General features: G+C 38.7%; 1 protein-coding gene across 1 annotated transcript; it reads right to left on the bottom strand.

The window, feature by feature from the left end:
- Positions 1 to 28,581: 28,581 nt before the first annotated feature.
- On the bottom strand, positions 28,582 to 64,470 carry LOC103973315 (uncharacterized). The gene is made up of 12 exons (XM_065089889.1): positions 64,240 to 64,470; positions 63,813 to 64,146; positions 60,865 to 61,054; positions 60,735 to 60,784; positions 56,875 to 56,967; positions 56,709 to 56,797; positions 56,356 to 56,434; positions 36,361 to 36,443; positions 33,578 to 33,656; positions 33,133 to 33,484; positions 29,854 to 30,445; positions 28,582 to 29,109 (listed from the first exon to the last, which is right to left on the bottom strand). Exons 1-12 carry the CDS (start codon positions 64,269 to 64,271, stop codon positions 28,971 to 28,973), a joined length of 2,112 nt encoding a protein of 703 aa, XP_064945961.1. The 5' UTR covers positions 64,272 to 64,470; the 3' UTR covers positions 28,582 to 28,970.
- Between the last annotated feature and the right edge of the window lie 7,619 nt (positions 64,471 to 72,089).

Below are 72,089 nucleotides of genomic sequence, written 5' to 3'. Positions count from 1 at the left end.
TGCTGTTAGAACCCTTACAGATTCTAAACTTGGGGTTGATCTCTTTAGGGGATCGGCCTCCTTGGAACTCTATAGGGGTTCCTCCCTCCAAGTTGCTGCTCAAAGGCTGCAGAAAAGATTCATCTATCGCTTATGAAAAGAGAAGGAATATATAGCTATTTATAGGGCTTCTAAACCCTAACTCCTAATAGGACTCCTACTTAAGACTCTTACTTCTAACCAACTCCTAATAGGACTCCTACTCAAGACTCCTATTCCCGTACAACTCCTAATTCTTCTCTAAGAAAAAACCTCCTACATGAATGCCCCTCTCAATTAGGACTCTCCTAGCTATAGTCCTAACAGAATGTCCCTCTCAATTAGGACTCTCCTAGCTAGAGTCCTAACAGTTTTACATGAATGTCCCTCTCAATTAGGACTCTCCAAGCTAGAGTCCGAACACGGCTTAGGTAGGTTTTACATGAATGTCCCTCTCAATTAGGACTCTCCTGGCTAGAGTCCTAACAAACTCGCCCTCTTCAAATCAGCCTTGTCCTCGAGGCTGACGATTCATGAATTTTGGGAATTTGATTTTCAAGTCATCATAGTTCTCCCAAGTGGCATCTTCTGTTAGTAGGTTTGCCCACTGTATTAGCAATTCAGTAGTGGATCATCGTCGTCGAGTCACGATCCGTCGACCAATAATGGCACTTGGTTGGGTCTGAAGTTCTCCTTGGGTAGTGGATATTGATGTGGATACTGATTTGGATACTGATTTCATCCTTCTGGAGATGTGGATACTGATTTGGCTGAGCATTTGCTGGAGATTTGCCTGGAAGAATTGTTATACAATCATCCTTCTGGAGGTTGCGCGGTTCGTCAAATATATCTAAAAATTTAGCAAGCAAAGGAAGTAGATTTGGATCTTCAAATTTTGTTGGCTCTCCCTTAGTTTGCTGCTCAAGTTGTACCAAAAAGCTGCTACATACTTTATGCAAAACCTTCTCCATTTGTTGTGTGCAAATCGTTGTTACGTCGTCCTCACGTTTCCCGTTCAGTATCACCTGTTTCTCCTTACTGTAAAATTTCATAATTAGTTGCATAAAATTCCAAGAAATATCACCTAATGTCATCAACCATTTAATTCTGAGCATGGCCTTATGATCATCAAGAGGGAGAAGGAAGAAATATGTAATTATTTCTTGGTAAGGCCTCATGATCAGCAACAGTTTCACTTGCGGGCGCCTACGATCATACTTCAAAATCCAACTATCGACGGCCTTAACGTCAAACCTGCTGCTATTCTCGATAGATAAAGCCATCTGGACAGCAACCATACTGTTTAGAAAGTTATTAGTACTGCCCATGTCGATGAGAACAGTGATCGGTTGTTGTTTGGGAAGGCCTCCAACTTTCGTCGTTTGTAGGTTTGAGTAGCCAGCTAGTGTATGTACCGTAACTTCAGTCAATTGTGGCTCTTCTTCTGCATCTTCTTCTTCATATTCAAGGCTCTCTTCTAGATGTTCAATGACCTCTTCTTCTATCGGTTCAACCATAAGAAGTCCCCCTTTACTACAGCGATGCTCATGGCTCCACGGCTCGTCACAATGCCAACATAACCCCTTCGCATATAGCTCCCGAAGCTCTTCTCTTGTTAACCTCTTTGGTGTAGAGACTTGGTCAATAATAGGGGGGGCTGAGGGCTTCAATATTACTGGTTGAGGAGCGACCCTAGTCCTCCGAGCTTCATGGTTCAATTGCTCCTCTTGATGTCGTGCGAAAGAGATGGCTGTCATAAGCGTATACGGTTGTCGCGCTTTAACTTCTCCTCGGATCTCCGGCTTCAAGCCCTCAATAAAGGTCCTCAATAGCTGTTTTTGAGATCAATCATGAGTTTGATTAGATAACCTTTCGAACCTGGTTTGGTACTCCTGAATGGTAGTTGTCCGTCAATATTCTCGTAATCGGTTGGTTTGAAGCGGATCAGCAGTCCTTCTTTGAATTGTCGCCATGAAAGGACTCCATAAGTATGTTCAAACCAGCCAAACCACTGTATAGCATCCCCTTCAAGATGTATAGCTGTAATTTTCACCATAGATGCATCCGCGGTTTTATGGTACCGAAAATATCGCTCCGCGCGCGAGATCCAACCAATTGGGTCTCCTTCATCCCATCTAGGGAAGTCCACTCTCATGCATGGATAGTTGGGATTGGTCATAGAGCTTCCCCTCTCTTGGAAGTCATATCTTCGGGCTTGGCGCGATTGGGCAAAGCTCTCTCCCTGATGTGATTTCTTCGGGCTTAGTGGTCGGCCCAATCTGAGTTCGATAAAGAGCGTCCGAATCTTATCCTCCATTTGCACCTCAAAGGCTTCAAATTTAGCATTGATTACTTCCTCAGATGCCATAGTATATGCCGCCAAATCTATGATGTTAAGATCACTCTTTTGTTGTCGAGTTAAAGGCATGTATTGGTTGAGAGAGGTGATGGTCGAAAGAGTTGGTGGATTGGTGGATGTAGGCTACGGTTTAGGATTGTTTTGTGGCTATTTTGGGTGCAGTTTGAGGGCATGGTTTGGTGGAATTTTAGGGCTGTGGTTGAATGTTTTGGATCTATGGTAGATGGTAGCAAAGGTTTGATAGAAATCAGTGGAAGTTGCAGCAAGTATGTGCTGTCTTGTAAGAGTAGAATTGTCATCGAAGAAACAACGATTTCTCGACGTAATTTCCACCAAAAACTTGAGAGAATTGAGGAGGGAATTGATAGCAAAATCACAGTTTATATGACAGCAAGGATATCTAATTTAATCAAGAAAATCTCAGCAGTATAACAGCAAGGAAATTGGTGCAAGTTGCGATTGCAGAATTCTCGTCGAAAATTTTCAATGGGTTACGATGAAAATTTGAAGCAACATAAAATCATTTTTAGAGATGAATTTCTTGATAGATTAATCATAGATGGAAGCCAACGATGATCTATGAAGTGTATAAGAAATTTCATTCAAAAAAGATTGCAAATAGATGGGTTAAGGCAACAATATGCGGCTGAAATTTTTTGCAGCATAGATTTTTAGGTATAGCAGATTGGACGTAAAAGATCAGTGGTTTATGTTGAGAATTTTTTGATGAAATCAAAGGGAAATCTACTGTTAGGAAGTATCAAAGCTATCATAAAAATTTCGTAAAGATTTGGATAGAAACAACATAGTATCAAGATCAAACAAATAGTGCTATGCGGCTGAAATTTTACAGTGCAGATTTTCAAGTATAGCATATTAGACGTAAAATATCAATGGTTTATATTGAGAATTTTTTGACAAAACCAAAGGAAATCTGCTGTTAGGAAATGTCAAAGATGTCATAAAAATTTCATAGTGATTTGGATAGAAAAAATACAGTAGCAAGATCAAACAAACGGTGCTATACGGTTGGAATTCTGCAATGTATCTTTCGTCGTAGAGATGAAAACTTTATGATGAAAAGTTTATGCAGCAATATAGGAATAATATTTTTTGGGATTTTCAATTAAGGATACCTAAATTGCAGCAGCAGTAAGGTAGAAAACCAGAACCTATTGCAATTCACGGGGAGATCAAAGGATGATCCGTGGTGGTGGAGATGACAGCGGAATTTGGCAACGATCTCTTAAGCAATTGTGGGAATTGCTTTGGGCGGTTGTGCAGGGTTGATGGATGGCTGTGGAAGGGCAGCGAGATGCCAAGAACGCTGCTCTGATACCAGGTGTTAGAACCCTTGCAGATTATAAACTTGGGGTTGATCTCTTTAGGGGATCGGCCTCCTTGGAACTCTATAGGGGTTCCTCCCTCCAAGTTGCTGCTTAAAGGTTACAGAAAAGATTCATCTATCGCTTATGAAAAGAGAAGGAATACATGGCTATTTATAGGGCTTCTAAACCCAAACTCCTAATAGGACTCCTACTTAAGACTCTTACTTCTAACCAACTCCTAATAGGACTCCTACTCAAGACTCCTATTCCCTTACAACTCCTAATTCTTCTCTAAGAAAAAACCTCCTACATGAATGCCCCTCTCAGTTAGGACTCTCCTAGCTAGAGTCCTAACAGTTTTACATGAATGTCCCTCTCAATTAGGACTCTCCAAGCTAGAGTCCTAACACGGCTTAGGTAGGTTTTACATGAATGTCCCTCTCAATTAGGACTCTCCTGGCTAGAGTCCTAACAGTTGCCATCACCGCAGCCTCAAAACCCCTTTGCTTGGCGATCGCCCTTTGGGTCGCAGTAGCTATAGCCACATCAACGCAATCGCCTTCCAACCCCGGTGCTCTCACCTCACGCAGCGATAGAAACAAGGCAGCTACTCTTCCTCCAACACAGCGACCGCAGCATCGCCCTTGGCATCCACCTCCTCGGCAACTTTGCATCGACAGTGTTGATGCCCTTGACCGACACCAAAAACAGGAGTTGAGATTATAGATTTGCAGTCTTACACAATGGCCACTGATAACTCGGTGAAAGTACAAATTGAAGCATTGGAAATCAGAATTGAGATTCGACTGCAAGAAACACTTAATGATTTCAAAAAGAGCGTACTAGAGAGCCTCAGCAAATTTCAACAAAATGGGGTCTCAAGTTCTACGTTGCACAGATATGAAAATACAGGAAAAGGGCCCCAAGATTGTGACACAAATTACTCACACATGAAGATGGAGATCCGACCAATTGGATCTCTAAGGCAGAAAATTTTTTCCATTTTCACAGAACCCTAGAAGAATCCAAGATAGAAGTAGCCTCAATCCAGCTCGAGGGAGATGCACTCCAGTGGTACGATTGATATGAAACTTTCCACGTAGTTCCTTCGTGGGAGCAGTTCAAAAGAGGGCTTCTTGTTCGCTGTTAGGACTCTAGCTTGGAGAGTCCTAATTGAGAGAGACATTCATGTAAAACTGTTACGACTCTAGCTAGGAGAGTCCTAATTGAGAGGGACATTCTGTTAGGACTCTAGCTAGGAGGACATTCTGTTAGGACTCTAGCTAGGAGAGTCCTAATTGAGAGGGGCATTCATGTAGGAGGTATTTTCTTAGAGAAGAATTAGGAGTTGTAAGGGAATAGGAGTCTTGACTAGGAGTCCTATTAGGAGTTGGTTAGAAGTAAGAGTCTTAAGTAGGAGTCCTATTAGGAGTTAGGGTTTAGAAGCCCCATAAATAGCCATGTATTCCTTTTTTTTTCTTAAGCAATAGATGAATCTTTTCTGCAGCCTTTGAGCAGCAACTTGGAGGGAGGAACCCCTATAGAGTTCCAAGGAGGCCGATCCCCTAAAGAGATCAACCCCAAGTTTAGAATCTGCAAGGGTTCTAACACCTGGTATCCGAGCAGCGTTCTTGGCATCTTGCTGCCCTTCCACTGCCATCCATTAGCCCTCCACAACCGCCCAAAGCAATTCCCACAATTGCTTAAAAGATCGTCGTCGAATTCCGCCATCATCTCCACCACCGCGGATCATCCTTTGATCTCCCCGTGAATTGCAACAAGTTCTGGTTTCCTACCTTACTGCTGCTGCAATTTAGTTATCCTTATTCGAAAATCCAAAAAAAAAACAGTTCCTATATTGCTGCATAAACCTTTCGTTACAAAGTTGTCATCTCTACGACGAAAGATACATTGCAGAATTCCAGCCGCATAGTACCATCTATTTGATCTTGCTACTATGCTTTTTCTATCCAAATTTCTATGAAATTTTTATGACATCTTTGACACTTCCTAACAGCAGATTTTCCTTTGGTTTTTTCAAAAAATTCTCAATATAAACCATTGATCTTTAACGTCAAATCTGCTATACTTGAAAATTTGCACTGTAAAATTTCAGCCGCATAGCACTGTTTATTTGATCTTGATACTACATTGTTTCTATCCAAATCTCTATGAAATTTTTATGATAGCTTTGACACTTCCTAACAGTGGATTTCCCTTTAGTTTCATCAAAAAATTCTCAATATAAACCACTGATCTTTTACGTCCAATCTGCTATACCTAAAAATCTGTGCTGCAGAAAATTTCAGTCGCATATTATTGCCTTAACCCATCTATTTGTAATCTTTTTAGAATGAAATTTCTTATACACTTCATAGATCATCTTGGCTTCCATATAAGATTGATCTATTAAGGAATTCATCTCTAAAAATGATTTTGTGTTGCTACAAATTTTCATCGTAACCCGCTGAAATTTTTCGACGACAATTCTGCTATCGCAACTTGCACCAATTTCCTTGCTGTTATACTGCCGAAATTTTCTTGATTAAATTAGATATCCTTGCTGTCATATAAACTGTGATTTTGCTATCAATTCCCTCCTCACCTCTCTCAAGTTTTTGGTGGAAATTACGTCGAGAAACCGTTGTTTCTTCGACGACAATTCTACTCTTACAAGACAGCACATACTTGCTGCAAATTCCAATTATTTCTATCAAACCTTTGCTACCATCTACCACAGATCCAAAACTTTCATCTACAGCGCTAAAACTCCACCAAACCACACCCTCAAACTGCACCCAAAATAGCTAAAAAACAAGCCTAAACCGTAGCCTACATCCACCGATCTACCAACCCTTTCGACCATCACCTCTCTCAACCAATACATGCCTTTAACCCAACAACAAAAGAGAGATCTTAACATTATAGATTTGGGGGCATATACTATGGCATCTAAGGAGGCAATCAATGCTAAATTCGAAGCCTTGGAGGTGCGAATGGAGGATAAGATTCGGATGCTCTTTACCGAACTCAGATTGGGCCGACCACTAATCCCGAAGAAATCATATCAAGGAGAGAGCTTTGCCCAATCACACCAAGCCCGAAGAGATGACTTCCAAGGGAGGGGAGGCTATATGACTGACCCCAACTATCCATGCATGAGAGTGGACTTCCCTAGATGGGAAGAAGGAGACCCGATTGGTTGGATCTCGCGCGCGGAGCGATATTTTCGGTACCACAAAACCGCGGATGTATCTATGGTGAAAATTGCAACTATACATCTTGAAGGGGATGCTATATAGTGGTTTAACTAGTTTGAACATACTTATGGAGTCCTTTTATGGCAATAATTCAAAGAAGGACTGCTGATCCGCTTCAGACCAACCAATTACGAGAATATTGATGGACAACTAGCAAAGATTCGACAAACTTCCACCATTCAGGAGTACCAAACCAGGTTTGAAAGGTTATCTAATCAAACTCATGATTGGTCTCAAAAATAGCTATTGAGGACCTTCATTGAGGGCTTGATGCCGGAGATCCGAGGAGAAGTTAAAGCGCGACAACCGTATACGCTTATGGCAGTCATCTCTTTCGCACGACATCAAGAGGAGCAATTGAACCATGAAGCTCGGAGGACTAGGGTCGCTCCTCAACCAGTAATATTGAAGCCCTCAGCCCCCCCTACTATTGACCAAGTCCCTACACCAAAGAGGTTAACAAGAGAAGAGCTTCGGGAGCGATATGCGAAGGGGTTATGTTGGCATTGTGACGAGCCGTGGAGCCGTGAGCATCACTGTAGTAAAGGGAGACTTCTTATGATTGAACCAATAGAAGAAGAGGTCATTGAACATCCAGAAGAGAGCCTTGAATATGAAGAAGAAGATGTAGAAGAAGAGCCACAACCGACTGAAGTTACGGTACATGCACTAGCCGGCTACTCAAACCCGCAAACGATGAAAGTTGGAGGCCTTCTCAAACAACAACCGATCACTGTTCTCATCGACACAGGCAATTCTAATAACTTTTTAAATAGTAAGGTTACTATCCAGATGGCCTTACCTATTGAGAATTGCAGCAGGTTTGACATTAAGGTCATCGACGGACGGATTTTGAATTGTGATCGTAGGTGCCCGCAGAAGAAACTATTGCTGCAGGACCAAGAGATAATTGCAGATTTCTTCCTTCTCCCTCTTGATGATCATGAGGCCTTGCTCATAATTAATTGGTTGATGACGTTAGGTGATATTTCTTAGAATTTTATGCAACTAATTATGAAATTTTACAGTAAGGAGAAACAGGTGATACTGAATGGGAAACGTGAGGGCGACATAACGACGATTTGCACACAACAAATGAAGAAGGTTTTGCATAAAGCATGCAGCGGCCTTTTGGTACAACTTGAGCAGCAAACTAAGGGAGAGCCAATACAATTTGAAGATCCAAACCTACTTCCTTTGCTTGCTAAATTTTTAGATATATTTGACGAACCGCACAACCTATCTCTTACCAGTCGTCATGATCATTATATAACGATTCTTTCAGGCAAACCTCCAGCAAATACTCGGCCATATCAGTATCTACATCACCAGAAGGATAAAATAGAAAGGATTGTAAAAGAGATGCTCGAAACATGAGTTATTCGGCCAAGTTGCAACCTCTACTCTTCACCGGTGCTACTTGTACGCAAGAAGGACGGAACATGGCGAATATGCATTGATTATCGAGCTCTCAATGGCATAACCATCAAGAACAAATACCTTATTCCAATAGCAGATGAATTCCTAGATGAAAGGGAGCACAAATCTTCGCAAAGTCGGACCTTCGATCCGGGTATTATCAAATATGAGTGTATGAAGAAGTCATACCGAAAACCGCCTTTCGAACACACAATGGCCACTACGAATTTTTACTTTCTTCAACAAAATGTGAAATATCTTGGGCATATCATATCAGAGGAAGGTGTGACGGTGGACCCCTTCAAAATTGAAGCAATGCAAAACTAGCCTACCCCGAGGAACATAAAATTGCTACATGGCATTTTGGGTTTAACAGGCTACTACCGTAAGTTCGTGAAAAACTATGGAAAGATCAGTGCACCACTTACTTCCTTACTGGAAAAAGATGTCTTCCAATGGTCGGACAGAGCCTCCACTGCCTTTGACAAACTTAAGGCAGCCATAACGACGACGCCGGCGCTAACACTACTAGATTTCAACCAACCATTCGTTATTGAGGCCGACGCATCTGAAGTCAGAATTGGAGTCATTCTCAAGCAAGATGGTCGACCACTCGTATACACTAGCAAGGCATTATCTCCCTCCCATCAAAATAAGTCAACATATGATAAGGAGATGCTCGCCATTGTGCGCGCAGCAACGAGGTGGAGACCCTACTTGATTGGTCGACGATTTCAAATTAAAACCGACCATAAAAGCCTCAAGTACTTTTTGGAGCGAAAGATATTATCCCCTGAGCAGCAAAAATGGGTAATAAAACTTCTTGGATTTGATTATGAAATAACTTACAAAATGTGGAAAGAGAATGTTGTTGCAGATGCGCTTTCGCAGCTACCTGAGCAAGCTGAATTTTTGATCGTTTTACTTCCAACCAACTACTTCCTTGAGGATATTAAGATGGAATGGCAGGAAGATTCGGAGACCAGTAAGATAAAAAAAAAAAATTAGAGGAAGCACCAAGCTCCGTGGCTCGTTACAATCGGTACTCAAAAGAATTATGCTATAAGGGACGCATTGTGCTTGTGACAAATTCTACTTGCATCTTCAAGAGCATATTTTGGACAAAATTATTCCATATGCAGGGTACTAAATTGAAAAGGAGTATGACATATCACCCATAAACCAACAGCCAGACGGAAGTTTTAAATAGGTGCTTGGAAACAGCCCAAAGCCACCCACCAAATATGACTACCCAAAGAGAACTCCAGACCCAGCCAAGTGACATTATTGATCGACGGATCGTGACTCAACGACGACAACCCACTAATGAAGTTCTAATATAGTGGGCAAACCTACCAATAGAAGATGCCACTTGGGAGAACTATGACAACTTGAAGATCAAATTTCCAGAATTCACGAATCATCAGCCTCGAGGACAAGGCTGATTTGAAGAGGGCGGCGGGTCTGTTAGGACTCAAGCTTGGAGAGTCCTAATTGAGAGGGACATTCATGTAAAACTATTAGGACTCTAGCTAAGAGAGTCCTAATTGAGAGGGACATTCTGTTAGGACTCTAGCTAGGAGAGTCCTAATTGAGAGGGGCATTCATATAGAAGTATGAGTCCTATTAGAATTAGGAGTTGTAAGGGAATAGGAGTCTTGAGTATGAGTCCTATTAGGAGTTGGTTAGAAGTAAGAGTCTTAAGTAGGAGTCCCATTAGGAGTTAGGGTTTAGAATCCCTATAAATAGCCATGTATTCCTTCTCTTTTCTTAAGCAATAGATGAATCTTTCTGCAGCCTTTGAGCAGCAACTTGTAGGGAGGAACCCCTATAGAGTTCCAAGGAGGCTGATCCACTAAAGAGATCAACCCCAAGTTTAGAATCTACAAGGGTTCTAACAGAGACTCAAATAAAGAACTAATAAACTTTTTTTTTTGTAAGTAAACGTAAATTGATTATGTGTAAAGTTTCTACATCTAAGATTGATCTATTAAGAAATTCATCTCTAAAAACGATTTTATGTTGCTGCAAATTTTTGTCGTAACCCGCTGAAATTTTTTGACGAGAATTCTGCAATCTCAACTTGCACCAATTTCCTTGTTGTTATACTACCAAATTTTTCTTGATTAAATTAGATATCCTTGCTGTCATATAAACTATGATTTTGCTATCAATTCCCTCCTCAATTATCTCAAGTTTTTGGTGGAAATTACGTCGAGAAACCATTGTTTCTTCGACGACAATTCTACTCTTACAAGACAACACATACTTGCTGCTACTTCCACTGATTTCTATCAAACCTTTACTACCATCTACCACAGATCCAAAACATTCATCCATAGCCCTAAAACTCCACTAAACCACACCCTCAAACTACACCCAAAACAACCACAAAACAAGCCTAAATCATAGCCTACATCCATCGATCCACCAATCCTTTCGACCATCACTTCTCTCAACTATACATGCCTTTAACCTGATAACAAAAGAGAGATCTTAATATCATAGATTTGGAGGCATATACTATGGCATCTAAGGAGGCAATCAATGCTAAATTCGAAGCCTTGGAGGCGCGAATGGAGGATAAGATTCGGACGCTCTTTACCGAACTCAGATTGGGCCGACCACTAAGCCCGAAAAAATCATATCACGGAGAGAGCTTTGCCCAATCGCACTAGGCTCGAAGAGATGAGTTCCAAAGGAGGGGAGGCTCTATGACTTAACCCAACTATCCATGCATGAGAGTGGACTTCCCTAGATGGGAAGAATGAGACCCGATTGGTTGGATCTCGCGCGCGGAGCGATATTTTCAGTACCATAAAACCGCGGATGCATCTATGGTGAAAATTGCAGCTATACATCTTGAAGGGATGCTATACAGCGGTTTGACTGATTTGAACATACTTATGGAGTCCTTTCATGGCAACAATTCAAAGAAGGACTGCTGATCCGCTTCAGACCAACCGATTACGAGAATATTGATGGACAACTAGCAAAGATCCGACAAACTTCCACCATTCAGGAGTACCAAACCAGGTTTGAAAGGTTATCTAATCAAACTCATGATTGGTCTCAAAAATAGCTATTGGGGACCTTCATTGAGGGCTTGAAGCCGGAGATCCGAAGAGAAGTTAAAGCGCAACAACCGTATACGCTTATGGCAGCCATCTCTTTCGCACGATATCAAGAGGAGCAATTGAACCATGAAGCTCGGAGGACTAGGGTCGCTCCTCAACCAGTAATATTGAAGCCCTCAGCCCCCCCTACTATTGACCAAGTCCCTACACCAAAGAGGTTAACAAGAGAAGAGCTTCGGGAGCGATATGCGAAGGGGTTATGTTAGCATTGTGACGAGCCGTGGAGCCATGAGCATCGTTGTAGTAAAGGGAGACTTCTTATGATTGAACCAATAGAAGAAGAGGTCATTGAACATCCAGAAGAGAGCCTTGAACATGAAGAAGAAGATACAGAAGAAGAGCCACAACCAACTGAAGTTACGGTACATGTACTAGCCGGCTACTCAAACCCGGAAACGATGAAAGTTGGAGGCCTTCTCAAACAACAACCGATCACTGTTCTCATCGACACGGGCAGTTCTAATAACTTTATAAACAGTAAGGTTACTATCCAGATGGTCTTGCCTATTGAGAATTGCAGCAGGTTTGACGTTAAGGTCGTCGACGGACGGATTTTGAATTGTGATCGTAGGCGCCCGCAGGAGAAACTATTGCTGCAGGACCAAGAGATAATTGTAGATTTCTTCCTTCTCCCTCCTGATGATCATAAGGCCATGTTCATAATTAAATGGTTGACGACATTATGTGATATTTCTTGGAATTTTATGCAACTAATTATGAAATTTTATAGTAAGGAGAAACAGGTGATACTGAACGGGAAACGTGGGGGCGACATAACGACGATTTGCACACAACAAATGGAGAAGGTTTTGCATAAAGTATGCAGCAGATTTTTTATACAACTTGAGCAGCAAACTAAGGGAGAGCCAATACAATTTGAAGATCCAAACCTACTTCCTTTACTTGCTAAATTTTCAGATATATTTGACGAATCGTACAACCTACCTCTTACCCGTCGGCATGATCATTATATAATGATTCTTTCTGGCAAACCTCTAGCAAATACTCGGCCATATCAATATCTATATCTTCAGAAGGATGAAATAGAAAGGATTGTAAAAGAAATGCTCAAAACATGAGTTATTCGGCCAAGTTGCAACCTCTATTCTTCACCGGTGCTACTTGTATGCAAGAAGGACGGAACATGGCGAATATGCGTTGATTACCGAGCTCTCAATGGCATAACCATCAAGGACAAATACCTTATTCCAATAGCAGATGAATTACTAGATGAAAGGGAGCACAAATCTTTACAAAGCTGGACCTTTGATCCGGGTATCATCAAATATGAATGTGCGAAGAAGACATACCGAAAACCACCTTTTGAACACACAACAACCATTACGAATTTTTGCTTTCTTCAACAGAAGGTGGAATATCTTAGGCATATTATATCAGAGGAAGGTGTGATAGTGGACCCCTTCAAATTTGAAGCAATACAAAACTGGCCTACCCCGAGGAACATAAAATTGCTACATGGCTTTCTGGGTTTAACAGGCTACTACTGCAAGTTCGTGAAAAACTATGGTGAGATCAGTGCACCACTTACTTCCTTACTGAAAAAAGATGTCTTCCAATGGTCGGACAGAGCCTCCGCTACCTTTGACAAACTTAAGGCAGCCATGACGACGACTCCGGTGCTAAAACTACCAGATTTTAACCGACCCTTCATTATTGAGGCCGACGCATTTGGAGTCAGAATTGGAGCCATTCTCATACAAGATGGTCGACCACTCACATACACTAGCAAGGAATTATCTCCCTCCCATCAAAATAAGTCAACATATGATAAGGAGATGCTCGCCATTGTGCGCGCAGCAACGAGGTGGAGACCCTACTTGATTGGTCGACGATTTCAAAATAAAAACGACCATAAATGCCTCAAGTACTTTCTGGAGCGAAAGATACCATCCCCTGAGCAGCAAAAATGGGTAACAAAACTTCTTGGATTTAATTTTGAAATAACTTACAAAAAGGGGAAAGAGAATGTTCTTGCAGATGCGCTTTCGCATCTACCCGAGCAAGTTGAAGTTTCGACCGTTTCACTTCCGACCAGCGACTTCCTTGAGGATATTAAGATGGAATGGCAGGAAGATTCAGATACTAGTAAGATTATAAAAAAATGGGAGGAAGCACCAAGCCCCATGGCTCATTACAATTGGGACTCAAATGAATTATACTATAAGGGACGCATTGTGCTTGTGACAAATTCTACTTGCATCTTCAAGAGCAGATTTTGGACAAAGTTATTCCATATGCTGGGTACTAAATTGAAAAGGAGTATGACATATCACCCACAAACCAACAGCCAGCCGAAAGTTTTAAATAGGTGCTTGGAGACAGCCCAAAGCCACCCACCAAATATGACTACCCAAAGAGAACTCCAGACCTAGTCAAGTGCCATTATTGATTGACGGATCGTGACTCGACGACGACGACCCACTAATGAAGTGCTTATACAGTGGGCGAACCTACCAATAGAAGATGCCACTTGGGAGAACTATGACGACTTGAAGATCAAATTCCCAGAATTCACGAATCATGAGCCTCGAGGACAAGGCTGATTTGAAGAGGGCGGGTCTGTTTGGACTCTAGCTTGGAGAGTCCTAACTGAGAGGGACATTCATGTAAAACTATTAGGACTCTAGCTAGGAGAGTCCTAATTAAGGGGGACATTCTGTTAGGACTATAGCTAGGAGAGTCCTAATTGAGAGGGGCATTCATGTAGGAGGTTTTTTCTAAGAGAAGAATTAGGAGTTGTAAGGGAATAGGAGTCTTGAGGAGGAGTCTTATTAGGAGTTGGTTTGAAGTAAGAGTCTTAAGTAGGAGTCCTATTAGGAGTTAGGGTTTAGAAGCCCTATAAATAGCCATGTATTCCTTCTCTTTTCATAAGCAATAGATGAATCTTTTCTGCAGCCTTTGAGCAGCAACTTGGAGGGAGGAACTCCTATAGAGTTCCAAGGAGGCCGATCCCCTAAAGAGATCAACCCCAAGTTTAGAATCTGCAAGGGTTCTAACAGTCTCCCTGGGAGACTTAGCCCAGGCGATGCTACCTCCTGGCTTGGGCGATTGCACCTCCCACAGCAACCAGGGTCCGAATGGGTTGATCCATTCGGCCCAATTTGGGTTTTTCAGGGGCCCAATTGCCCCAAGATTAAGCTAATGGGATCACCTCCCATTTTCAACTTAATCATTAGTGCTAACTATGATAAATCCTAAGACAATTTCTATAGCTTGCTCCGGTGCGTCAATAGCTTCTTCCGGCGAGTTTCCGGCGAACTTCCGTCGATCATCCGATGAACCCTCAGTGATGCTCCTGCGGACTTCCGGCAACCTCCTGGACTTGCGACGATCCACTTGGCGAGTTCCGATGAGCTTCTTTGGCAAGCTTCTGGACTTCTCGGATTTGTTCCCGCAGAACCTCTAACGACTGTCCGAACTTCCGTCGAGCTCTCGAACTCCCAACGTGATCATTGTCATGACTCCGGCGTAACTCCTGCTGCATGTCTTACTTTCATCGTAGTTAATCCTGCACACTTATCTTAACACATAGATTAGACAACAAATGACAATTGACTTCATCATCAAAATCCGAGATTCAACAAGTGGAAGGGCAGCGAGATGCCAAGAACACTGCTCTGATACCAGGTGTTAGAACCCTTACAGATTCTAAACTTGGGGTTGCTCTCTTTAGGGGATCGGCCTCCTTGGAACTCTAAAGGGGTTCCTCCCTCCAAGTTGCTGCTCAAAGGCTGCAAAAAAGGTTCATCTATTGCTTATGAAAAGAGAAGGAATACATGACTATTTATAGGGCTTCTAAACCCTAACTCCTAATATGACTCCTACTTAAGACTCTTACTTCTAACCAACTCCTAATAAGACTCCTACTCAAGACTCCTATTCCCTTACAACTCCTAATTCTTCTCTAAGAAAAAACCTCCTACATAAATGCTCCTCTCAATTAGGACTCTCCTAGCTAGAGTCCTAACATTTTTACATGAATGTCTCTATCAATTAGGACTCTCAAAGCTAGAGTCCTAACAGATATCAATGTGAAAATTCACCAAGGATCACATGATACAATCGCAAATCATGATATCATTATGCGATACATCATGAGATTGATAATTTATCATATCAATGAAAGATATCAATTGTTAAACATAATATGATAATAGTCTCAAAATTTTCAATTTGTGATACATGTGATACATTGCAATAGACTAAAAAATTTAATGCGATGCTTTTAAGGATATCAACCTATTTTTTATACAAAGCATGGTAAGAGCAATTATATTGCAAGTTTTCTAAGTTTTGCATTTTTTGCTTCTTTCGAGATAGCAATTCTTTGCTTCTCTTTGGATTGTAGGATTTGCAATTCATTGGTAGTGTTTATGATAGCAAGTTCTTTCAATGAAATGATCGAGCTAGCAAATTTTCCTTCCTTTGAAATATGCAGGCTAGTAAACTAACTCCCCTTTACCATTATCAAAAAGAAGGGAGAAACCAATGGCAAAAAAAAAATTTAATCATTATACAAGCCATATTACAAAATCATGTCATGATATCAAGAAAATTCAAGAAGGACATGATTCATTCGATAAATCTTTTTAATAGAGCAAAAGAATTATACAACCAAGGATCATGATTAAAATATATCAATATCATAGATCAAGTCATGGTTCATGATTAATCATAAAGCAAATTAATTTTCAATCATCACATAAGGCATTTAAAGAATTTTTTAAATATAGGAGAATGATTAATTTAAGCATGCAATGTTTCAATCAAATTCAAGTCATTAATACCAATACTTTGATATTGTGAGTATCAATTCATGAATACCAAAAGAAATTATTTGTGATTCCAATTTTGCAAGATCAAGATTATGATTTAGATAAAACTCATTCAAATCAAATCGTTAACTTGAAATTTATAATCATGTCATCAAAATCAATTTCAAAATTCATAAAATATCATGAAATCATTAATCTCGATCAGATGGGAAAAGCATTTTTTAAGTGATTCTTTTTCATCTAAGCATGCCTTAGTCATTATATGCAAATCAAGATAAGCATGAAAGTTCAAGACGTAAAGGCAAAATCTTATAAAACAACTCATCAAGCAAGATTTTAAACATCTATTTTCAAGCTAGAGTAAGTCAAGGATTCAATTATCTCATGTCATGAATTCCAATAGGCATCTCAAATTATCAACATCACATTAAAAAGATATTTCAAAAAGACATATCGATAAGTGATTCATTTGTATCATTTCATTTTCGGAAGATTCTCCTCTTTGGTAAATAAATCTAGGAGAACAAAATGAATTAAGGGAAATATAATATGATTGAAGCATTGAACATGATTCATATTTAAAATGTGTCTCATGTCATAAGTATGAATCAAGCATTTGTGAAATCCGAAATCATCCTCAAAATCACATTCAATAAATTCATATATGACAAGCATATATTTATTGAAAAGTCGATAAGATAGAGGATCGTATTTCATTTTTATAAATTTCTATTCATGTGATTTGCTTCTTATAAGCATGCCTTTACCTTTAATAAAATAAGTGTCAACATTTAAGACGGAAAGGTAAATTTCGTAAAACAAATCATCAAGCATGATTCCATGATAACATCCTTTTAATATCTTGATATTCATCATCAAGTATGATTTCAAAAAATATGCTTAAGAGAAATCATTAAGACCAAATACATGATACACTCATTTATTTTCAAAATATTCATCATGTTTATTTTCATGAAATTCATAAGATTGGTAAAATAAATTCATTAATTTCAATAGGATAGAAAATTCATTTCCATTTCATACAATTGATTTCATGTAAGGGTATTCAAGTTTTTTGTGAAAACATGTATCATTTTAAAATCGAAATAAAAGTTTCGTCATGAAGCCGTCAAGACCAAACACATCATAATATCACATCTATCATCAAAAAACTATCAAGAAATTCATACATAGATGTACATGCACTATGTCATCTTAATATATCATGAGAATGTCATCTTAATTTATCATAAAAATGATTAGACCAAAAATATGTTAATCCAAAATGAGAGTTTCAAATCAACATTTACTTCAAAAACTCATGCATGACATAAAATCATCAAGATACACATGCATAGATTAATCCTAAGCATTATCACATATCATATAATTATCATCCCTAATGTTCCATATATCATTCAACATTTCAAAACATAACATGCAAGAAACCTTAGCAATATACTTTTCATGATCAATTTTTTAATTTTTCAAAGATGCTAAAATGAAAAACATGATATAATTTTTGAAAAACAATTTTTTATTTTCTATTCCTACTATCTAAATTAAGCACTCATGAAAAACTTCAAGTAATTTCAAAATAATTCAAGAGAGTTGAGTTACTTACCTTGTAGTCGAAGCCCATCAAAGCCCAATTCGTCGTTTCGCCTTTGGAAGTATTTGATTCATCCTTGGTTGCCTTCCTCTTCTTTGGCCTCTTCCTCCGTTCAAGTTTATTGTTTATTTTAGATTTTTGTTTAATAAACTTATTAAGATTAAGTGTTCGAAGTTCAAGTTCATCATTGTCCTCATCACTTGAGTCATCGTTCAAGTGGTATTCATTTGTCTAGAGTTCCAAATCCTTCCTGTTCTTTGGAAGGTGATTTTGTTCATCATGTTCATCATGTGTATTGTGCACCATTTCATATGTCATCAACGAACCAATTAGTTCTTCAAGTAAAAAAATATTTAAATCTTTTATTTCTTGTATTGCGGTTATTTTAGGATCCCACCTTTTTGGAAGGGATCTTAAGATCTTGCTTACGAGATCAAAATTCGAAAAAGATTTACCAAGAACTCTTAGATTATTGACGACATCCGTGAAACGGGTGTACATGTCGCCTATAGTCTCGCTTGGTTACATTCGAAAAAGCTCAAAATCGTGCAATAAAATGTTAACTTTCGAGCTTTGACTCTACTAGTTCCCTCGTGCGTGATTTCAAGTGTTCGCCAAATATCAAAAGTCGTTTCACACGTAGAAATCCGATTGAACTCAGTTTTGTCCAAAGCACAAAATAAGGCATTCATAGCCTTTGCGTTTAAAGAAAAATACTTCTTCTCCAAATCCGACCATTCGTTCATCTTTTTTTGGTAAGTAAAAGTAAATTGATTATGTGTAAAGTTTCTACAAATAGCTTTATCTATACAAGTCATAGACAAAGCCAAGTAACTCATAGAGTGCGAATGCGATAGTTATGACTACACATGCTATAGACTATAACTACCTGTGGGTACATTATTTGACTACACAAGATCTTTAGCTAATAGCAAAATTAAATTTGATAAAAATATCTTTTTCTCTTCGGGTGAAGTGCTCGGTTTTGAGATCATGCTCCATACAGGATCTTGAGTCTCTAATAATCTCTTTCAAGAGCTGAGCATTGTTTGTGTGTTGACATTCAAAGATTCTATTACATCTCTCCTTCCACATCCACCAAATAGCGCATCTGAAAGTAACCTTTGCCAGTTGTGTAAGAGGCCCTTTTCTTGAGAAATATTGCATAAGGTCGCCTAGTTCTTGGTGCAAGTTTGGTTGCGGCAGTCTATTGAGTTCAAATCGCTGGAGAATCTCCTTCCATATCCATTTTGTATAATCACAAGCAAAATAGAGGTGGTCAACAGTTTCTTCTTGTTGCAAACAAAGGGAGCATCGGTTAACATGATAGATACCTCTTCTTTTCATATTGTCTATTGTAGGTAGTTTATTGAGAAGGGCCTGCCATGTACATAAGGAGTGTCTTTGTGATCCCGGTCGATCCCATGTCCAACTACTTGGGACCCACTTGTTATTTCTTTGCCTAATTTGATTCCATGCGGATGTGGCACTAAATTTGCCATTGTCATGAGGCTAAATAAGTGTATCTGAAGAGTTGTTCCTGATTGGAATAGCTATGATAGTCGGCCAAAGTGATAACATTTCGGGAGAAATAGGATTAGGGAGACACCAAGTACCGTTAGCAATGAACTCGGAAACCTTCCAATCTTTGGGAGCCCCAAGATCTTTTCGTATTCTATCGCCATATAATTGAAATATACTCTTCCCATTCACCCAAGGATCGTACCACATATTAGTACTAGTTCCAGAAGAGATTGCATACGAAATGTGTTTGATTAGCCAATTCCTTGCCTTTAAAATTCCTTTCCAAGCTGTAGAGTGGTATGTTCTTGTTGAAATTTCCCAGATTGATTCCTTTGAAAGATACCTAGCAGAAACCCATTGTGACCATAAGGAACATTTGTTTTGCAAAAGATCCCACAATTGTTGTACCAGGCATGCTTGATTCCAATCTCTAGTATTTCTCAAGTTTAGCCCCCCTTCATCTTTCGGTTTGCAAATGCTATCCCAATTTACCATATGCATTGCCTTATCATTTGTGTCTTCAATATCTTGGAGAAGTCCAGCAGGCAAAAGAAATGCATTACTCCAATATATAGAGTAGGAGTGCAATACAGAACGGATGAGTTCGAGTCGTCCTGCTTTTGATAGAAGCCTATTTTTCCAAGAAGAAATTATATTCTTTATTTTTTGCAGGATAGGCTGACAGTGGGTTTTGTGAATGCCTGTGGATATGAGCGGGAGACCCAAATAAGGAACTAGCAGGCTTCCCTCACTAACCCCCAAAGTTTGTGCAATAAAGACCTTATCCTCAACGTAAGGGCTCATATATACTTTACTTTTCGCATGATTTAACTGAAGTCCAGAAACCATACCAAAGTCATTCATAATAGTAACCATTCGTTCATCGGTTTAGAGGGAAGTTGAAAACCGTTTTCAACGATATTCTATAAATCATAATTCATAGAAATCAAGAAAACTCTCATTCGAGTTTTCCAATAAGTGTAGTCCAATCCGTTAAACAACGATGGACGAAAAATCGATAAGCCCTCTTGAAAGCCATGAAGAGTCATTTCTCTCGGGTGTAAATCCGAAATGAGAAATACCGGGCTCTGATACCAATTGTTAGGATCGGAGCGGCACTAAGAAGGGGGGGGGTGAATTAGTGCAGCAGATTAAAACTTCGATTTTGGCAAATCTTTCGATACGATAAAAATCAAACTTGAAAAGCTTAACTTGAACGTGTGTTCATAAAGGTATGCAGCAAAGGTAATAAGGAAATAAAGCACGTAAGAAGGTTTACAGTAATGTAAATATCGATAATAAAATGCAAACCAAAGATCACGTCGATTTTAAAGTGGTTCGGTCAAATGACTTACATCCACTTGCGATGCCCTCTTCGATGAGGCTCCCACCTTCCACTAGCAAATCTCTTAAAGGGGAAGGGCAAATACCCCTCTTACAACTTTTTACAAGTGGTTTACACTCTTACAAATTTTCAGCAAGAAAGAAGGAGGTGAACACTCTAGCAAATTGAAAACAAGACTTGCTAAGACTTTTCTAAGACCTTTCTCTCAATCAATTGCTTCTCAAAAGTTGTTCTCTCAGCTGAGAATTGAGGGCTATTTATAGGCCTCAAGAGGATTCAAATTTGGGCTCCAAAATTTGAATTATCTTTGGTTCCCGATGCTGGCGGTGCCACCGCCTGTCAGTGTCTGACACTGATAGTGGACTGGCGGTGCCATCGCCGGACCTCTCGGGTGCTGGGCGGTGCCACCGCTCAGTCCAGCGGTGCCACCGCTTGGTTCTTGGGTTCTAGGCGGTGCCACCGCCTACACTATTTCACCTCACTGGTTAGGCTCCAAACTTGGCCCAAACCAGTCCGAACTCGGGCCCAATTGGCCCCTACTTGAGTTATAGGATTAACACCTAATCTTAACCCTAATTAACGTGCTAACTACGAATTTAAAGATATTTTCTAAGCTATTACAAAGTCTGCAAGTCAAGACTTTTTCCGGTGAGCTTCCGGCGAACTTTCGACGGTCTTCCGACGAACTCTCGGAAACCATTCTATGGACTCCCGGCAAGCTCCTAGACTTCACGATTTGATCTTGGCGAGTTCCAATGAGCTTCTTCGGCAAGCTCCAATCTTTCTCGGCAAGCTTCTGAAAAACCCTTCGGCAAGTTCCCTACTCATTCCCGACTAGTTCCGGCAGCATTCCCGACGAACCTTCGGACTTCCATCGAACTCTCGAACTCTCATCGAATCCTTCGCGCTTGACTCCGGCACTTTGTTTTGCTTTATGTCTTCATCGTTATCGTAGTTAATCCTGCACACACAAGCCAAAACTCTACTCCGATCTAGACAATTATTACAACGCGAATTGACATTCTGTTGCCCGGCACGTCATTGGTTGCAATGCTTCATCCGATTCTTCAACGCATCGTCCTCTCTTGCGGCTTGTTGCGCAATCGATGGTTGACCTCCCCAACCCCGATATCCTTGGTGCAATTCCGCTCTCCTTGGCTCGATGCCCGACGTCCGAAGCCTTCTACCGTCCAATATCTTGATGTGATCTCCTCCGGCACAACGTCAATTTCTCCTACGTCAACTATCTAATCCTGATCGAGTAGACCTGCATCACTCAAAATGTAATTAAACATCTAAACACAATTAATTAGTTTCATCATCAAAATCCGAGATTCAACATGTAAGGGCTATCTCCTAAACCCGTGAAAAGGAGAAAGTGCTGTAAAGCGGTGGTTGGTCTTTACCTATTGAAGGAGGACCATTAGTGGACGTTGGTGACCTCGATGGATGAGGAATCAAAAGTGGATGTAGGTCACAACAACCGAACCCCTATAAATTTCGGTGTATTCTTTCCTTACTATAAATTCTTTTTACTGCATTCAACTTTACTACATTGCAAACTACCCAACCTTTTCTTCTCTACTTATTCAAAGTGAAATAAATGATTTGAGTCGAAACCATTTTTTATCATACGAAGGCTTTCGAATCGACATAATTTTTTTGCTGCACTAATTCACCCCTCCCCTCCTAGTGCCACTCTTGGTCCTAATAGAAAGGACTTTTAGAAACTAATGATATTTTGGCAGAATCTCTCTAGGAGTTCTCCCTTAAACTCTATATCTCTTGGATGCTTCCTTGAGTGGTGAATCTTTTATTTTTAGTTTTGTATCCTTGTTTAATTTCCTTGGGGTGGTGAACTTTCTGTATCCCTTTGTGATTTTAAATTTAGTGGTGAGTAGTTATTCGATCTTATTGAAATATTATCATGAATTCGTACATTTTCTATCCTAAAAATTATACCATTGGTTTTCTTTCGAAATCTATTCTACTTTACCCCCCATTTTGCATCACACCGGTATTAGCACCACCTAGCTTGAGCGATGGTACCACTTAAGGCCCAACCTCCTAGGTGGTCTAGGCAGGGTATTGCCCTGACTATGCAGTGGTACCATTGACAATTAATGCTTCTAGCCGATGGTAATGCTAGAGCCCAGTCTTTGAGGCTTTATCAAGCGATCGTACTACCTAGACTGGGTGGTGGTACCACCCAATGTCTGTCTGCAGGTGGTGGTACTATCCAATATTGGCGGTGGACTGCCTAGTACTAACGGTGGAACTGCTAGTACCCTGGAAACCTAGGATGAGTCACTTTTTTACTCCATTTTTAAAGTCATAGTAGCTATAAATATCTCATTCTTTCCTATATGAAAAAGCACGAAAAGTGTGAATAAAAGCATGAGATTTTTATTGTAAAACTGTTGAAAAAGTGTTAAGTATTCTCCTCCTCCGTTAGCTTTGTGATCAATCTAAAAGAGGTGTGAGGCTTGTAAAAGGTTATCTCCTAAATCTGTAAAAATGAGAAAGGGTTGTAAGAGAGTGTTTGGTCTTCGCCCATTGAAGGAAGACCATTATTGGATGCTGGTGGCCCCAGTAGAGGAGGAATCGAGTGTGGATATAGGCCACGACGACCGAACCACTATAAATCCAGTATGCTTTCTTTTTGTGTCATTTCTTTCATTCTTTTCATTCTCATCACTCACTAATTTACTTGCTCACTGCCCTCAATCACTTATGAATGTTTTCAAGTTTAAACTTTTTTTCATATACAAGCTTTATCGAACGAATCTGGGTAGTGGTACCACCTAAACTAGTGGTGGTACCGCCAAGTGTCAAGTAGTAGTACCGCCAGAGCCTAGTCTTCAAGGCTTTGTCAAGTGGTCGTACCGCTCAAATTGGCGATAGTACTGCCAGAGCAAGGTTATCAGGCGGCAATACTGCTAGTACCCCGAAAATCCGAGATGAGACCTTTTTTAGCTCTATTTTTAAATCCATTTGGGGCCTATAAATACCTCACTCATCCCTACTCTATTACACATGAATTGAGAATGAAAACTTGTGAAAATGTTGTTGTAATCTTGTGAGAGTTTCCCTCGTCTTCTCCTAAGTTAGATTTTTATTTAAGGGAGGAGTGAGTGACTTGTAAAGGTTATCTACTAAACCTGTAAAAAGGAGAAAATGGTTGTAAGAGAGTAGTTGATCTTCACCCGTTTAAAGAAAATCAATAGTGGAAGCCGATGGTCTTAATGGAGGAGGAATCAAGAGTGGACGTAAGTCACGACAACTAAACCACTATAAATCTAGTGTGTTCTATTCTTTGTTATTTATCTTTATTGCTTACTATTTTTTTTGCTCACTCCACCTTGCACTTACTTTAAGTCAAGCGCACTCGATATTGATTTTCATCGAACGAGATTTTTTGAATCGATGAAAGCTTTTCAAAAGAACAAATCCACACCACCCACCACACCCCCCCCCCCCCCCCACCCCCCTCCCCCCCTATCAATTTCGATCCTAACACATCACTGATTTGGGAGTCCTATTGAGCAGCACAGAATTGATTCTCATATGATTCTCATATATTGCAATAATAATGGGACTATCCCTCAAGCAATAGAACCCAGTTCTCATCAAAAGTGTTCTGAGGAGATTCTAGTTTATTAGATAGATCGTGGCCCATAAAGATGTAGCAATAGAAAGAGTTCCATCCAAAGATAAAATTACAGATCCACTGATGAAGCCATTAACTCAAATTGTATTTGAGCATCACAAAGGTCTGATGGGGATCAGACACATAGATTATTGGCTTTAGGTCAAGTGGGAGATTGTTAGTTATAGGTGCCTTACAAGCCAATCACGTGAGTGATGGCACTTATGACACATGATGACGATCTTTTTGCTTATTATTATTGACATTTTATCATATATTATTTAGATATATATTATGATATCCTTGGATCTATGTAATGGGAATCGGATCGTGATGAGATCATGATAATGAGACCAATTTATCTTTAAACAAAGATCCTAAATCATCCCGGTCATAGGTTACTCAAGAAAGACATTGAGATAACTGGATAGACCGATACGTTGTATACTCGTCTATATGATGGAGGTGGCTGGTCTCATAATCGCTCATGTGGGGATACTAGAGGTATAGTATAGGTGCTCATTGGAGAATGAGTTCACTAATTGATTCACTTATAGGAATGCTGGATGGTTAATGATACTTGATGTTAGACATTGATTCCATAGACCCAGTTGTGTGTTTGGTTCTTAGACTTGAGACACCAAAGATACCCTGTATGAGTACTTCATTCTTTGAAATCAAACTTATAGATTTGGAAGTTGTAGATCTAGTACAATCGATTCTCGAGAATGACGGCCAACCTTACGAAGACAATTGAGTGTCAATAGAGGATCATCCACTCTAGGTATCATGAGAGGAATATCTCATATGTACTTACTCAAACAAAATCCCTAGCTAAGGTCGTTCAGATTAAGAAAGGAGTTCTCCGGGAGAATTCCATTAGAGCAAGACTCGGATAGGATTCCGTATAGGCCTGATGTTACCATACCCAATATATGATGTTTGGGATATTAGATAGATGAGGGACTATAGACACATGGTAACTATGGACAGATAGGTCCGATGAATTAGATCCCCATGTACCGTTTGGGGACTATGGTGTAGTGATCTAGTCTTACCATAGTCAATGAGTCGAGTGAATTATTATAGAGATAATTCACTATATCAAAAGGAGTTCTGATAAGATCGACTCATGGCCAGTTTAGTATCGAGCTTAGAGGGTCACAAACATATTGTGAATTTTACGACGAGTAGATGTGCAGATATAAGATCCAATTGGATAATTTGATAAAGATCGAATGAGGATAGGATCTATTAAGGGTTAAGCTGCTTGCACCTCGATAAATAAGAGGAGCCTCATGGTTCATAGGCTAGAACTATTGGTGGTCGCCCCTCCTATTCTCCTCAACCTCCTCTCCTCCTCCTTGGCTCTAGTAGCCTCGTGGTGTGTGTGGAGAGGGAGATCCGTAGCGATCTGAGGAGCGTCAACAATCTGAGGAGTGTCGTAGTTGCGTCCGCTATATGGATCACCGCTAGAGAGGAGTATGTGAGTTCTCCTTCATCCACTCCATCAGATCTAAAAATTTTATGGATATATGATTTCCCCAGATAACATTTCTAACATGATATGTGTAGTTTTTAGATTTTGTAATTTTCTCATGCTCCAATCGTCACACAACGACTAAGTACTTAACTTTGGGAAATCTAGTTTTGTTTTTGTTTTCACTATGCATGAGATGCTAACCCGCGATTTCCCAGTATCCATGGCTCAACTTCCTTTTATAGAAGATTCATCAAAGGTTTCAGCTCTATTATTTGCTCCAATCATCAAATGCCTGAAAAATGATAAATTCAAGTGGACTAGTGAGGTTCATTATGCTTTTAAACTATTAAAAAGAAATGTGATCGAAGCTCCTATCTTAGTTTTGCCTAAGTTTAATAAGGTGTTTGAGGTTAAATGTGATGTCTCTAATGTGGAAATTGGTATTGTTTTGAGTCAAAAGGAAAGCCCATTGTTTTTTTTAGTAAGAAGCTAAATGATAAAAGCTTTTATGTTATTTATCGAACTTTATCTCATTTGAGTCGGTATCTTCTTACTAAGTCATTTGTCCTATATTAGGCATTAAAGTTCATTAATCACCAGCACAAGCTAAACAATAGGCATGTAGCTTGGGTAGAGTTCTTGCAATCTTATAACTTTACAATCAAGTACAAACCTGGTGTTTAAAATATAGTTACTAATGCATTGAGTAGAAAGTATTCTTTATTATCAATAATGGAAGTCAAAGTGTTTGGATTTGAGACATTCAAACATCTCTATGAGAATGATATGGATTTTGGTTTAATATGGCAGAATTACAAATCATATTCTTTTCAATAATTTTCTATCTTCAATGGTTTTCTTTTTTAAGCTAATGTCTTATGTGTTCCATCTTATTCTTTGAGACAAGTAATTCAAGTTAAAGCTCATGGTGATGTTTTGGGTGGATATTTTAGTAGGGATAAAACTCTAGCTCTTATTCAATCAAATTTCTGTTGGCCTAAGAGATATCGAAAGATATGTAAAGCAATGTCGAGTGTGTCATTCGACAAAAATAAGAAATCAAAATTCTGGTTTGTACACTCCATTGCTGCTTGATGCTCAATAGGAGGAAGTGAGTCTTGATTTTATTTTGGAACTACCAAGAACTCAAAAAAATAAAGATTCTATCATAGTCATTATTGATAGATTTTCAAATATGTCTCACTTTGTTCCTTGTAATAAATCAAATAATGCATCTCATATTATTGATTTGTATTTCAAGGAGATTGTTAGATTGCATGATATTCCAAGAACTATAGTGTCTGATTAAAATTCAAAATTTCTTAGTCATTTTTAGATAACTCTTTGGAGGAAGCTAAGTGCTTCTTTGAATTTCAGTAGCTCACATCATCCATAAACTAATGGGCAAATTGAGATAACGAACAAAAACTTAGGAAACTTGCTTAGAAGCTATGTTGGCAAGAACATTAAGCAATGGGATCTCATTCTTTCACAAATTAAGTTTGCCTACAATCGTTCAATATATCATAGATTGGTAAGAGTCTTTTTAAGGCTGTTTATGGTGCTAATCCTATTGGTCCTTTAAACTTTGTCCCTCATTCTATAACTAAGCAATTTAGTGGAGATGCTATTGAGAGGGCTAAGCAAATAAAGAAGTTGCATGAGAATGTTAAAGCATCCATTGAGAAGCAAAATGAGAGGTACATGCAAGCTGCCAACAAACACAGAAATTACTTAGAGTTTAACAAAGGTGATTTGATCTGAATTCATCTAAGGAGGGAGAGGTTTCCACCAGGCAAATTTAGAAAATTAAAACTAAAGGTTGATGGTCCATTCAAGGTGCTTAAGAAAATTAGCAAGAATGCTTATAAGATCAAGCTACTTGAAGATTATGGAGTATCCCCAACATTCAATGTAGCTGATTTAAGTCCTTATCAAAATCATATTGATGGAACAAATGAGGACTTAAGTAAAGTCTTTTTCAACTAGGGGAGATTGACATGGGAGTACCTATAATCAGCTCATGTGTATCTTGCTGATCCTATGATATTCTCTATAGCCCACAATGTTGTCTCATAGCCTTTAACCCAGCCCATTCAAATATGATAACTCATAAACATATTCTTTAAACATAGTTAAAATTGTTTTACTATGCTTTTCTTTATGACTAAGGAATACATTAAATAGGTTAATTATCAATTATAAAATACTTAATTTCATAATTCCCTATGTGTGAAAGATTGTTGCATACACTAATACTTATTTTAATATTTTAGGATTATAAAGGAGTTTAAGAATTGATGATATTAACATAAGCTCTCTCTTGGATGCTTCCTTGAGTGATGAATATTTTGTTTTTAGTTCTGTATCATTGTTTATTATCTTTGAGACTATGAACTTCTTGTATCCCTTTATGATTTTAAACTTGATGATGAACTATTTTTTATTTTATAAAAATATTATCATGAATTTATTCCTTTTCTATCCAAGAAAACTTCTTCAAGTAAATACAACTATACTATTAACTTTCTTTCAGAATCTATTCCGCATTACCCCGTATCAATTACGATTTAAGGTTTAAATGAATTTGAACACTCCTAACAACCAATGATGATAAGTCATCAAAAAACAAATAATAACAATAACAATAATAAGAAACAAAGGATGATCATCAACGGAGAGCTGACTCTCATTTGCCGTAATTATGAAACTGTAGGCTTTTACCCAACACATGCTCATGTAATCAGATTTCAAGGCAAACCTGAAAGGATGAATTGAGTGGATGACTCCTCAAGCAAAGAATGAAATAGATGATACAAATGTTACAATTATAACAGGGGCGTTCTATCCTTCAGCAAATGTTGATATGTTAGTTCATGGCATTTTTATCCAATAATACAGAGACTAACAAGCCCCAAACAAGAATAGCTCCATCAGGGGAGCTAAAATTAAAAAGCTTGAAATCCCACGAGTTTGGAGGCGCATGTGAGCAGTGAACTTCCCCTTGGAGAATTCAGCAATGCAAGGAACATCAACTACTTCATGATTTTGTCCTCTGTTTCTGAGAAATAAACCGAAGTCCTTGTTTCCCAAGCTCCAAGAGGGTAGATCTTCCATCATCCAAATGGACGGACAAAGATGAAGTGCTTTGGTTGACATCGATAACCACTCCTTGATGCCTGCACAAAGTCTACAAGTTATCCAGCAATCCATGGTTCTAGAATTGGGAATTACTCAAATTACACTAGCCATTTCCAAATTAATAGTGATCAAACCAAGATCTTTCTCATGCAGATATATAAGAACTTAGGTAGCAAGTGATTGAGCGAACCAGAATGCAGGGCAGCTAGCCCAAGTAGAAAGTACATCTCCAAAAGGTTCCATCCATAACTAGGCTGTTGCTTTAACAATTAAAATGACAGTGACCAGTAAAGCTGGAGAGACAGCCTAACATCAACAAGAATACATACTCTCCTATGGATTTTTTTGGCTTTCTTGGGCTCCAATGAAATCAGAGCCAACTGTCTTAGACACAATCCTTTGAAGTGATACATCTCTCTCTTTTCCCCAAAAAAATCCACATAAACAAATAAAATCCATGAACCACGTTGTTACAAAGAGCAACCTATGATTCTACATAAGGGTTAACTAAAAGAACAGTAAAAAGAGTCACTTAAGAAAACAAAATTAGAAAGAAATGCATATCAGCAGTCTGCCAAAGTCTGAAGTCAGTGAATCTTCCCCATGTAAACAAAAAAAAGGCCTACTACTTCCACCAAGCTAGTATACAGCCATTTATTTGTAAAACTGATTCTTAGATTACCACGAAGCTAGAAACTAATATATCAAATAACCATATAATTCTCAATTTCTGCAACATTACGAGTTAGATATTAGATGCAAGCTTGGAGCCAAATACTAACCAAGAACTATTTGTTGGTTGGACTTCAACTCTCTTCCCAATTGCATCCTTGCCCAACTTCTGCAATATCCAATTTGCATCCATTGCCTCATCAATAAGATTCTCCAGATGCAACTTTGATGATCTATCATCCTGCCATCCACCCATTTTCTCAGTTGAAGGTCTCTTTCTCTTTGATCTCTGCCCCTTAACAGTGTTGTCTTCCTCTCCATGAGGAGCCCATGAGCTTTTCTGCTCAAAACATGGATTCTTAAATTTTAGCTTCAGCGAAGTCTTCAGGTCTTTGGAGGAACTGGAGGTAAAATCTGAGGGTGACATCTCACTGCTGTCTCTCTGTGGCTTAACATATATATCTGCAGAATGCTTTTTCTGGCAAACCTTGTTGCTCCTTTCGGTTGTATCATTTTCTGCTGCAAAGTTTGCCTCGTTCATCCTCTCAACTGATAAATCTGTAGCATTAAGGTCACATTCATCAGTCACATTACCATTACTTTTCTGGGGCTTCACATAAACTTTTCCAATCTTTACTTTTGTTTTTTCTTTAACTCCATGCTTTGGAGTTCTCATCACATTTGCATTAACCATTTTGGCACCTGAAAAAATAAGATAATTTTGTTATTGTTCTACTGTACTGGATAAGTAGAGGCTTCTTACGAAAAACACTATAGCAGAAACTCAAGATCACACTTGATAGAGCAAACAGAAGCACTACAGATTAAGCTAAGAGAATGCACAAATCATAATACCAAGCCCAAAACATCTAAAAACTAGTAAAAAAATCAGATCTTCTGACATTTGCTTGTAAAATCAGACTATGATATTCTAGCACATTATGGTAAGCCTAGAAGTAGCAGCACATCTTCGAGGCAGGCTTGGTTGGATACTAGTTTGACACCACACAGGACCAGTATGGTAGTGGTATACAGAGCAGTATACCAACCTAACAGCAGATACATATGTTAGAGTAGCTATTAGCATTGGGGCATGATTGGAGGTACCTAGTAAGTTACTTGATAACTATAAGTCTTACTGTTTCATAATAGTGATGGACGAATTTACTAATCATAGATGATGATATTGTTCATAGCGTAAAAACAAAATGGTTAAAGTAAAGAGGAACATCAACTATGAAAACCAGTGTCCTTAATTATTTTTTTTTAAATCATAACAAGTTGGATAGTAAAAGGAATATATATATATATATATATTACTCAATGTAATCAAGATGAGAATGTTGAAACAGATGAGTAGTCTTACTACAAAAAATTGAATAAAGATAATTTTATCCACGAACAGCTAGATGTAACTCCAATAGGAGATAAGAAAGGGAAAACTATTTAAAATATAATTTAATCATATTCGATGAAGACCTATGGTAGCTTCTTAGAATGAAAAAATCAAGATGGGGAAATGAACATTTACTATGAGGAAGCTCAGATGGCACCAACAAAAACAATGGGCCAATAAAGAACACACATAATTTTAATTTCACCAATTTAAAGTTATTTTCATCCCAATGGATAGATATGATAATCAGTGAGAAATCAATGAAGATGTCACATGATGTCAAGCATATCCAACACTTGTAACAGCCATATTAGCAGAGGGTTGACAGGCTTCAGTTTCACATTAACTTAAAAGAAAGTCAAAGGAAGCATAAGTGTTATTTAAGATCAAAAACATGATCCTTTTCACCAGAAAACTAATCAAAGCTTCTACAATCTAGCCATTGTATCCATGTCTTTCTAACCTGCTAGCAAGAATTACATATCCTAACAGAAAAGCAATTCTATTGCCTCTAGTCCCAAATATACATACTTGCCCATCAAAAATATATATGGTGCTTTAAAAAAGTGAAAGTAAAGGATTATGATAGATGCGACCAAGTACAATCAAGTACAGGTAGCTCCTTAGAATGAAAAATTCAAGATGGGGAAATGAAAATTTACTATGGTTAAAAGCATGTAAAGTTTAAGAAGGATTATGATAGATGCGACCAAGTACAATCAAGTACAGGTAGCTCCTTAAAATGAAAAAATCAAGATGGGGAAATGAACATTTACTATGAGGAAGCTCATATGGCACCAACAAAAACAATGGGCCAATAAAGAACACACAATTTTAATTTCACCAATTTAAAGTTATTTTCATCCCAATAGATAGATATGATAATCAGTGAGAAATCAATGAAGATGTCACATGATGTAAAGCATATCCAATACTTGCAACGGCCATATTAGCAGGGTTGACAGGCTTCAGTTTCACATTAACTTAAAAGAAAGTCAAAGGAAGCATAAGTGTTATTTAAGATCAAAAACATGATCCTTTTCACCAGAAAACTAATCAAAGCTTCTACAATCTAGCCATTGTATCCATGTCTTTCTAACCTGCTGGTAAGAATTACATATCCTAACAGAAAAGCAATTCTATTGCCTCTAGTCCCAAATATACATACTTGCCCATCAAAAATATATATGGTGCTTTTAAAAAGTGAAAGTAAAGGTTAAAAGTATTTAAGCTTTTGATTACACATAAGGCATACAAACAAATATATCAACAATCACAGAAACACAGAAAACAAGCATCTTCCTTTACAGATATTCATCTGTGATGCTCCATTCTACAAGAGATTATATTTTAAAAATAAAAATATTGACATGCTGCAATGCATAATTGCATCTACATACCATACATACAAGGCAATAATTTCCACCATATTACTTGAAATAGAGTAAAACAACTTGAACCATATCATAATGTCATCATATTGAAACAACATTAACCAAACAATACAAGATAACATCAACATATTATCTTAGTGATTTCAAGTTAAATACTCAACATAAACCAAGGCAACTGATGAAAAGTTAAAACAAAAAAAAAGTGAATACCAAAGCAATTGACCAAATCTTGATCCTTATGACAGCTGGAAGTTTCAGATTTTGGAGAGTTGGATGCATTTCTGTTTATTGAACCAATATGTATAACTAGTTTGGTACTTCTTGTAGTTTCAAACTTTCAATCTTGTTTGCACTTTTATCTGCACATTCTTTAAAATGCAAACCCTGCAACTTACTACTTTTTATTTTGACTTTTGGTATCATATCAGCATTACTGCTTGCTGGTTCCTTGGCCATGCTTTGGTCAAAAGTACCAAGCTGATTTGTGCAGGATTTCACACCATTACCATTAGGGTCTCTAGCTGTAGAAGATGAAAGTATATCTGGGCCATCAGGTCTGAAAGTGGTCATTTCATCAATGTTCTGATCTCTATACCTACACTCTAATGATCTTGTTTCATCCTGTTTGTCAAGTTCAGGATATGCCTCTTCTGTTTTACCAACCAACTTGATCCAGTACCCTTTCTTTTTCACTTGCTTCTTGTTTGAGGTGGTATTCCCATATTCTGAAGATTTATCACTAATCCCTTTGAGTGAAAACTTCAGGGGCTTGTTATTATCATTCTTAAGTATGATTGGACCACTTTGCTCATCACCCGAATAGGGAGAGATTGAATATGTCACTTCATGAGATGGTAACCCTGCAGCAGCCCTCAAACTTGCAATCAAATCATTGTCAGCAATATCTTTCCTCTTCCAAAGTTCTCGAACAGCATCATCTATATCCTCGACCTGATCATCAAGAGTATGGTCAGGAATATTGATTTACCAAATCACATCATGTGAAAAAGATATCCAACATTCTACCAAAACAGCAAATGACACCTGGTAGCAATCGCCACGGCATGCAGCACATTTATATTGTAGGTTTTGATCTGCTTGGAACTGCTGATATTTTTCATCACTGTGTGATGTGAGGGGGGGCAAAAAATGATAAAATGAGAAATGATACAAGGATGCCTTCAATTGATCTTAGGAAAGAAGAGAACTATTTCTAACAAAGTAGAGTCTGTAGTTAGATTATTCTAGCAACAGGAATTTGTAAAATATATAAATATTTGGTTGGATAAAAAGAGAAATTGAACTGTTGATCTAGAACTATTAGAAAGACCTAATGAGACAATAAGTTTCTCTATTAGAACTTTGAAATTTTAAAAAACAACCACATGATCCTTACGAATATGAAATCAGCTATAAAACAGAAGTCTATGCAGAGAAGGCTCCATATTCAAACCACCAATGGATGTGGACAAAATTACAAAGCCAAATCAAATTCAAGCATGCACAGAGCTGTAGATTTACCATCAAAATAAAGATTAATCATCACATGCAAAAACTTATAATATTGATTGTCATCTAAGATATGCAAGATTCTCCTAGATAAGTGTCTAGATAAGTAGAAAGTATAAAAAAAGAACAAATGGAAGACTGCCCAAAAAATGAGCAACTATGCCACTTAACATATTGTTTGAATCCTGTAACATTAAGAAAGAAGTGCATGACGCATTAATTTGATTATTCAACTACTGAAGAATACATCTCCAAAGTCATCTCCTTTCATAGTGTAATTGTTTGATAGCATCTAGTTCAAGTTGTTTGTATATAACAACTATGTGACAACTAATAAATGGTTAGGACAATTGCTAACATCAATGTCGAACTTCATGTCATATTTCATAATAAGGTGTATATACCAGAGTTCATTACAACATCACCTTCTTCCATACTTGATAAGTTTTCTAATTCATAATCAGCTGCTATCAAATGTTCTAGTCATTGCACTCATACAAGCATTCAGATTCACTGCATGCTTAACGGTTAATTCTAGTGCAGGCGCTGCTGCAAACACATATCAATCTTCCTCTGTCAGGTAGCAGTGCACCAGGCCTCCTATTCCAAGTGGAAGGTTATATAGAACCAATAAAGCATCACCCAGTGGAAGATGAATCACTATTCTTCAGGAATCAACATGTTTATAAGGAGATGCTTGAAAACTTAATCTTCCTTGTTCACATAAGCCCGTACTGAAGCAAGATATAACCAAATTGGTCACTTATATCAGGGTGGCTTGTAACATTTCCATCGTAGGAAAGCTGTCTTCTTTATCACGCACAGACCAATTGACCAACTCATGTAAGTTGCTTCTTGCATTTGCTCAGCCCCAAAGTACTCATGACGGGACCTCTCTATTAATTCAGTTCTTGCAGACCAAGGGAATTGTGAAGCAATTTGTTGGCATATGTCAGGACATGCCATATATAATTGATGCTTAAGCAAAGAATATCTATTTTATGTCTAATGCATCTTGTGTTTGAGAGGTTTTGGCAAGGATTACTCTGGTGAGAGTCACTTATATCGGGGCAGGCTTGTAACATTTTCTGTCTTAAAAAAGCTGTCTACTTGCTCATGCACAGGCCAATTGACCAAACCATGAAAAATCTTGGTGTTCATTATGTGTAATTCTCTCTCTTATTCTTCCCTTCATATTTTCTACACTGAGCTCAGTTTGTGATGGTTCGTAGTCGTGAACTGGTGGTGGTACAAGATATCATACCTAAAATGGTTGTAGTAATCAGGGAGTAGGATTAACTCCTTTCCATTGATGGCAAGCTTATACAAGAGTGCCAGAATGTGGGGGCAAACAAGGAAGAGGATCCATGTAGAATGAGTTCTGCCAAGCTGGGTGGTGTGCTGACTTCGACAAAGTGCAGATGAAGGATGTCCCATAAAGGTGCCACCAAGCTGCATCACCAGATCTAGATTTGGGGAAGAACAGACATTAAAATATATATATATATAACTTGAAACTCTTATCACCATAACTGTTTTATTTTCATTTCTGTGAATTTTATCAAGTAATCCCAGAAAAAAGTAGCAATTCTTATTGTTAATAAAGATTGTAGTTTCTTTTTTTTTTCTTCCTAAAACCAGTTTTTGTTGTTTGTTAGGGCATCAAACCATGAAAAATTGGATAGTCACACCAGTCCATAAAAATAGTAAAAATGTTCACCCACTAACAACTACAATGAATTGATTTCATATGTAGCCAAACTTGGATGGAGTTGTTGGAGCCATGGAGGATCTATTGTTGCCAGTGTGTTCCTTTGATATGTTTCTGTGGACGTTTAATGCTGAATATGAGAGTTTCCATTAAGTGAATTTTGAATTTTGAGTAACAAAAATAATATTGAAGTTAACTTGACTCACAGATATGGACAGCAGGGGTCTCCATTGCTTCAAAAACATTTTTTTATGGGAAAAATGAAAATAGGAATAATGTGAGGAGTTTTACAAAATAAATGAATTATATAAAAGGGTCCTATTAATAAATCCTCATTTTCAAACAGTCATTATTCTTGACCATTTTGTCAATATAAACACGATAATATCAAAGTGGCACTCATCACAGTAATAAGAAAACTGTCAAAGGCCTTAATTTAATTTTTTTTTTAACAAAATCACAATATGGCATGTGAAAAAGAATGTAATCTGTGCAGGTAAATATAAACTTAGATCATGTTGCATAATCAAAGTTCAAAAGAAATAAAAAAACAAGAAATCGAACATTGATCTTCCTAAGTAAGCAACAAGAATATGCTGACAACAACCTGATGCCATCACATAGGCAGTGGACCCATCTTTCACAAACATCACAGCAAACCATGGGTGTTGTTTCAGAATCTCTATAGACCTGTAAGAACATGACAATGAATACATAAAAAAAATTAACAATAAAAAGAAACTTTGGTTAAAATAATGGTTTGTGAAGAATATTAGCAATGGAATACCAAGAAAAAACATTATGATGTGGATGGAGACATAGGTGCCTGTGGATGTGTACAGACAGCACCTCATCAATTGTGTTTCATGAATGATACCGACAAATTTTGATGAATTTCCCTCAATAGATGAGTCAATTTGATAGTTACCATTCCACTATATCACATTCCAAAATTATCTTTATCACGTGGTAAAACTTGAAATAAATGCATCACATTGTAAAAGAAGACCCCTCTCAATCATAGAATAATTCGTGCTGAATGGTATGGTGTCTCAGTTATTTGAGGTATACTATGGTACGGTGTAAAACTTGAGGTTGAGACCCCTCAATATTGTAAAAGAAGACCCCTCTTATCATGCAGATGGAGAGGACAACGACAAAAGAGACAAATAGTGCCAAAGGAGAGGAAATGTAGATGGATCGTAAGATAGAGAGCAAGGTATACAATTTCGAATAATACTGCCCGGTACGGGCGGTACGTACCAGTCCGTCAGTTGGCCAGTACACGGACCACCCCTTACCGGACAGAACGAACTATATATATATATTTTTTATTTATTTATTTATTTATATTTTTATAAAAGGCGGCGTCGTGTCGTCTTTATCAACGACGTCGCCTTTTATAAGAATATTTATATATAAATATCAATAATCTTATATATATATATATATATATAAACTCGATGACATCACGTCGCCTCGACGATGTTGCCCCGCATGGGAGAAGGAAAAGGCGACGTCGCCTTTTATAAAAATATTTTATATATAAATATATATATATATATATATATATAAATGAGGCGATGTCGCCTTTTATAAAAAAAATATATATATATATATTATTTTATATATAAATATATATTTATTAATTTATATTTATATATATATATAAACGAGGAGACATCGCCAAGCGCCTGAGAGAAGAGAGGCGACATTGGCGACGTCATCGAATTATATATATATATATATATATATATATATATATATATATATATATATATATATATACCGAACAGTATACCGCTCGGATACAATATCGTACCATACCGAGCGAATGTCGAAACTCCGGTACGGTATGATATTGCATACCTTGATAGAGAGGATAGAGGAGACAAAGTGGTGGAGACTCCGGGGGTGGAGGAGGGTAACACACTCAATAAGGTCACTCGGTTAGGTGCCACTAACTTATGGCGATGAAGAAGTGGTGGCCGAGCCTATTACATGCGAGACGCTCAACGCCCGACCTAAGGCACTTGCCTAGATGGTGCCCAAGCAAAGGTGTCTCACCTAAACATATTTGAGGTGATAGGGGCACACTTCGCCTAAGTGCTACTAATAACATTGAGTCAAGAATTTTATTGTTTGAATAATGACATTAAACATAAGCAATGTTATAATGAACAATACAAACCAACTAGAAAATAATATTGTAAATAATGGGGTTAGTCCTTAATCTACCAAGATGGAGTTCAAGTTCAAGTGGTGTTCAATTGCCATATGATGCCCCTGCCAATTCAATTCACTTACAAAAAAATAATAATAATTCTTGACTATAACATTGATTATGTTTAATGTCATTATTCAAACAATAATAATTCTTGACTAATAACATTGAGTCAAGAATTTTATTGTTTGAATAATCACATTAAACATAATCAATGTTATAGTCAATGAAGAATACAAACCAACTAGAAAAATGTATTGTAAATAATGGGGTTAGTCCTTAATCTACCAAGATGGAGTTCCGAGTTCAAGTGGTGTTCAATTGCCATATGATGCCCCTGCCAATTCAATTCACTTACAAAAAAATAATAATAATTCATATCTAAGCCCATGGTTCAAGTTAGATGAGGCCACATGGAGTGTGTTAAGTGAATCAACCCTTGATGCAACAAGAGAAGGTTCTTGAGAATGAGAATGTTTAAATTAAACAAGAAAAAATTCCAAATAGTTAATATACACTACACATAATAGCAATGTTTGTTGTATTGCCCGAAACGAAACAAAATTAGTGATACATATCGGACGGCTTGATGATTGACACGCAGATCACTGTTTCAGGTGAAACACATGCCCAATACACCCTTTTTACCATCCAAACTAAACCATTACTGACTTATATTGATTGGTTGGATTTTGACCGGATTGGACGATACACTCCTTACCGACCTATATTGATTGCTAATGGTCGAATTTTGATTGTACCAATCCAAGCTAATCAAATCAAGGTCCAAGGATCAAATTGACCAGTGGACCATGGTTGGTTCTACCTGTTTAAAATTCCCTCCCTCCCCTCCCCTCCCCCACTTTCACTCCCCTCGTTCACTCTTTTTCTCACTTTGACTTGATTAAACATCCTAATCAATGATCAGTGCAAATCAAGCTCCTTATTTTGATGGATTCAAATTTGGGATTGGGTAAAAATTTTCTTCAATTAAAGGTATTTATGCTCTTTCTTTTCTATATTTTAGTTATCATTTGATGTAATCAGATTATTATTATTTTCATAATTATAAATAATTAAGGGTGACTAGTGTATTTCCCTTAAGAGTAGGTCAAATAGGTCCACTACCTTACTTTTAGACCTAAATTGGTGTGTTAATTTTGCCTGAACTCAGGTTGTTAAAGGTGATTATCTTTCTCTTAAGTTTAGAAATAATTAGGGGTCATTATTTAGGCTCAATTACAACTTGTTACTAGTTGATTCATTATAAATTTATAAGTTGATTAAGAGTCTTTTCTTTATATTTAATATGATTAAAGTCTAATTAAAGTCAATTAATGTCATTTTCTTACTTTTGGACATAATTAGGGATTATTAACATAATTTAGGCTTAATCGCAATGTTTTTAATTGGTTCATTATGAATTCATAATAAGTTGATTAAGGCTCTTTTCTTGTATTTAATATGATTAAAGTCTAACTAGAGCCAATTAGTATCATTTTCTTACTTTTAGACCCAATTAGGGGTCATTAGCCATAATTTAGTCTTAATCACAGGATATTATTATGTTGACATTTTTGTAGGAAAATGCTCATAGTTTATAGAATAGTCATCATTGGTAGTGTATTCATTGTAACTACATTGACCGGCGTAGAGGAGTGACCGTATGAAGTAACATATAGCCAACAGATATCATCACGATGTCGCAAAATGCACTAAAATTAAAATTTCAAGCAAATATGGAATAGAAAAAGACGAATGCTCCAGGTAAGCAGGTCGAACAAGAACAATATAGGTGTGCCATACAGGGTCTAGTATATGATCAATATTAGCCTTGGCCTCGGTTTGATTCGAGCTAACACCAAATTGGAATCGAACCGATTCAGAACTAAAACCAAACAGGGACAACATTTCGATGGTTTTTTAATCGAACCAGAGCCGAGGTGATTCAGTTCAATTCTGATCCCCATAAATTGGATTTGGAATCAGAACCGACAATTTTGGTTCGATTCCAAGCAAGCCTAGAAAAATTTTAAAAAAAACTAAATGCCATGTAAATGGTGAATTTGCCATTCCAATAGTTAAATAAACAGCTAATTGAAGGACTGTTTTCAAGAAATTTAAAAAATAATAATATAATAAAATAGGTTGTTCTAGTTCAGAATCAATTCCAAAACTGCTAGTTCCTGAACCAGAACTGAACTGCCTAGAACTGGCTGGTTTCGATTCCAAATACGATTGAACCGAAATCGGTAGTTTTGGAAGCAAGGTCAGGCTAATCAACATAAGGGTCACAGCAATGATGTCGACACAAAACTTGTGACTAGCATTTATGCTTCATTGGAGCATCATCACATTAATGAGGCCACGAGACATCGAACAAAAGACTCACAATGGAAACATGGAACTTGAAATGAAAGCATGATAGTGGCAGTGGGACTGGGACTGGGCAAGATTGCCATCATAAAGCAACCAATTCCTCCTTAGTTGAGCAACATAAGTCAGTTCCTCCTCCTCAAATGTGTAGGATCGATAACATGAGGTAAGGTGGTTTATGAGACTTGATATTGTCAATATGGATCCGGAGGTTTATCCACCACAGTTAACAAAACAGACAATGATTGATGATGCATATACAAAGAAAAGAATAATATTGGCAAATTCTTTGCCAAGTGGTTTAACTTTCACAGAATTCCAATCCATACAGCCAAAGGTTCATACTAGCAAAGCATGGTATTGTCAATTCAAAAGGTTGGTAAGGGCATCCAACCTCCTGCGCCGAAGGAAATACATCTCGAAGATGGTAGAATTGAGAGATGCGATAAAATCCTTAAAGAAGCAAGGAGACCTATATGAGGTGACATTGATGTGTGATAGTTAAACCAAACCCACCAGAATAAGCATTATCAACTTCTTAGTATACTGCAATAGAAAGAGGGTCATTTATAAGTCCATTAATGCATGAAACAAAATTCAAGATGTAAACTATGTAAAGTACCTAATGGATACTAAGGTAAAGGAGATTGGCTCACAATATATTATCCAAATTGTTATTGATAATAGGGCAAATTTCAATAAGGTTGGTTTGCAATTGATGGATTGCAGAGGGAACTTTTTTGAACTTTAAGTGTGTAACACATTGTATGGATCTCATGATGAAAGACATTGATGAGCTACAATAAGTTTATCAATAATCCATCAGAAGACAATGGCAAAGGTACAATCGATCACCAAGTTTATCTATAACCATCACCAAAGAGAAACCCTACGTCGTCATTCATTCCTCCGCCAAACACCATCGATTGCTTTGCCTCCTCCATACACCATCAAACGTGACCTTCCTATGCCATATGCACCACTGTAACTGCATTTTGAGGCCAACCAGAAACGAAAAATGGCTTTCTCTCGTAACAAAGGTGCTAGTTACAGGTGTCCTGCAAGCCAATCACGTGAGTGATGGCATATGTGATACGCTCTTTATATTGGATGATAAATATATTATGATGTCCTTCGATCTTTGCAATAGAAATTGGATCATGATCAAATCATAATAATGAGACCAATTCGCCTATAAACAAAGACTCTAAAGATTATTGGTCATAGGTTACTCGAGAGGGGCATCAAGATAGTCAGACAGACCGGTGTACTATATACCCATCCATATGATGGAGGCAACTGGTCTCATAGCTGCTTGTGTAGAGATACCAAGAATATAATGCAGGTGCTCATTAGAGAATGAATTCACTGAATGATCCGCTCACAGAATACTGATAATTAATAACCACATTGTCAGACAACGGTTCCGTGATCCCAATTGTGTGTCTGGTCCTTAGACTTGAGACACCAAGGATGCCCTGCATAAGTACTCCACTCTTTGATACCAGACTTATAGGTCTGGAAGTTCCAAATCTAACCTAGTTAGTCATCGAGAGTGGTAACCAACCTTACGAGAGCAATTGAGTGTCAATAGAGGATCATCCGATCTCGATATCATGAGAGGAATGTCGCGTGTGTTCTCGCTCAAGCATATCCCTAGCCAGGGTCAATCGGATTGAGAGAAGAGTTCTCCGGGAAAATCTGATTAGAATGAGACTCAAGTAGATTCTATATGGGCCTGACAACACCATGCTCGGTATACAGTCTCTGAGATTTTAGATGGATAAGGGATTATAAATGCACAGTAACTAAGAGTAGACATGTCCAATGGATTAAATCCCCCTATACCGTTTGGGGACTATAATGTAGTGGCTTAATACGTCCATAGTCGATGAGTTGAGTGAATTATTATGGGATAATAATTCATTGTGTCAGAAGGAGTTCTGACAGGTACAACTTATGACCAGCTCGGTATTAGGCCTAAAAGGTCACACACATATGGTAGATGATGCGACAAATAGAAGATTAGATATGTGATATCCAATAAGTCCCTATTTTATTGGATCCGTTGGGCGGGACCCAATAAGAGCTTAGAGTGAAAACTTGAATAGAGATCCAATTTTCATTAAGCTAAGGCTAATTGGATGGAGATCAAGTATCCAATATGTTAGGATAATTGGATGGAGATCCAATACCCAATAGGGCAGGATCCATTAGGGTTAGCAATAGGGCTGCCCCCTGTTTGGTGTGAGAGGGCAGCAAGAAGGATTTACCCTACTGCGTGATGGTGGTGCGCGAAAGCGAGAAAAGAACACGTCGCAAGAGGAAGTACGTTGTCGCTTCATCCGCCGTGTGGATCACCGCTAGATAGGAGAATGCGAGATCTCCTTCATCCACGGACTGGGATCCTGATAGGACCCTAGCAGGGTTGGGTCCTACTCAACCAAGAAGCAGCTAATAAAACCCTGTGAGATTGTAATAAACCTCACCTAGCCGCCTCTATCCTATAAAGAAGAGTGGCTAGGGTTTATATTTGGGCCTTTGGGCTTCCTAACCGCCGCCCCCTTTTACTGGGTTGGTTGGTTATGGTTATGGGCAAAAGGGGTAATTCACTTAGGAAGCAGCCCCTAAGGCTAGGGTTTGGAGCCCTATATAAGCATATAGCTTCCATCTCTTTGGGAATAAGATCTATGTACAATTGAAGCCATTTGGCCGACTTCTAAGAGGGTGGAACCCCTATAGCGTTCCAAGGAGTGATCTCCCTCAAAGATCAATCTATATAGAATTCTTCTAGGGTTCTATCATCTGATATCAGAGTAGCGATCTTGCTGCTTTTGCTACCACCTCTGCCGCCCACCGCCAGCCAAGCAATTCCCACAATTACTCTTGATGTTGCCATCTTGACCGTCATCTTCTACCTAGATCTACTCAATCTATATAGAATTCTTCTAGGGTTCTATCATCTGATATCAGAGTAGCGATCTTGCTGCTTTTGCTACCACCTCTGCCGCCCTCCGCCAGCCAAGCAATTCCCACAATTACTCTTGATGCTGCCATCTTGACCGTCATCTTCTACCTAGATCTACTCGATCTATATAGAATTCTTCTAGGGTTCTATCATCTGATATCAGAGTAGCGATCTTGCTGTTTTTGCTACCACCTCTGCCGCCCACCGCAAGCCAAGCAATTCCCACAATTACTCTTGATGTTGCCATCTTGACCGTCATCTTCTACCTAGATCTACTCAATCTATTGTCGTCACCTCCAATTGTATCAGAGATCTAGTATTCTCCTATCACCAATACCTTTTGCTGCTATAATTTTTCATTCAAAATACCAAGAAGAAGTATTTTTATCTATCCCATGCTGCGAACTCCTTTCGTCGTAAAAGTTAGCGAACGAAGGATTGCTGCAGAAAATTTCAGCCGTATATTGTTGCTTTTAACCGATCTATTTGCTTTCCTTCTTGAACGAAATTTCTTATACGCTTCATAGATCTTCTTGGCTTCCATCTAAGATTGATATATTAAGGAATTCATCTCTAAAACCGTTCTTGTTTTGCTACAAATTTTCGTTGCAAACCGCTGGAATTTTTCGACGAGAATTCTGCTATCGCAACTTGCACCAATCTCCTTGCTGTTATACTGCCGAAATTTTCTTGATTAAATTTGTCATCATTACTGTTATCTAAACTGAGATTTTGCTGTCAAATTCCCTCCTCAAATCTCTCAGATTTTGTTAGAAATTTCATCGAGAAACCGGTGTTTCCTCGACGATAATTCTGCTCATACAAGACAACACCTATCTACAGCAACTTCCACTGATTTCTATCAAACCTTTGCTGCCATCTACCACAAATCTAAAACTTTTTTCCTAACCTTCATCCACTACCATCACAGCCCTAAAACTCCACCAAACCACACCCTCAAATTGCACCCAAAACAGCCAAAAAAAAAGCCTAAAACCGCAGCCTACATCCACCAATCCACCAACCCTTTCGACCACCACTTCTCTCAACCGATACATGCCTTTAACCCAACAACAAAAGAGAGATCTTAACATTACAGATTTGGAAGCGTATACTATAGCATCGGAAGAAGCAATCAATGCTAAATTTAAAGCCTTCGAGACGCGAATGAAGGATAAGATTCAGACTCTCTTTACCGACTCAATTTGGGTCGACCACCAAGCCCGAAAAAATCATATCAAGGGGAGAGCTCTAACCAATCACACCAAGCCCGAAGAGATAACTTCCAAGAGAGGGAAGGCTCTCTGACCGATCTCCACTATCCACACATGAGGGTGGACTTCCCTAGATGGGAAGAAGGAGACCCGATTGGTTGGATCTCGCGGGTGGAGCGATATTTTCGGTACCACAAAACCGCGGATGCATCTATGGTAGAAATTGCAGCAATACATCTTGAAGGGGATGCTATATAGTGGTTTGACTGGTTCGAACACGCTCATGGAGTCCTCTCATTGTGACAATTCAAAGAAAGACTGTTGATCCGCTTCAGACCAACCGATTACAAGAACATTGACGGACAACTAGCAAAGATCCGACAAACCTCTACCATTCAGGAGTACCAAACCAAGTTTGAAAGGTTATCTAATCAAACTCGTGATTGGTCTGAAAAATAACTATTGGGGACCTTCATTGAGGGCTTGAAGTCGGAGATCCGGGGAGAAGTTAAAGCGCGACAACCGAACACACTTATGGCAGCCATCTCTTTTGCACGACTTCAAGAGGAGCGATTGAACCATGAAGCCCGGAGGACTAGGGTCGCTCCATGAAGCCTGGAGCGATTGAACCATTGAACCTCTTCGAGAGCGATTTGCGAAGGGGTTATGTTGGCATTGCGACAAGCCATAGAGCCGCGAGCATCGCTGTACAAAAAGGAGACTTCTTGTGATTGAACCAGTAGAAGACGAGGTCATTGAACATCCAAAAGAGAGCTTTGAACATGAAGAAGATACGGAAGAAGAGCCACAACCGACCGACTTTATGGTACATGCGCTAGCCGGCTACTCAAACCCGCAAACGATGAAAGGTGGAGGCCTTCTCAAACAACAACCGATCACTGTTCTCATCGACACGGGCAGCACTAATAACTTCTTAAACAGTAAGGTTATTGCTCGGATGGCGCTCCATATCGAAGGTTGCAGCAAGTTCGATGTAAAGGTCGCCGACGGCAGAATCCTAAAGTGCGACCAAAGATGCCCGCAGGTGAAACTATTACTGCAGGACCCACGTGACCTTCCATCATTATAAGCGAAAATCACTTTTTGACGTAGGCCGAGTTGGTTAAGTCCCTCGAGGCTCATATATATTAGGATTTGAGATCTTGCTTACAACATTGAAATGTCACCGATGACCTGAGAACATAGTATGTTTGGTTGAGTCCCTCGAGGGCATACCATCGAATCAGACTCATCTTGTAATGATAGTGCTGACTTAACCAAGCATCATGGTTGGTCGAGTCCCTTAAGGCCATGATGGTTTAGAGGCCGAATAGGATGAGAATCATAAGGAGTTGTGATTGGCAAGAGTTACCTACCATTTGGGCTGTGTGATTAATTGAGTCCCTCAACGTTATACTAAGGCGTCGATTGGATCTCAATCCCTAATAAAAATCTACTGTAGATTTTCAATTCACATATCGGAGGGAGTTATGTATTTCGCAAAAAAATAGTGGGAATAGATTAAGATAAAAGATAATATCTTAATTATTTTTTCAAAATCCAAATATACATGTTATTTACTTTTCTATTGCATTTTTATTTTTCAGAAAAATATCGTTTTTAAATCCCTTACGCGGCATACTTGATGTCAACCGCCTCACTAGTCCAAACTACACGGATTGGCTTCGCAACCTAAAAATCGTTCTTACAACAGAGAAAATCGAGTATGTCCTTGACACAGTAATGCCCACATCCGAGGAAGGGGCAAGTGAGGATGAGATCGCTCGCTACGTGAAGTACATAAACGACTCCACTCTTGCTCAGTGTTACATGTTGGGCTCTATGACTCTCGAGTTACAAAGGTAGCATAAAAAGATAGATACCAGATCTATTCTCCTACATCTTCACAAATTGTTTCAGGAATAGGGAAGGACTCAGCGATATGAGATATCCAAGAGTCTATTCCGTGCCAAGATGACTAAGGGGACATTGGTTCAGAACCATGTCCTTAAAATGATTGAGTGGATAGAAAAACTCACGTGGCTAGGAATGATCATAGAGAATAACCTATATTTGGATTTTGTACTTCAGTCCCTCCTAAATTCCTTTTCATAGTTCATTATGAATTTTAAAATGGACAAGCTTGAGGTGACTCTTCCTGAACTTCTCAATATGTTGAGGAAGGCTAAGAGCACCATCAAGGAAAGAGAAGCCAGTTCTCTATACTGCTGAAACCAAAAAGAAAAGGAAGGTAGAGAAGTCCCTTAAGAGGACAAGGGCAAGAGCAAACCAAAGGTTGCTGAGAAGGACCCAACAAAGGACAAAGACCAATGCTTCCACTATGGCAAAAACGAGTACCGGAAGAGGAGAGTACCTTGCAGAAAAGGTGAAACAAAAATTTGAAGAAGCTTCAGGTATATTCATGATTGATCTTCATTTGTCAGAAAATTATGATAGTGCATGGGTATTGGATATTGGCAGTGCATCTCATATCTGCAATTCGTTGCAGGTTTTGGCAAGGCCTAGGAGATTGGCGAAAGACGAGGTGGACCTCAGGATAGGAAATAGCGCAAAGGTTGTCGTTGTTGCCATTAGGGAGGTCACCCTATAGTTGCCTGGTGGAGCTCTTTTAGCATTAGATGCTTGCTATTTTATTCCTTCAATTATCAGAAACATCATTTCCAGTTCTTGTTTGACAAATAATGGATATATATTAGTTTTTTAAAACAATGGTTGTTTATTGATCCTAGATGATGAGATCATCGGTAAAAGAACATTAAATAATACTTTATTCATATTAGATGATGCTCCACATGTTACGAATGTAAATGTGTTAAAAATGAAGCGAGATGAGGTGAACAATGCATACCTATGGCATTGTAGGTTGGGTCACTAATGCGCGGAGGGGGGGGGGGGGGGGGAGGGAGGTGTAATGTAGAATGAATTTTGAAAGAAATCTGATAGTATAGTTGTATTTACTGGAATAAGTTTTTCAGATAAAAAATGAACGAACTCATAATAATACTTTAATAAAATCAAAAAATAGCTCACCATCAAATTTAAAATCATAAAGGGATACAAAATGTTCACCACCCCAAGAATAATATACAAAGATACAGAACTGAAAACAAAAGACTCACCACTCAAGGAAGCATCCAAGAGATACAAAGCTTAAAAGAGGACTCCAAGAAAGTTTCTGCCAATAGCATTAGTTTTCTAAACTTCTTTCTAACCCTAAAACACCAAAATAAGTACTAATGCATGAAACAACCCTTCATACATAGGGAATTACGAAATTCAGTGTTTTACAATTGGTAACTAACTCTTATAATGCATTCCTTGGTCATAAAGAAAAGTACCTTGAAACAGCTTTAATTTTGTCTAAGGAATATGCTCATGAGTTATCATATTTAAGTGAGCCATAATATCAGCAAGGTCAACAAGAGCTTATTGTTGCAAATGAAGCACTCCCATATCAATCTCCACTAATTAAAAAAGACTTGCCCTCAACTCCTCGTTTGTTTCATTAACATGATTATGATAAGGACTTAAATCAACCACATTAAATGTTGGGGACACTCCCAGTGATTGAAAAAGGCGCTCGGGCGCTCGCCTAGGCGCTCGGGCGCTCGCTTAGGCGCTCGAGCGAGGCGAGGCGAGGCCCGAGCGCCTCGCTAATGTCCTAGGCGGCGCGCTTCAAATAGGCGCTGCCTGGGCGCTCACCCGAGCCCAGGCGCCGCCTGGGCGCTCGCCCGAGCCCAGGCGCTGGGCGCTTCGGGCGAGCGCCTGGGTAAACCAAGGCGACCGAACCAGAATTTTAGGTCTGGTTTGGTCCTGGTTCGGTTGTTAGTTGGTTCAATCAAACCAACTAAACCGATATAACCCCAACCCTAACCCTTACCCAACCCTAACCTGCTGCCGATCCTGATCATGATCTCGCTGCTCGTCGCTCTTGCTCCCGCTGCCGCTGCTCGCCGCTGTCGCTGCTCGCGCCTCCTGCGAGCCTTCCCGCTGCTCGCGCCTCCCTAGAGCCCTCCCGCTGCTTGCGCCTCCCGCGAGCCCTCCCGCTACTCGTGCCTTCCGCTCCCTTTCCCTTTCCCGCTGCCGCCGCTCACCGCTGTTGTTGCCGTCGCTCGCCGATGCTGCTGCCGCCGCTCGCCGCTGCTTCGCTGCTTCCTCGTTTCTCCATCAGGCTCAGTATACAGTATACTCTTAATATTAAGTTTATTTGAATTTTAAAATGATTAATTTTCTGTTAATAGATTAATAATATATTATTTTGATTTTAATGTTGTTAATTTTTATTTATTTGAAATTATTAATTATATTATATATTTTTATATTCTAGCGCCTCGCTTCGCTCGGGCGAGCGCCTAGCGCCTCGGGCGTTTGTGGACCTTAGCGCCTTTTGGCGCCTAGCGCTTTTTAAATCACTGGACACTCCATAATCTTCAGGTAGCAAGATCTCACAAGCATTCTTTCCAATTCTCTTAAGCACCTTGAATGGACCATCAACCTTTGGTTTCAATTTCCCAAATTTGCCTGGTGGAAACCTCTTCTTCCTTAGATGAATCCAGACCAAATAACCTTCGTAAAACTCCACGTGTTTTCTGTGTTTGTTGGCAGCTTACATGTACCTCTCATTTTGCTTCTCAATAGATGCTTTAACACCCTCATATAGCTTCTTTATCTGCTTAGCCCTCTCATTAGCTTCTAAGTCCAAAGGGCCAATAGGATTAGCACCATAAACAACCTCAAAAGGACTCTTACCAAAGCTATGATGCATAGAACGATTGTATTAATTTGTGGAAGAATGAGATCTCATTACTTAGTATTCTTGCCAGCATAGTGTCACGGACAAACTTCTAAACAGGATGTTTGATGTAATGCTTATGTATGTTCATGTCTTTTGATATGTTCATGCTTTGAACAGCATGTAGTTGGGTTGGTGGCCGCTTTAGGCTTGTAAATAAAGGTTGTGTCATGTGGACACTTGTGAAAGATTTTCGGTCTGTAATGGACCATTTTGACCCTTTATTGTGCAACTGTTCAGAGCTTGTAAAGTCTGTTTGTAATTTACATTGTCTATGAAGTGTTTCCTGGAATGTTTGCTTGTGGATCCCGAATGAGGCGTTCTCTCTAACCCGTTTTCTCTTTTGTGGGTCTTAAGGGGCCATGGGAGGCTTCGGGGAGGCTGACCTTTGCGGACGGACACGCAAGGATGCCGCACGACTTAGGCAAAACCAGCTAAGCCCATGACAGATGGTATCAGAGCGGGACAAGCACTCATAGAAACACTTAGCATGCAAACGTGGGGGACCTAGCAGGGCTACGTTGAGGGCAGTCAGCACACGCGCGACCGTTTGGGGGAAAACGGGCATGAAGATATAGGGAAAAGAGTCGCTCAGAGGAGCGGGCATCTGAGATTGGCATTCAGAGGAATGGCCAACCCTTCGCGCAAGAGGCACCACGAGAACAGGCAAGCTTGGAAGAATGTGAAGCGCATAAAAGGTGGGATGACTGAGTTTGAGCTACGGCTCAACGTTGACAACTATACCTGATGGTGCTCAAGGCAAGTGAGGCGCTTGGTAAAGGATGAGACCATACAAGGTGGAATGAGTTGCTCAACGACCGAAAGAGTTATGCAAAAGCTCACAGAGGTGAGGGGAATTGCTAACTCGAAAAATTTGGTACTCATGCATGGGCTTGTATGCGGACGATGGAATGTTCACGGCCATCCCAAGGCGACCGAAACTCGACGCCATGGAGCATTGAAACTTTCTCTTCGGCATGTGAAGGATACGTCCGTAGGAGGCTGAAGTGTGCAACGAGTTCAGCATGTTGCTAGGCCTTGAATGGTGTAGCGGGTGCTATATTGACGTGGAGTCGCAATCTAGCAAGTGCGTTTGCAAGAGGCAAAACAATGCACAGTTTGTTCAGCAAATCGGAGTAGTCCAAGGGGATGGTGGTCTCCGAAACGAAGAGAGATGTTGCTCCAACGGGATAGTTATCCAAGAAGGATAAGTCCCGGCTCTCCAAAGGGAGAATCATGTGGGACGGACCTCACATGTTGAGGAGGAATACCTCGACAAACAACAACTCCACGAAGCTCAATGGACCGAGCAAGCGGCGAGGAGTCGTCGCATGATCTCACTTGAGAGAATGCATTAGTGGATGCATTGCGAGATCAAGTGGGGGAGCGACCCAAAGCAACACAAATGAAGGCACACTTAGAGTCGATATGTAGATCGGACTCAAGGGAGGGCTGATCCGTGGAATGGTGGGCACGAGGGCCACCATCAACTCAATGCAAAAACGAGGAGCGAAGCAACTTGGGTGTAACTTGGAGAAATACCCAAGCCGCATGAAGGGAGCCAGCATAGAAGATGGAACATGGAGCGGAGGCACGGTGCTTTCCTTGGACATAGGTCAAGGACATGAACTCTTGCACAGGCAAGAGCAGGATCATGTTGTTCCATGGGTCCTTCATTCTGACGGAGTGGACTCATCTTGCATGGTGTCAAAGACGAAGGGAGCTTCTGGGCACATGCACCTTATCTCGGAGACGCATTTGACGGAGGAACTAAGGCGACTCAACTTGCAGAGGTGAAGTTGGGTTCAGAAGGCCTTGGCACGGGGTAAGAGGATGCGGAGGCGAGTACTCTTGAAGAATATGCCACAGTGTTGCCATTCAAGTTGCCATGAAGGAAGCGGTGCGCAGCGAAGATTGTGCTGGTAGGGGCAGAGGCCCAGGATCCAGACAATGGTGCACTAATTGCAGCGAAGTCGGGGGACTTCAGGAGCTACTAGGCGACGGACTGTCCTAAAGCGGTGCTTCATCTAGGTGTGACCCAAGAGTGGGTGGATGAAGGTCGATTGCCAAAGGAGCGAACAAAATCGAAGGTGGAAGAGACCCTGCGATGTATTGGCAGAGGCCACACATGGAGGGATCACAATTCGAGTTCATCCCACAAGGATCAGAATGCAATAAAGATGTCACCAGGAGGCGACATGGTGCAGCGGATCGTGGTGGAACAGTTCGTGGCAATGCGATACACATGAATGAGTCCCGTGAGGGACTAAATTATACGGAGGTATGATCGGGAGCTACTGGAAGCTCCACTTCGGTGAACAACACGACGGCAAGAAGGGCTATGGATTCAAGGAGTGAAAGCCATGGTACCGCAGAGGCGGGTCTTCCGTGCATGCATCGAATTTTGCATCGGATAAAAGCCTTGGTCATCAGCATATGGGGGCTGTGTTCCACCAACGGAAAAGTTCGAATGCAAGTACCAGTGAGTCCCATGGGAGGGACTTGATCATGCAGAGGTATGATCGAAGCAGTTGGAGAGTTGGATTGCTTCATAGCCCATATTCGCTTAAGGGAGCCCGGTAATTCAGAGGACAAGGTCGAGTAAGCGAATGTTGCTACCAAAGAAGCTAAGGAGAACAGAATCGGTGCAATTCCTATAATGCGATGGCAGAGGCCATGCATGGGAGTTGCAGTCTGTCTTTCCATCGACCAAGGGAGCTGCTTGGAGAACACAGAGGTATTGAAGTAGGGGGTCGAAAGGAGCGAGGAAGCGACGATGAGTCCAGAGGGACTTAGCTACCCAAAATCAAGCATTAGTTAGAATGGAGGTGGACTCGGAGGAATGCCACAGATACATATCTACTGATCATGAAGAAAAGGGATGCAGATGCGAGGCGATGGATAGTAGGGTCATGGGCATGGCAGTGCCATGGTACCGCAGAGGCGAGACTTCCGTGAAAGTCATTGATCCCTTGCTCTCGTGGAGGGAGAGCGCTTGGTCGTGAAAGGGGCCGAGGAGGTGGAGCATGCAGAGGCAAACTCCAAGTACCGAGACAAGGCTGAAGGGCAGAGGCCAAGGAACTTCGTAAGACCGGTGTCAACGAGCTTCTCATCAAGATAGCCGAAAGTGAAGGACTTCGGGTCTTGCAAGAGTGCACGACCAAGGAACGAAGCAGGCAGTACGCAGTGCTGTACCTTTGCTACTCAGGGGAGTAGGCGGCAAGGTTGATGGAGAAGACGGTACAATCCTAGAGGCAACCAAATCTATTAGAGAATTACTCCAAGTTGGGGTAAAAACTTCTTGCATTCCAAAAGTTCGATGGCATTGAGAAGGTGAAGCACAATAGCTAACTCAACGCAAGGAGTGCAAACACTTCAAGTGCTTCAGAAGTGTGAGCAAAGAGCAGGCGAAGGCCAATAACCAGTTCGATGCATGGAGTACAACCTCGAGGAGGCGGGCGAAGTCAAGTAACCTTTGCCTTCTCAACCCTTAAGAGAAGGAGTGAAATCGAGTACCCCAATTCTCTTATCTATCCAGCAGAGGAGCTCTGCACAAGTTCAAAGACCCTTCGAAGATAATGGAAGACAATAGTTGTCAAATCCTCACCAACGGTGATCAGTGCTACTGAGAGTAGATTGTCCGCTTCATTTCCCAACGAAATGCCAATCGAAAGCGGAAGTGATGCGAACCTACTTGGAAGTGACAACTAAGTGAAAGAAGAGTCAATGGGCAAATTTTGTGGAGGAAGGACCCAAAACTTCAGAAGTTTTGGAATCTTTGTTTTTTTTAGTTCTTAGCAGTCTCAAAACGAAATCAAGACTCACTTCCTCCCATGGAGCATTAGGCACTGGTAATGGAGTGTACAAACTAGAATTTTGACGTCTTGGTTTTACCAAATGACACACTCGGCATTGCTTTACAAGTCTCTCCATATCTCTGAACATCTAAAGCCAATAGAAATTTGATTGAACAAGAACTAGAGTCTTGTCCCTACTGAAATGTCCTCCCAAAACACCACCATGAGCTTCAGCTAGAATTACTCGTCTCAAAAAAGAAGATGAAACACACAATATATTGGCTCGAAAATAGATCCATCAAAGATAACCTGATTTGCAATTCTGCCATATTGAGCCGAAATCCACATCATTCTCATAGATATCTTTGAATGTGTAAAGCATGAACAAAACCGAACGACACGGATATACATGAGCAGTACATCAAACACCCATTTACAGTTTTGTCCATGACAATACGACGAACTTTGTACGCGATTAGTTTCTGGTTGATTTTGTTACACGACCGTTTTGAGATTTGCAAGGTCCATCTTTGTTTTTCACGATGCCTATAAAGTGTTTGATTGTAAAATCCTAAGTTTTGGCTTCTACGGAACAGCCTTATACCTTGTAGGTCCCCATAGGATTGCATGAGGTTACGGGTAGGGAGACAAATATCGCAAGGGTGATACACAACTTAAACAAAGCATCTAAGTTTGTGACAATTATGGGACAAGCGCATTAACAAACACGACATCTAATAGAGGTAACCTAGTGGGCTGCTTGGAGGGCAGTTTGTGTGACCGTTTAAAGAATATGGGTTTGGAAACGTTGGAAATAAAGTCATCCAGAGGAGCATGCATCCAAGATTGCGTTCAAAGGGATGACCAACACATCGCACAGGGGCCACCACAAGAAGCGAGCTCGGAAGAATATACATGCACATAAAGGACGAGATGGCTTAGTTCGAGCTACAACTCAATGTGGTCAACCTAACTTCACAGTGCTCAATGTAAGCGAGAGAGCTTCTTAAAAAAATGAGACTGTGAAAATCAAAGAATGGTTGATCAACGACTAAAAGAGTTTGTGCAAGGGCTCATAGAGGCGAGGGAATTGATGACCTGAAAAGTTCGGTATTCATACAATGGCTTTATATATAGACGACGAATTGTCTGTGGCCATCCCAAGGTGATCGAAATTCGACGTAATGGACAAAGAAAATTTTATCTTTTGCATGAGGAAAGTATGCATGAAAGAAGTATGTGAAGATGAATGTTGCTCTAACGAGACAAGTTAGTTTCCAAGAGGATAAGCCCAAATTTTCGACAAATGCTTCTTGTGCAATGGACCACACACATTGAAGGAGATGCCTTTAAGAAGCATGCCTTACCAATCTCTCTTCCAAGCCGAAAGACAAGGGTCGCAAAGATAAATGCTCTATAAAGCTCGTAAGAAGCCAAAATCAATCTACAGTGAGGAGTCATCACAAGATCTCATAGGAGGTGATATATCGATGGACACGTCGTGAGATCAAGTCGGGAAGCTACTGAAGACAATGCCAAAGATGAAGGCATGCATCGAGCCGATGAGGTGAACATCGAGCTTTATGGAGGGCCGACCCACGTAACGAAGGACCATGAGGGCTATAATTATCTCACTACAAATTGAGTCTCGATATAGATACCAAGGCAAGGAGGCCCGACTCAACTTGCATAGATGAAATTGGAGTCAAAAGGCTTTGGCACAGGGCAAGACAAAGGTGGGAACTATTGAAGAATATGTTAATGTGTTATCATTCGAGTTATCGCAAAAAAGCATATCCACAAGCCATGATCAACTTTTGGTAACCACCTAATAGCTATAGTCTAAAACATGTTAAAATAACATGAGTCTAGTCTCTTAGCTAGTGACCAGATAAATTGGGAGGATAATTTAGTTGTCTGATGAATTAATCATACATTAATGTCTTTTTCTTTTTATTTGACTAGGAGATTCCAAGGCACATCTCTAGAGTGAAAAAAAAAAAAAAAACCTCAAATACGATGCATGGTAAATTAGTAGCCCTACACTTGGATGCATTGATCGCTTTCTTTCCTTTCCCAACACTTTCCTCATTATAACTTAAAGATATTGAATTGGCATTATCACTGTATCTTCGATATCTCCTTAATCCTAAAAATCTTTAATTAGCATAAATTTTCGCTTGCCAATGGAAGATCAATTAATCTATGGAAGACTAATGGCTTGAACCCTCCTGTTAAGATTTCCATACTAGAAATCCTAAGATCACAATCACCTTTGGCTTGTGCCAACATGGTTTTTGGTTGAACTTTTAAGGCATTATTTGAACCTCATTCTTGGGCCCTTATATCACATTCAGTTGCTTTCCTTTATTTATGGAAAAAAATGGGCAAGTTAAATTGCTTGGTTTAGATGATAGAATCTCTGGGATAGAGCTTGAATGGTTTTTTGTGCCCTCCATCTACCTTGATTTTGAGGTGACTTATGTCCAATTCCCATGGCCATCTAGCTCCATTCCCTGTCTTGTTGATCTGTATGATGATTTACAAAGGAGTGAAATAACAAAGTTTTTCAGAGAAACATCCTCACCAGCGTCAGTTTTCTAACTTCAAAAGGATCCTACTTACATTAGCAGTTGGGAATCCAAAAATTTGACACATTTACTGGATTGTCTTTTAGTTATTGCAATTGGATTGGGAAGGCTCTCCTGCCTTCATTATTTCTATATTTTGCCTTTTTTTCTTTTTACTTTTCTTTTGACGTTTTTTTCCTTTCCACCCTGTACTTATTTTACTAGCTTTATGAAATATGAATGTAGCTTGTAGTCTTTGTCAAAAAAAGATAAATGCACCATCCATACAACTCAACCTTACTCCTAGGGACAGCACATATTGTTGCTACCAATATAACCAGTCAAGATCCGACATATGCTATTCGAGGATTTGTCATCTAGTTACTCAGATATAGTTGACTCCCAATAATATGAACCTTATTACTAAATGATCACTAACTTGCTAATCCTGTCAATATTACAGATAAACTCAAGGATTTTCCAAAAACATAATACAAAATAGGCAAACATAAATGAAATATGGTCACTATAATATGTAAATGGCTCTCATCCAAGTCACAGAATCTTCCTTATAATCTGTAAACTGTAATCCAAGATTTCCTTTTAAAAGCTGGAAAACTTGTGTATAATAAAGCAGTACCTTCAAACAGATTGGACAGTAGTTTCCTTTCACAAACAATCTACCACAAGCATCACAACAGGTATAGCCTAAAAACCACCTGCAGATCATTGATCCATGTTAGAGTAGGAATGATGCCAATAAAACAGACTAGTTTCAGAGCTTGTGGTTCAACTTAATAGTGTATAAAATATCTCAGAAGACTACAGCATCATAATGAGGGCCATGTGGTTCAACCATGTGGCATATAGAATATATCTCAAACAACTACACCAAAATATCACAACCTTGTTGATCAACTATGTAGTGTAGAAAATAGCTCAAACAACTGCAGCAACTTAATCATGCGAAATGCAGTTTGGTATTTGAACTACCTTGTGCTAAGACCACTTCCTGAAACGGTGGACCCACAGCTGTGACATCTTGTGTGCTTTGGACACAAGTAAGGTCCACGGCTCACATTCTGCAAGTTAAATTGTTGACACAATACTTGAAATGCAGAAAACTATGCATTATCCAGAAATCAGTCATATAACACACCTTGTGTGGTGGGTGCTGACAGTAGCAATGATAAGCGCCATCGCACCTTTTACAATACATCAGTTTATTGGGATCACCAGTTCTTCGGCAGACCTGGGTAAAAGAGAATCAGGAACTGATATAACCATCAACTCAAGCACGGACGATAACAAGGAACATGACAAAAATGAGCATATGACATCAAACAAAAGACACCTAGCAGAATGGAATAAAGGCAACAGGTTTCACTATCTTAAGGTCAACACCGGATGGTTTTTCTGTTGTGTAAAGTTGGTCACAATTTTCTAAAGAACGTTTTTGAAGCAGAAGAGAATGTTAAGAACTAGAATATTGATGCTTTTCACTATCAGTTTTGCAACTAAACCACATGGTTTCAACTTTCAACACAACATACAAATAAATACTCCTATATATTGAAATAAGAACAGTTTGTTATTCTGGCATTGAATTATTTTTCTAAGATTACCTGGAGAGTCGGAACTTCATTACAAGCACTCATGAACATTATAGGCTTATGTCACCCATGGAACATCATGTTTGATTTACACACCACACAAAAGCTCAAGTTTGTTGCAGAAAAAAGTAAATCATGGTATTAATATTTTTCCAAAATTGATGTGGAATCTAGACATTCATGTTAGCATGGATAAGAGTCAAAACTAACTAAAGCAAATAAGTGGAGTTCCATTCCATGCCAAGTAGCACAGAGCCACAGACAAAGCTTGAACAATAAAGAGCAATATCATATTGCAAGTACCATAGTAACAGGATTGGCACAAGATAAGAAGTTGATTCTCTGTTCTACTGAGCTATATTATTATTATTTACTATATGTAGTCATATTTATTCACTTTTCAAGGAAAAAAAATGCATTAGTAACATAGTCAAGAGTCGAGGATATTTATCATCACTAAAATATCATCTTTATCAAACTTCTTGACCCTCATCTCTGACTGGATTTTCAAAAGCAAAGAGGGATATCAGATGACTACAGATAGATAACAGGCCTATATATTTTATCCTGAGGCCAACTGGCATTAACCTTAATGCCTGCACTGCAGGAACATAAATAATCATTCTTGATGAAGTTGGAACTGTTGTCATGGGACACTGAAGGAGACCAACAGCAGATCACTTGGAATCCATATGACCTCTAATTCTCACTAAGTATGCTGCCAGCATGACCATGTTGACATGGTATCAGCAAAGGACATGCCAACAGCACATATCATGCCCATAACCAACAGGCCCAGGACATGCTGATGATACTCGAGTGCATTTGAGCTTCTGAAAACTTCCAGTCAATGATGCTTGAAACACGATTTGGCATTTTTAAACCACCACAAGCTTACTCTTCCTCCAAAGTCAAGCTACCATTAATAATCAACATCACAACTATGCCCTTATGGCAAGTATCTTTCGCGATGCTACTTACAGCCTGCACACAACATGTCAGGTTCTTGGAGCCAGATTACGATAGCATGATTATAAGCCTAAATCCCACCAATCATGGGTTCATGAGTTAATCAATACAAACTAATTTATACTTTCTAGAAGGAAACCTTTAAAAATATATGCCATTATCCTGGAGCAGATTTATTCAAAATATAAATTTCATATTGGATTTCTTGCCCATTCATAACCCATAACTAGTAAATTACTCCTGTCCCATTGTGCAACTATTTCATTGATAAAAAGATATCACTTTCGGTGGTATCAGGCTATCAGCTATCATGTACAAGAAATAGCACGTATCATCATTGAAAATGATTAAAAATATTAATTTCTTTCCATTTTAATTGCTTCCTGAAAACAAAAGTGCATGAATATACATGCACTTTTCTAATACATAACTATTAATTAAACCACAGTTACCCTGAAACAATTTTCCCTCTTAAATGCAAATTCCTCCAAGAGCAGAAGGGCAGCCCAAGACAGTCTGCCATAACTGCCATGTCTAGGATGGGTTACTCCTACAAGCAAAAAGGCTGCTTTTGAAATTGAACCCTTGACATCCGGGTAATAAGGAAACAACTCATCATGGCATTAAGATTCACCTTCAAAGGACATAATTAATAAAAATATATTTTGCACCTGAGATGCACCTTTAATCATGGATTAGGAAGGAAATCATGGTAAAAAGTTCACATGGTGATAATTAGGTGGGTGTCGGCCACCATTTGACTCCATCATATCACAAACTTAGCTAGAATTGTCTAACTTATGAGGCACCCAAGCTGACTTCTACCCACAAGGATCAGCCTAGGTTTCCACCCCTTGCGGTCCCAAAGGATCTGCAAAAGAAGAACAGAATTAGTTGAAGAAGCAAACGACAAACACAAGGTCATCTTTGTCTGGAAGGCACACGTTACAAATAATTGAAAGTAATAAGAACTAAATTAGCCTTGAAAAGGCAGTCCCAAATCCAAACGTATTAGGGTCCCGAGTTGTCAAAGAGTTTGACGAAGTCTCACACTTCTACGAATATATCACTTATGGCCTCACGAGTTGTTGAAGCTCTCCAACTACTGTACCAAAGTCCTAATCGGCCCAGTGCCAACTGTGCAGTTCTAGAGTGCTGAGATAGCTAACGTTTTTTCCACCAACAACAATACTGAAAATCAGTAGTCGTGGCACAAGCAAAATGGGTTGTTTTGGCCAGTTTCAGTCCAGGAATGTTGACAGTCAACGGAATGTTCTGCAGACTACATTTACAGTCGAAAACAAGCAAATTACATGCAAAATGAGACTGCTCAGCTACCATATGCCTCGTTATTCACAGTTGTACACAAGAAAAAAGGTGATGACAAACAAAACACAGATTGCTCGAGTGACGAAGGTCCTGCATTGCAGGCTTGCAGTGGCTGTCCATGACAGTCTGTCAATTCAGATTAAACATAACATTTGCAATCTAGATCGCTAGAATTCAGGGGACAACAGAAGAATGCATGAATATGACATATGCTCAAATGACACCCTGGGGACTGCCAAGAACAATATATTTATGTCTGGAAATCTCTGCAATTATCTAGCCATTGCATTGCAATGGTCACTTGTAAACTAAATTTTCCACGGTCTCACTACTAAGTGCATCTGTTTTAATAGTCATCCAATGAAAAATAACTAATAGTTAGCATTCTGGGTCCAACTGAAAATTGCCAAAATTAACTTAAAATACACTTAACAAACCAAACATGAAGTCCATTGAATTCATCCAATGTTTCATACATAAGCACCTGAGACGAATAGTCGCATTATAGAGCAGACGATGGATGATATGATAAAAATTGTTCCTAAAGTAATAGGAGACAGTGTCAAACATAACTTGACAACATAACGTTTGTTGGACATTGTCAGCAGCATAGAATCAACATCAACATCTAACATGTCAAAGAATAAAAAAATATCCACCACATAGCAGATTTTGTGCATCAATAACACTATCCAAAATTCCAAATCAACTTCCATGCTATTCAGCATGTCAAGGTTGTCGCCAAATAAAGGATGCATTAAGATTAGCATTCTATAAAATCAATTATCAAATTCATCAAACAGCAGCCAAGAGAAACTGAATTACTTTTTCTAAGCAAGCTTTAGCAATCGAATTAGTTGTCTCTACCAACATTCCTGCAGTGGTAGACCTTGTTCTGTATATTTGAAGAGGAAAATAGACTAACATCTATAGACAACATAATTTCACAAGAAGTCCCTACACTATATCCCGACAAATGAAGTCTAAGTAAAAAGGTCCAAGCACGAGCACAAATGTCTCATAGAATTCTAGTAACTTCTTTGTAAAGTTCTAACTCTTTATTCAGAAAGGCATGCTGTGACCAACATAGCCCAGCAAAAGCAAGTACCTCACAGATGCGGCACGCAGGGCAAGACCACAAACTCCAATGAAATAGATCTGCAGGAAAAGACATGTTTAGTAATGAAATCTTCGGGGAAAATATTTCTATTGTGTAGCCTTGAATTGTGAGTAGAAACCTCTATGTTCAACCAATGTTTTCAAGCAACTTCTGTGGTATTTCCTGTTGCACGATTTGCACAATAGCATCTTCATAACTTTCTCACTTCCCTCAATTTCCCCAGAGAAACAAATATGGCACATGACCTTGACGGTAGAAACCCCTTGATCATCCCTAGCAAGATTGCTAGTTGCCTCTCCTAGTAACTCCTGGGATAATTCAAATTACTTTATCCACTGCTTTTCTTTACAGCAGATTAAAAGAAATACTTACTAAAACATTTTACTACAACATGAGCTATTTCATTTCCACATAGTGCAGGAGTAAGAGAATCCAAATTAATGGCTGTCCTTGTGCTGGTGAACAGGAGTACAGAGGTACATACAATATAGTCTACACACCTTTTAAAAACCATTCAGTTGGTTATACAAACACAAGAAATTAATTCTGAAACAAGGGAATGTGTGTTACACCACTAAATAGGCAATGAGACAAGATATATCCTCTAACAAAAAGTACTGAAATAATAGAGCTAAGATGGGAGCCATGTAAAGTTAAACAAATCATGAAGGAACATCAAGAATTCATAGAGATGACACAAGATCATGTCTAAAGGAAGTTGACTAAACAGCATAGCAATTGTACTTGGTGCTGTGCAATACTAAGAGGTTCAGAAGAAAAGTTCAGAAATGGACGTTCCACGATTACTAAGGTAGTGTCAGGTCACCAAGTTCTTGGAAACCAAAATTTAAATAATATCTATTATTGCGTTGCAATTCAGGCAATAACAGAACGCATTGGGTCAATACCACAAGAGAGACGACATTGTATAATTCCAAGTTTCAGAAAAATAAAGTGAGCAATAAAGTATATGTTTGGCTAGCAAAAGTGCTTGACCAGAATTCCAATCAATAAGTGACTGATTGTTCATAGATTTAATTACACCACAATAGTCTAAATTGACTCATATAAATTACAAGATCTAACACAATCAGCATAGTGCCACATGTTTGAGACAATATATTTCTAAAGCAACAACCACTGAAGCAATACTCAGATATCAACATTTAGGAGGCCTATAATATGGAGGTATAAAACAAACCCTTAAACCCCAAAAAGAAAATGGAAGCCACTTTAATTGATTTCCTTTTGCTTTCATATGTCTAAATGTTTCTCACTACTAAGTCAAATCATCAGAAATAACAGCACCTAGAACAATCAGTTGGGAATTATTTTGGTGATGTAAACAATATAGATCGCAGCAATGCAATGACAAAAGCACTTCCAAAACAATTGGTATGTGACTAAAGATCCTGACTCTCAGAAAGTCACAATCTCCTAGTTAGCAATGTTAACCTGTAAAGTTCTATTAAATTTAATATCAGCAACCACCTTTCTTTCTTACTTTAAATAAATAAAACATATTGCTAGCATCATGCCTTGAAAACCTTCAGTTTCCCAGTCATCAACACGATCATGGGGGTGATATCACTGCCATTGGAACCCATTTCCCAATAGCAAATCAAAAGTAAAGCAACAGCTTTCCCAAATTCAAAAAAGAAACCAAACAATATCATGAATCTTTCCACCCAATTTGCTAAGGTAATATCAACTCCATACCTTGACAGGTACGTAAATTAAGCAAACAACTTTCTCAAATGTGTATGACAGTAGAAGAATCTCTCAGTAATCTGTAAAGTGAATTGCCTGTGACAGTAACCAAAACAAAATTTACCTGATAGCTTAGAAGCTTAACACTTTAACTAGTTGGCAAGCGGGAAAATTTAGGCCACTTTGCAGCACATACCTATGGTACTTGTCTAAACTGGTGGATGATATAGTGGTGCACACTACGGAGAACAAAGCTCCCCCCTGTGGTAATAAATAAGTGAAATTCTGAAATGATTGGATAGGAGGCACAAACCAAGATGCCATACAGAAAGTCTGCATTTATAGGAGTCCAAATTATACCCTTTAAGCAAGAACAACCCAAATCTTTCTTACATCATACCAAGAGCAAGCTGTGCCATTAATAGTCTCACTATTGTTTGGCTCTTCTGTGATGCATACAATTAATATAGTTACACGTTGACATGTATAAAAACAATGGTTGATTTTAACTGGGCCGATAAACATTGCCTTTTCATCTGTAACATAATATGATGATAACATAGAACTATTCACCAAAAATTAGAAAAGATTTGGGTGAAAGCTAAACTGGAAGGCATGTTATTAGTATTAAAAATTGATCAAGTTATGACATCAAGTAAACAAATAAATTTCCACAGGATATGGCCATTATCTTACCAAGTCCGAGATCTTTTACTAGAATAACATATTCATGGCATTCAGCTACGAACTGACACTACAAACTCTGGCAAGAACAATTCTGATGATGAGAAAGAAGTGACACAAAATGGATCAGTAACAGTAACATCCTTTTCCCCCTTCTAAAAATCTATTTCAACCATTGTCAAGGTTTGATATAAAAAAGGTGGTGCCTAGAGCACAGAATTGGTTTGTGGTTGTTTGTTCAAACAAAAAGTTAAAATAAAATGGTTAACTAATCAACGATTTGCATAATATCACTTCCTTCATCAATGGTTAACTAGAAAAACTTGCATAAATTATCCTACATCCATCATGGAGGTGATTTAAACAACTATTGAGACTTCAATTACAATCAACAGAGATATATAGGAAACCGTACAAGATGAGAAAAAACATCTTCACCAAATTCGATATCAAAAAATTTGTATACCTGAAAGCAATAGAGAAGAAAATTAACCTTCAACTATGGGTCGAATCCAGAAACACTTAAAGTGAAGATATAGACATGAATTCTAGAATAGCAAGAATCCTGGTGAAACATTCCAAGATATTATCCCCCAAATCTACCAAGGCCAACAAGCCAACCACTAAACTCCTAAAGAAAGCCTCGTCATGAGACGCAAGAAGGGCACTCACCGCAGTACCCCCAGCCTCCAACCTCCGGACATAGTCCTCTGCCGCCAGGGAAGCAGCCAGCGCCTGTCGCTGCAGCAACGCCCGCTTCACCTCGTCGCCTACGCCGGCGCCCCTGTCGTCCACGGCCGCGGAGGGCACGGCAACGGCCGGCGACACGCGAGGCACCCATACCTGGACCGTCTCCTCCTCCTCCCTCTCGGCGGCGTCTGGCCGGACGGTCCACGGGTCACTCAAGAACTCCTCGAGCGCGTCGATCTCATCCAAGAACGCGCCCTTCCCCGCCTCCCCGCGCAGCCCCGCCGGGAATCCGAGCTCGCAGTCGCAAATCCGCCGGCTGCGGACCAAAGAAAGGGATTCGTCACCCCACAACCAAACGAGAGCGAACGAAAGGGAAGGAGAGAGGGAGAGGGGGAAGGAGAAGTATTACCAAGTGATGGGGCAAGCGATGTGGAAAGCCATTTAGATCGGATGCGATGTTGGGGTTTAAAAGGGGGAGGGGTTTCGCTCCTGTGATCGATTTGAAAAAGAATTAGAGCGAGGTGGGAATTGGGCGATAATAAAAATAATAATAAGCCCGAGGGGAAATATATGGGATTATTGCGAAGCGAGAGGGAAGGGGCGGGCGAAGTGAACCAGGGCCAAGAGAAGACAGGGAAGAGGGGCGGAGAGAAGCGATATATATATATATATATATATATATATATATATATATAACGTTACATGTATTAGGTTACATGATGTATTCGTATTCGGCTATTAGTTGCGGTGGGAATTTTAGGTGTCCACTCCTGTTACCGTCACCCTCCAGGGAGTGGGTCCAAACTAAGAAAAAAAAACCCCGCCCAATGGTGCAGAAGGAACACGATCGGTGTATTGGAGTGGGCCATTTACGAGTCGTCGATGCTCGGAGTCCATCCATGCCGTCCACTTGGCATGACGGCCAGTCATGCGAGTTTCGGATTCATTCGGGTTGTGTTTCTACGTTTCAAATTGTACCTGAATTATAGATGGATGTACTCTTGGCCCCCACAAGAAAATTTTTTTTAAATAGCGGATCAGCAGCGGGTAAAACACGAGGCATGTGTCTTTTATAAGATGCCTGAGGAAGTGCCGGGAATCCATCTTAGCCGTCCATTGGACCGATCAGCGACAGTTGTGGCCCCATTCGTGTTGCGTCATAAAGAGGAACATAGGAAATGATTGATCTCTTAAGATTTAGCTCAGTCGGAACTGCAGGTAAAGGTAGAAAAAATAGATAATTAAGTAGTTTTATTTGGTGGTTTGAAGGATACATATGTAGTATAAATTTCATTTGTTTGTAATATGGGATAATTAACATAATATTTAAGTGGGAAAAATTAAGTGGTTTCTCTCCAACTATAAACTCATTATAAATTGGAGATTTTCTAATGGTTTCACCTGTAGTATGTAAGTCGATTTTTCATTTGTATAATTCGAAAATTCCATAATAATTCTCCTTTTACTTTTGTCCTAATATTCATAAACTGATATACTCAATAATTTTAATTCATGGTAAAAAAACAAAATATTTGGTACACTTTAATTACGGTCCTTTTAATCGAATTTAAAAATATAAAAAATGCCTCTTTAAAATAAATTTGAAATTTCATAAGCAAGTTATATAAAAATTGATGGTTTTCAAATATCCAACAATTTTTCCCTCCTAATATTTGAATAAAAAAAGGATATGTCTGCCCAAATAATGTAAATTATCTACTTGGCACTTTAACCTAAACCATTGTATTATTTGATGACATGATGATTCTTCATGGATTTTGATGATATCAAATATATATTTTACGGTAATGAAAAGCAAAGCATTCGCAAGATGTGAAGTGTCCACGGCACGAACTTCTCCAAGAGAACGAGGAGTTCAAATATTACCTGTTCTAAATTTATGCTTGTGAGATCATTTAAGGTTTTGTCCTTCACAAGCACATAAGTGATGTTTATTTTCCTGCAATTATAAATGATTGTAAATATAGTTTGCGGAGATCGAGGAGTCCAAATATTACCTGCTAAAGTTTATGCTTGTGAGAGCATTTAAGGTATTGTCCTTCATAAGCACGTAAGAGATGTTTATTTACCTGCAATTATAAATGATTGTGATTGTAGTCACTGGACAAGTACAAACGTTTGCAAGAAGTTATTCATTTCCCTGAAAAAACAAATTTCTGATTTTTATTCATTTCCCTGATGTTTATTCATCTGTGCCTTGTTATCTTTTACCATATTGACCATCGACCTCGACGCTTTTACCTTAGTGCTTTCGTCCCTCGTTCCTTATTTTTTATTATTTTATCTCATTATCTTTCATTCTTTATTGTTATAACCTCTCACTATCGTTCAATCACTAAGCAGAGCAGCATGGAAAGGTATAGGTGACATCTCACTTGGTGCGTCATGCAGGAGAGAAGTGAGGGGAAGCCTTGTGTAGTGGAAATAGATACTAAGGACGATGGCAATATCTCCATTTGTATGGCAAAGGTGAAAGAAGAGCCTCATGAAGCTTGCGAGGATAACGATGAGATAGTGAGATTTTCATAGGTAGGGTGAAGGCACGTGAGAATGATGGTAAGATAGCAAAGATTATGATAGGACGTCAATGGGTAGAGTGATGGGGTCTTACTATGAGGTGGAGGCAACGAGGGATATTTACAAGATAAAAAAAATAAGAGACATTATTTGAAAAAAAAAAAAAAGAGGCATCTTAAGAGAAAAGAAAAAAATAGTTTTTTTTAAATCACCCATAGATTTAATGCTATTATTATAGTTACAAATTAAGAGATGACAACCCCTTACTTCATATAATAATTAAAATAATAATTTTATTAAAGACAATCCCTCAATTACTAATCATATTCTTATTTCTCATGATTTTTTTATTATTATTAGTTTATACAATCCATTTCATTTGTAGGTTAATCATCTATATGAGTATCGTTATCAGAACCTTAACTATGTCTTTTCCTGATCATCAAGATGATTAGGAGGAGGAGAAAAAAAAAAAAGAAAAGGGGAAGAAAAAAAAGGAGTATATAGAAGAAGTTTAAAAGGTGTTAAAATTAAATGATGACATTTCTAGAAGGTGTCTTAAGAATATTACAAATAATTAAATTAAAAATATAAATATAAATAATAAAAATCTCTCCTTTTATATCGTCAGCTATTGAATTTATAGACAGAGTACTGGAATGGGATCAACGGAGTTAAAAAAAATAATACTGCTCAAGTTGGAACGTATCATAAGTGAGATATAGTAGAGAAATGATGTAAAAAAAATAGAAAATTCCTTTTATAATGTTTGAATAAGAATGACCAGCCATTAAAGAAGATATTCCAGATCTGAAAGGTTACAACAATTATTCTTTTTTTTAATATGTTCCTTTTTAATCTGATGATTACGTGACATGCGAGACACTGTAACTCATCGGACTTTGCATATTAGCATCTTACATGATCATTTATTGGACTCCGTAGAATTAGCATCTTATATGACTCTTCATTTCGTACGTCGAGGGGTAAATTTCTTTTTCTAGGTCACGAAGCATAATAATGTTTCTCTAATACCAATATCATTATGTTTAGTTTCACGTAATTTGAGTATAAAAAATATTTTAAAATTTATAGAACACGAAAAATACCTTTGATTCTATTACCATAATAATCCTCTCTAAGAATAACTTTAAAGAATATTAATGTTAATTATAAGTTTAATATTTCTGCTAAGATAATATATTGACTATTGGGGTATATATATAAATTCAAGGAATATATTTCAGAAAATTAATTGTAGCGGGGTATATATGTAAACTTCGCCTTACAAACGCCCCGGGTTCAGGCTCTACTGTAAATATAACGAGAGCGCCAACGATCCGATTGAGGTAAAAAAGGAAGGAGGAACAACATCAAGAGAGAAGAAGGAACATCACCAAGAGTAAAGAGGAGAAGGAGAAGAGTCATGAATGCCCCAAATCTTTTCCAAGACTTCGTAGCCCAGAAGTGCCGCCACCTTCCGCCCTCGTCTATTTTGCATTCTTCTCCCTTCTTCCTAACTCCGTGAAACAACATCACTGCTTCTGTGCACCGAATGTCATGAATTATGGTTATGTACGTGCAGGAAACCAACATCGCCTGCGTCGGTAAGTTCACCACCGAAAGAGAAGACCACACCCTCGGTAACCTCCTCGAAATGAAATGCTCGTCCTCTCCATTCGATGACTCTGCTTCTGTTATTGTTCTTATGAGTGACGCGTTCCTTTGTTTCGGGATTATCACAGGCAGTTGTGTCGAGATCCGGATGTGATGTTCTCTGGATACAAGGTGCCGAGCCCTCGAGAGCTCGAGGTCGAACTCAGGGTAAGCCACTCCGCTGCGCTGCGTTAATCTCGACGATTCAAAGCACACCGATCCAGGCATATAGTTAGGCCATCAATGATCTCGACAATGAGCTAGAACATCTGAAGTCACAGTTTAAGGTCCGAGGTTCTGCCCTTTTATTTTCTTCAAGATTCTATTTCTAGGAATTCGTACTTGGATTTGTGCTATGAAAGTTGTTGATTTGGAGGAATCCTATGTTCTTGAACTTAGGAATTAGATGGTGCATTTAATGGTTTCTTGCTTCTATAAATGTTTTTGCATCTCTCTAATTGTTGATTATTTATGATATATGATTTGTTCCTTCGGGTACCGAAGATGATAACCAAGTTTGCTTAACTAATTCATGATAGAGGTGTGATAGGGCACAATTTAGTAGCACGCCCCTTCGCAACTGTCTATAGCCATATCAATGCCAACGAGGAGCTTCGAAGTCGATACAGCGGACCACATCAACATAATGCCTTCGACCATGTCAATATGAATAATACCTTTGATCACTGATTCAGAAATTTTAGAATTATATTTAATGATAACATACACTATGACATGGGTTGATGATTTATGAGGCAGTGATTTTTTCTTCTTGTTTAAAGGATAGTGTTTGACTTTATGATCTAACTTTTCACAAGCAAAATAGACTCCAATCACCCACAAACACAAACTTATTTCATAATTTAACTCGCATCTTATATAGGATTAAGTCTTTTGTGATGACTTCCCTTTTCAAATCCAGATGTCTTGACCCTCTTGTTATCATTTTCTGATTCATTTCCAATTATATTTTTATTGGTAAACTTGTCCTTGCTATTCCTGACCTTGATCTCTAGAAATTCTTTTTTGATCATTAAAATAATTTTGTACATCAAATATTTTCTCAATTTGCATCATCCATCTTTCTACCACTATTCTGCCACTAATGTATTAGGTTCACCATGCTTCTGCTACGCCATTCTAATTTAATATCCCCATGCAACCCTTTCATCCCCTATAATTAATTAGAAGTAGATGAAGTAGGAGGACCAAATATCCTCGTCACCTTAGATTCCTAAAATGTATCAAAGAAAATTTTCACCGATCACTATAGTTCACTAAACATCAGTATATTTTGCATGTCAACATATCAAATATTTCACTAATCCTCAAACTACCACCTCTGTCACACCCCCTCAAATTGATAACATTAAAATTTTTCATCACAAATCAATCCAAGATCTAAACTAATATTTGAGGACACAGAGAAACATTCAATCAAATTCACAACCATAAAACCTATGTAATTTATAATCATATATCACATCATTCGATAATTCACATTAATGAAAACTCAAGTCAACTTAACAAAACATTAACACTTATAATTCTACAAGCAAAGTAATTTATACAATCAAAACTCCAACCATTTACCACCAATCAATATCATTGTAGACTAAACTTAACATTCTGAAATTCCAAATAAGAGAGATTTTTTAACACTTTTACATGATATATCCATTCAGATTCATTGACAACATTGTCATTACATAAAGAATATGCTTATTCAACATTAACATAACAACTAACAAGACTTGCCCACAATTTTGAATAGCTCTCCATTGCCTCAGCCCAATACAAAAATCTCAGAGAGTGACAAGTTGACTTGAAAGATTGATAACAACGGAGTGAGCTAAAAACAGCTTAACAAGTGACAAAACATGTCTAGAACGAAAAAGGATAGTTTCAAATAAACAAGGTATCACAATGCAAGGCAGAATATAAGAGATTCAAGGATACCATCTCATTAGATACAAAATTATAAATGTTATTTTAATCAAAACATATTTTATTCATAACAAATAGAGCATAGAGTAATTGGAGCATATCAATAGTGTATGAGATGTTCCAGAGCATATCAATGACATATAGAATATTTCGGAGCATAACAATGGCAGATGAAACATTTCGAAGCATATCAATGGCGTAGGAAATGTTTTGGATCATATCAATAACGAATGAAACATTTCAGAGCTTATCAATAGTGTATGAAATGTTTCGGAGCATATTAATGACAAATGAAATATTTCGAAACATATCAATGGTATATGAAATATTTCAAAATGTATCAATGGTGTATGAACATTTCAGAGGCATAGGGAGCATTTCGGAATATATCAATAGCATATGAAATATTTCAGAGCATATAAACGACATTTGAACCATTTCGGAGCATATTAAAAAATAAATACGAAACAGAAGCTCAAACGTTGTATTTGATATTGCATTTATATCATTATTATCCAAAGCAAGTATAGAAAAAACATAACCAAACCTTTGAATATCATATCAAATATACAGAAGGTGCAGTGGGACCAGAGATAGAATGTGATTCATCCATTTCTGAATGATCACCAGACAGAAGTCTCCCACATTTAGGAGCTCAATCCACCCATGTCTAGGTGAAATCAGAGGGAGCTGGTAGAGCATCGCAGGCTCTATACATAACTCCTTTTACTATTTCTGGCAAAGGTTCACAATATCCCACAAATACCAGAGTACAAAAGAACAGTGTGAACAATAAAATTAGCACATATCGGAAGCACATACGAAACAATGAAACGTACATGTGCCTTTGTGAGTTAATACAATGCAAATATAATCTTTCAAAAATGTATTCAAATTTGAAAGGAAACTAAGGCAAGAGAATATATGGATTTTAGCATATATCAGACGCATATGCATAACAACGAAACTTACATATGCCCATACAAAATAATGCGATACAACATAAACTTTACATAATAGGTTTCAATAATATAAATAATTTAAGGACAAAAGCATATAAGAATTCAAAGTATGATATAAAGCTCATTTGAAGAAAGAATGCTAAAAAAATCAATTTCCAAAGGGAATGGAATAAGAACAAGTGAAATCGATCAAAGCTCGATTTTTGGCAGAATTCGAGAGGCACATTGGATAAATGATTCAAACTATCAATTGTACTCTAATTTACTCAAGAAATATATCATTGAAAAGATATTTCAACTTACTTTTAGATAAAATAAGCTTCATATGAATTGAAGTTCCCAATAGAGAGTTACAAATAATTTGATAAACAAAGGTCGGAGAATAAGATCTCTGTTTGGCCGAATTTATAAGATCGGATTCAACAGATAGATGGGTAGGTATTTGTACTCCAAATTATTCATTATAGGTATCAAAAGAAAGATCTAGGAGTCTAGTTTCCAACAAAGTAAATTTTGCATAAATCAGAATTCCCAACATGGACTTATACAAACAGTTTAGTATCAAAATGTCAGAAGATACGTACTCTATTTTGCAGAATCCATAGGGTCAATCGAAATAGAAGTTTAGGCAGTCAAATCTACTCTAAATTATTCAAATAAGCTGTCAAAAGAAAGGTTTACGAGTCTATATTCTAATTAAATAAGTTATGTCTAGATTAGAAATCTATGCAAGGATTTATAGCTAAGAAAAGATGGAAGGGTCAGAATCTCGGAAGCTTTCCAGATTCAAATCGTTACGTCTAAACAAGAGATGTATCAAATACAAGGCTAGAACAATTCAAAATTTTTATATTTAAGACAAAAGCAGAGATGAAATTATAGTAGAAAAGATTGAAACATATGAAATAGGAAGGATCAGAACACTTGCAATAGGAAAGATCAAAACACTTACAATAGGAAAGATCGAAACACTTGCAATAGGAAGGATCAGAACACTTGCAACAGGAAAGATGGAATAGCTTATTTAGAGTAAAGAGAGCAAACAAGTATACGAGAACAAGAAGCAAGGCAGTAATAAGGCTATCTTATGGAAATTCCAGTAGTCGGGATAGTGGTGCCTCATTAAAGGAAAAGCATTCAGCAGGTAGAGCAGTAA

This window comes from Musa acuminata, chromosome BXJ1-11, assembly GCF_036884655.1.
Source record: "Musa acuminata AAA Group cultivar baxijiao chromosome BXJ1-11, Cavendish_Baxijiao_AAA, whole genome shotgun sequence".
NCBI classification, from domain to species: domain Eukaryota; kingdom Viridiplantae; phylum Streptophyta; class Magnoliopsida; order Zingiberales; family Musaceae; genus Musa; species Musa acuminata.
This window is presented reverse-complemented; position numbering and strand designations above follow the sequence as displayed.

Excerpts from the sequence above, each read along its gene's own strand:
- LOC103973315 (XM_065089889.1), bottom strand. The coding sequence starts at position 64,271 with ATGGCTTTCCACATCGCTTGCCCCATCACTTG. Across the intron at positions 64,147-64,239 it reads ATCGCTTGCCCCATCACTTG|CCGGCGGATTTGCGACTGCG; the intron begins GTAATACTTCTC and ends TTTGGTCCGCAG. Across the intron at positions 33,485-33,577 it reads GCCGTGGCGATTGCTACCAG|GTCGAGGATATAGATGATGC; the intron begins GTGTCATTTGCT and ends CTTGATGATCAG.